The 72,089-nt window shown below is 38.0% G+C and overlaps 3 protein-coding genes and 1 long non-coding RNA gene across 8 annotated transcripts; 3 read left to right on the forward strand and 1 right to left on the reverse strand.

Annotated features, from left to right (window-relative positions):
• Positions 1-8,097: 8,097 nt before the first annotated feature.
• On the reverse strand, positions 8,098-16,048 carry LOC121381990 (28S ribosomal protein S21, mitochondrial-like). Its single transcript, XM_041511443.1, has 2 exons — positions 15,912-16,048; positions 8,098-8,981 (listed from the first exon to the last, which is right to left on the reverse strand). The coding sequence occupies exons 1-2, from the start codon at positions 15,995-15,997 to the stop codon at positions 8,804-8,806; spliced, it is 264 nt and encodes an 87-aa protein (XP_041367377.1). The 5' UTR covers positions 15,998-16,048; the 3' UTR covers positions 8,098-8,803.
• A 739-nt stretch (positions 16,049-16,787) lies between these two features.
• Positions 16,788-43,331, forward strand: LOC121380909 (nuclear pore glycoprotein p62-like). 2 transcript variants are annotated; one of them, XM_041509938.1, is made up of 11 exons: positions 16,788-16,918; positions 28,080-28,166; positions 29,260-29,457; positions 30,219-30,374; positions 31,062-31,133; positions 31,505-32,033; positions 35,847-36,003; positions 38,179-38,363; positions 40,581-40,692; positions 41,051-41,117; positions 41,794-43,331. In XM_041509938.1, exons 2-11 carry the CDS (start codon positions 28,145-28,147, stop codon positions 41,895-41,897), a joined length of 1,602 nt encoding a protein of 533 aa, XP_041365872.1. In that variant the 5' UTR covers positions 16,788-16,918; positions 28,080-28,144; the 3' UTR covers positions 41,898-43,331. The 2 variants fall into 2 exon arrangements, with proteins under 2 accessions (XP_041365872.1, XP_041365873.1); XM_041509939.1 differs by having other exon boundaries at positions 31,643-32,033.
• Positions 43,332-52,705: 9,374 nt separating this feature from the next.
• On the forward strand, positions 52,706-70,574 carry LOC121380941 (SH3 domain-containing YSC84-like protein 1). 4 transcript variants are annotated; one of them, XM_041509983.1, is made up of 10 exons: positions 52,706-52,780; positions 56,905-57,056; positions 57,571-57,702; positions 60,613-60,677; positions 61,127-61,304; positions 62,463-62,526; positions 62,980-63,184; positions 66,899-67,058; positions 68,046-68,165; positions 69,236-70,574. In XM_041509983.1, the coding sequence occupies exons 2-10, from the start codon at positions 56,942-56,944 to the stop codon at positions 69,343-69,345; spliced, it is 1,149 nt and encodes a 382-aa protein (XP_041365917.1). In that variant the 5' UTR covers positions 52,706-52,780; positions 56,905-56,941; the 3' UTR covers positions 69,346-70,574. The 4 variants fall into 4 exon arrangements, with proteins under 4 accessions (XP_041365917.1, XP_041365919.1, XP_041365918.1 ...); XM_041509985.1 differs by having other exon boundaries at positions 52,753-52,882; XM_041509984.1 differs by lacking the exon at positions 52,706-52,780 and adding an exon at positions 53,048-53,258.
• Positions 63,362-64,286, forward strand: LOC121380942. Its single transcript, XR_005959018.1, has 3 exons — positions 63,362-63,683; positions 63,794-63,957; positions 64,023-64,286. It is a non-coding gene; the product is annotated as an uncharacterized LOC121380942 (long non-coding RNA).
• Positions 70,575-72,089: the final 1,515 nt, after the last annotated feature.

Here is a 72,089-nt window from a genome sequence, read left to right on the forward strand (position 1 = left end):
GATATGAGGTCAGAGTGTTTTTTCTGTCGTGAAATCAGTGTTCATCGATTCTTAGATCTTTGTTGATGCTGTGGGGGCCAAACTTCTGTTCCGAGCGTTTAACAATTGCGTGAAGTCATTTGACTTTGTAACATAATGTGAATATTGAGCTTCGTGTGTAGAGTGCGATGTGGTGTACTATATGAAGTCGATGGTCTATTTCTCGTCCCATGCAGTGACCAGCATTCTTAGAAAATGTTTATGGTTTTCGAGACAAATTTCTGTTCCGAGCGTTTAACAATTTCGTGACGTCATTTGACTTTGTAACATAATGTGAATATTGAGCTTAGTATGTAGAGTGCGGTGACATGTAGTATATGAAGTCGATGGTCTATGCCTCGTCCCAAGGAGTGACCCGGCATTCTTAGAAGATGTTTATGATTTTAGAGTCATAGTTTACTTCCAAGTATCTACCAGTTGTGTGACGTCATTAGTCATTAAAACATAATGACAATATTCAGCTCAGTGGATAGGGCACGTTGTCGTCTACGGTATTAAATCGGGTCGTCCCAACTAGTGATCCGCGATTCTTAAATATTTATTCGTGCCGTGGGAACAAACTTCGCTTCAAAGCTTCTAACAGTTGAGTGACGTCAGTTCTCATTGTAACATACAGGTAATATTCAGCTTCGTGGGTAGAGCGCATTACTGTGTAGGATATGAGCACCATGGGGTTTATCCCGTCCCAACCAGTGTCACACGATTTTTGTATCGTTGTTTATGCTTTTGGGGCCAAACTTCGCTTTCAAGCGTGGAACAGTTGAGTGACGTCATTTCTCATTGTAACATGAGACAATATTCATCTTAGTGGCAAGTGGACTGTGTTTTGAGACCTCAGTGGGTACAGCGTGGTGTAGTGTAATATATCAAGTGGAGGATCTTTTCCCCATCGCAGCTAGTGCACATGATTCTTAAATCGTTGTTTATGTTTTTGGAATCAAACTTCTCTTCCAAATGTCGAACAATTGTGTGACGTCATTTGTTATTGTAACATAATGGTAATTTTCAGCTTAGTGGGTAGAGTATGTTGTGGTGTAGGATATGAGGTCAATTAGTTTTTTCTGTCGTGAAACCAGTGTCCAATGATTCCTAGACATTTGATGATGCTGTGGGTGCCAAACTTTTGTTCCGAGCGTTTAACAATTGCGTGATGTTATTTCTCTTTGTAACATAATGTCAATATTGAGCTTCGTGTGTAGAGTGCGATGTCGTGTAGTATATGAAGCCGATGGTCTATGTCTCGTCCCAAGCAGTGACCCGGCATTCTTAGAAGATGTTTATGGTTTTGGAGTCAGAGTTTGCTTCTAAGTGTCTAACAGTTGTGTGACGTAATTAGTCCTTGAAACATAATGACAATATTCAGCTCAGTGGATAGGGCACGTTGTCGTCTACGATATTAAATGGGGTCTTTTTTCCATCCCAACCAGTGACCCGCGATTGTTAAATATTTATTCATGTCTTGACTACAAACTTCGCTTCAAAGCGTCTAACAATTGTGTTACGTCAGTTCTCATTGTAACATACAGGTAATATTCAGCTTCGTGGGTAGGGCGCATTACTGTGTAGGATATGAGGTCCATGGTGTTTATCCCGTCCCAACCAGTGCCCCACGGTTGTTGTATCGTTGTTTATGCTTTTGGAGCCAAACTTTGCTTTCAAGCGTCGAACAGTTGAGTGAGGTCATTTCTCATTGTAACATAATGACATTATTCATCTTGGTGGGAAGTGAACTGTGTTTTGAGACCTGGGTGGATACAGCGTGATGTGGTGTAATATATCAGGTGAAGGACCTTTTTTCCGTCGCAACTAGTGCCCACGATTCTTAAATTGTTCTTTATGTTTTTGGAATAAAACTGGTCTTGGATATGTCGAACAATTGTGTGACGTCATTTGTCATTGTAACATAATGGTAATTTTAAGCTTAGTGGGTAGGGTGTGTTGTGGTGTAGGATATGAGGTCAGAGTGTTTTTTCTGTCGTGAAATCAGTGTTCATCGATTCTTAGATCTTTGTTGATGCTGTGGGGGCCAAAATTCTGTTCCGAGCGTTTAACAATTGCGTAACGTCATTTGACTTTGTAACATAATGTCAATATTGAGCTTCGTGTGTAGAGTGCGATGTGGTGTATTATATGAAGTCGATGGTCTATTTCTCGTCCCATGCAGTGACCAGCATTCTTAGGAAATGTTTATGGTTTTCGAGCCAAATTTCTGTTCCGAGCGTTTAAGAATTTCGTGACGTCATTTGACTTTGTAACATAATGTGAATATTGAGCTTAGTATGTAGAGTGCGGTGACATGTAGTATATATGGATGGTCTATGTCTCGTCCCAAGCAGTGACCTGACATTCTTAGAAGATGTTTATGATTTATAGTCATAGTTTGCTTCCAAGTGTCTACCAGTTGCGTGACGTCATTAGTCATTGAAACATAATGACACTATTCAGCTCAGTGGATAGGGCACGTTGTCGTCTACGGTATTAAATCGGGTCGTCCCAACTAGTGATCCGCGATTCTTAAATATTTATTCGTGCCGTGGGAACAAACTTCGCTTCAAAGCGTGTAACAGTTGAGTGACGACATTTCTCATTGTAACATACAGGTAATATTCAGCTTCGTGGGTAGAGTGCATTACTGTGTAGGATATAAGATCAATGGGGATTATCCCGTCCCAACCAGTGTTCCACGATTTTTGTATCGTTGTTTATGCTTTTGGAGCCAAACGTGGCTTCCAAACCTCTAACAGTTGAGTGACGTCATTTCTCATTGTAATATACAGGTAATATTCAGCTTCGTGGGTAGGGCGCATTACTGTGTAGGATATAAGGTCCATGGAGTTTATCCCGCCCCAACCAGTGTCACACGATTTTTGTATGGGTGTTTATTATGCTTTTGGAGCCAAACTTCGCTCCCAAACGTCTAACAGTTGAGTGACGTCATTTCTCATTGTAAGATACAGGTAATATTCAGCTTCGTGGGTAGGTCGCATTGCTGTGTAGGATATGAGATCCATGAGGATTGCCACGTCCCAACGAGTGTTCCACTATTTTTGTATCGTTGTTTATGCTTTTGTAGGCAAACTTTGCTTTCTAGCGTCGAATAGTTGAGTGACGTCATTTCTCACTGTAACATAATGACAATATTCATCTTAGTGGGAAGTGAACTGTGTTTTGAGACCTGATTGGATATAGCGTGATGTGGTGTACTATATCAAGTGGAGGACCTTTTTCCCGTCGCAACCAATGCCCACGATTCTTAAATTGTTCTTTATGTTTTTGGAATCAAACTTGTCTTCGAAATGTCGAACAATTGCGTGACGTCATTTGTTATTGTAGCATAATGGTAATTTTGTGCTTAGTGGGTAGAGTATGTTGTGGTGTAGGATATGAGGTCAATTAGCTTTTCTTTCGTTAAATCAGTGTCCAACGATTCCTAGACATTTGATGATGCTGTGGGTGCCAAACTTCTGTTCCGAGCGTTTAACAATTGCGCGATGTTATTTGTCTTTGTAACATAATGTCAATATTGAGCTTAGTGTGTAGAGTGCGATGTCGTGTAGTATATGAAGTCGATGGTCTATGTTTCGTCCCAAGCAGTGACCCGGCATTTTGAGAAGATGTTTATGGTTTTAGAGTCAGAGTTTGCTTCCAAGTGTCTAACAGTTGTGTGACGTCATTAGTCCTTGAAACATAATGACAATATTCAGCTCAGTGGATAGGGCACGTTGTCGTCTACGATATTAAATGGGGTCTTTTTTCCATCCCAACCAGTGACCCGCGATTGTTAAATATTTATTCATGTCTTGACTACAAACTTCGCTTCAAAGCGTTTAACAGTTGTGTTACGTCAGTTCTCATTGTAACATACAGGTAGTATTGAGCTTCGTGGGTAGGGCGCATAGGATAAGTCCATGGAGTTTATCGCGTCCCAATCAGTGCCCCACGATTGTTGTATCGTTGTTTATGCTTTTGGAACTAAACTTTGCTTTCAAGCGTCGAACAGTTGAGTGATGTCATTTCTCATTGTAACATAATGACAATATTCATCTTAGTGGGAAGTGAACCGTGTTTTGACACCCGAGTGGGTACATGGTGATGTAGTGTAATATATCAAGTGGAGGACCTTTTCCCCATCGCAGCCAGTGTCCACGATTTTTAAATCGTTGTTTATGTTTTTGGATTCAAAAATTGTTCTTCCAAATGTCGAACAATTGCGTGACGTCATTTGTTATTGTAACATAATGGTAATTTTCATGTTAGTGGGTAGGGAGGGTATTGTGGTGTAGGATATGAGGTGAATCAGTTTTTTCTGTCTTGAAATCAGTGTTCAACGATTCAGCGTCGAACATTTGAGTGACGTCATTTCTCATTGTAAGATAATAGTGGGAAGTGAACTGTGTTTTGAGACCTGAGTGGGTACAGCGTGATGTGGTGTAATGTATCCAGTGGAGTACCTTTTCCCCGCTATAACCAGTGCCCACGATTCTTAGATCGTTGGTTATGTTTTTGGGAACAACACTTGCGTGACGTGATTGTAACAAAATGGTAATTTTAGGCTTAGGTCTCATTACACAAATCACTTCCGGGTGAGAGTTCACTATTCACGGTCAACTACAGTTCCTAATTGTGACATATGTTGTGGTTCACATATTCAATTTAGGAATTGGGGAAGAAGTAAAACAATATGTTTAATGGTAATCCTTTTGGCTGTATTTTCCCCCCATGTTATTTTGTAATATTGTGCATTGGCCTTTTGGGACATGGGTGTATAGCGTAAGAGAGCCGGAGTGAATCGGTTAATGAACCACCTGTTCGGACCAGTACTAGTCAGATGCGGTCATATAGCAAAAAACTGAGAAGGAAATGTTCTCAATTTTGGAGTGAAAATAAATGCTTACATAATGAATGTTCGTAATGGTGTGTGTTGTTAGCAGCAACGAGAAACCGTTCTATTGGCAATCTGTATTTAAAGTTGGGCAATTTAACATAGATTTCAATGGCAGATGGCATCAGATTCGGTGTAGCGAGACCTTAGATCGTCGACTGTCTTTGGAACCAAACTTCGCTTCGAATTGTCTAACAATATTTGCGCGACGTCATAATGACAATATTCAACATAGTGGGTAGAGGGCGTTATCGTGTAGTACAAGTAGATGGATTGTTTGTTTTTCTAGTCTCCTACTATTGTCAGTTGTGGTAAATCCTGGTTGCCCATGACAGCGTACATATATCGTCCGATTTATAACGAAAATTAACCAATGGGGAAAATGGCGCGTTGTCGTGTAGGATATGAAGTCTATGGCCCTGGGATTTTCCTCGTGACAACCATGCCCATAGATGTTAGACCGTTGTTTACAGGGGCGTAACGTGATCTGAATCGGGGTGGGGGTGGGGGGTCGAATATGAACCAAGTGGCCCCTTTTTCTATTTTGTTTTTGCACCACCGGCAATTCCATATGTATAAACCTGTATGTTTTAGTTTGCTTCAGCGGGAGGTTCATCCACCCCAACCCCCCAGCCTACGCCCCTGGTTTATGGTGTGGTAGCCACACTTCGCTTCCAATCGTCTAACAAGTGCATAGCGTCATGAAAAAAAAAAAAAAAATCTTTTTAACATAATAGCAATATTGAGCTCCTTGGGTAAAGAGTGATGTCATGTAGGATATAAAATCGAGGTTTTTCTCCCGTCCAAACTAGGCCCCTACGATTCTTTGGTCGTGTTCACCATACTAACCAGTACATCAAATGCACTGGTATAATAATGCTATACTGTGTGTGGAAATGTCAGGCGCGTGTGCAGGGGGGGTTGGGGGTCGACCCCCCCCCCAGGCGAATTTTTTTTTCATATCCCCCAGACCCCCCCAAAGGGCTTCGCCCCCCCCCCCCCCCCCCTGAATGTGCATTTTAAAGATCCGTCACTACTGGTGGAAAATGCAGAGGGTGTCCTCTAAGACTATAATGTGTCGGAATTACATAGAGAATAATAGGTGAGTGGCCGTTATATACCATTTATCTCACGAGTTGTTTCAAAATGCAGAGGGTGTCCTCAAACCAATAATATGTTGGAATTACATAGAGAATAATAGGTGAGTGGCCGTTATATACCATTTATCTCACGAGTTGTTTCAAAATGCAGAGGGTGTCCTCTAAGACTATAATATGTCGGAATTACATAGAGAATAATAGGCGAGTGGCCGTTACATACCATTTATCTCACGAGTTGTTTCAAAATGCAGAGGGTGTCCTCTAAGACTAGAGAATAATAGGGGAGTGGCCGTTATATACCATTTATCTCACGAGTTGTTTCAAAATACAGAGGGTGTCCTCAAACCTATATGTCGGAATTACATAGAGAATAATAGGTGAGTGGCCGTTATATACCATTTATCTCACGAGTTGTTTCAAAATGCAGAGGGTGTCCTCTAAGACTAGAGAATAATAGGGGAGTGGCCGTTATATACCATTTATCTCACGAGTTGTTTCAAAATACAGAGGGTGTCCTCAAACCTATATGTCGGAATTACATAGAGAATAATAGGTGAGTGGCCGTTATATACCATTTATCTCACGAGTTGTTTCAAAATGCAGAGGGTGTCCTCTAAGACTATAATAGGTCGGAATTACATAGAGAATAATAGGCGAGTGGCCGTTATATACCATTTATCTCACGAGTTGTTTCAAAATGTATCTAACGAGCGAAAGCGAGTCTGATAAAAATTTTAAAGGAAAATTCCCGAGTTTGCTGCAATTTTTAAGATTTTATCGACTAACAGACTTTTTGACGACTGTAATTATATATAAAATATATTTTTCTGCATAAAATATTAGTGGTCGTATATTAAACTTTTTTTATCGTTCTAGTATTTGTACCAGGTTAAATTTCATTTTATTTCCTAAAAAGGATTTTTTCATACATACGAAATTATTTGAAGACAAAATCCCGTTTGGGCTTGTTACAAATATTAAGACGACCAGAAACACATTAAATATACAGACACTGATATTCTAAACAAGAAAATATATTTAATGTGCAAGTTCAATCGTAGAAATATTTTATTAGTCGGAAACATCTTACAATGCAGCAAACTCGGGAATGTCCCTTTAAACGAGTTGTGAGATAAATGGTATCTAACGGACACGAATGTATTATTCTATTTCTTACATATGCTAAAAACAAAAAAAAACTGGTTTTAAGCAAATTTTAACATCTTTTTCGACTACAAATTATTTACAGCCGTTGCACTTGTAGCTGACTTACGCGTCACAGACACATGATTGCCAGGTTAACTATACATCACAGTGTAATCGATTTCATGTTGTTTCTCATTGGATATATGGCATTGGTGACCTGGTCATCACCTAGGAGCAGCCAGCTGTATGTCTTGAAATTGTTAACGCACGTACATGTGTTAACAAGTATGTGTATTCATAAACCACACATGGTGTTCTCATCAACGGGTGTGTAAGAAAATTTGTTTCCTATATCACAGACACTAATGTATAATAAATCAATGTGATGTGGTGTCATTAAAAAAAAGGTGTTTTTTTTAATCATATACATGTAGCTACCAGTGGAATAGCTGGGGGGGGGGGGGGGGCACAGGCAATCCCCCCTCCCCCCCATCAGACCTTTTTTTTTTTTTTTTAACTGTATTAAATTTTTATAAAATCATACATACATACATACATACATAGTGTGGGTTACCCATTCCTCCCCAATATAAAATCCTGGCTACGTCAGTGGTAGAAACAGTGGGTTTATGAAAGAAAAAACTTTCTTTCTCCATTTAATCCTATTCTTAACAACAAAAAAGGATCTTACATGCACCCACCCTCACTTCCACCAAGGACTGCTTTGACTGAATATAACATGCCATGCCTATCTATGATCAGCCCAAGTGTACTTTAGTCAGTCATTTTGTATTATGTGGACACCCTTATCCAAATCATAAAATCGGCCAGTTTGCCCTGATAGCATAGCCTATTAGGGATAGTAGGTGTCTTCTTGAAGCATTTGTACTTGGTGAAACAACCATTAAGAACTGACAATGCAAACAGCAATTATGCACCATTTTTCTTGTATGACAACACACAATTCTTTTTATAACAAACATCTTTCTCAAACTGAATACATGTATTAAGAACATAAAAATAGAAGATTTTTGTTACTTCCAATTCAGTTTTCCCTTTCTTTTTAACATCAATCAATTTTTTTTTCTTTCTGGAACATGGTTTGTGGAACATTTTATGATGAAATTTTCTAGATTTTTTTTGTTTTTGTATGCAATTAACCGATGTTTGTCTTTTTTTTATAAAGCTATTCAAATATGCGACATAATTTGTACTGATTTAATGCTAAGTGGTTCTGTGCAGCCGAATAATATGTAAATAACCGATTTGTGCTATAAACTGATATGCAATAAAGTGGATTTGACTGTATATAGAGACCAATATTTGACATATTACATTTCTGTGTTTTCCAAACAAGTTAACTTCTAACATCTAACATCGTTCTGACAGATGTAACTTAGGAAATGTTCTGACAAAGTTCCCTTCTGAAATGTTCGGACAAATCTCCCTTCTGAAACATTCTGACAAATCTCACTTCTGAAACACTGACAAATCTCACTTCTAGCATGTTAGGTTCTTTAAAACCTAATAAAATTTCCTATAGATAAATCTGTTATTGTTTAAAACTTCTTTACAAAATCAAAACACCTTTCAAACAAGATAGTTTCACATAATTATAACATTTAGTCACTGTCTGTTATCTAGGCCATGGGTCGACTCGGTTCTTGCGCATAATAAATGCAATTTTGCGTTGCATGTCAGTGTTGTATATTCTGCTGCAGCGTTCGTAACTTAAACGCTGTCGCTTTTGTGTCGGCTTCTCATAATATATTCTTCTTCGGACATCTTCGTAAAACCGTTCATTCCGTAAGATTCTGTAAACAAACAAAAGAGACATGAAATAATCTACATTTAATGATGTATCAACACACAGGGCTAGCTGTGTGTGGAATTTCAAACAAATGGCAAATTTATTTTAATTTTGCAAAATAATTGCATGTAATACCCTAGTAATTGATATTTTGTTTTAAAAAATCAATCATTCTGAGAGTACCGCCAAAGCAATACATACACCCTTACCAGACCCAAACAATTGTTTTATGTCCTAAATTCAAGGGCCACAAGTCTGAAAAATCGGAAATCACCATGAAAGTGACTTACAGCCGATGATTTATATATCAATGTGCTCTTGTGGTGTCAATAAACAAAACAAACTTTAGCAAACAAACTTTTTGACGGGTTGTTTTGAAAGGACTTTTGTTCAGGAACTGCAAACTGTGACATGATTTTCTCGCACACCTGGCCTACATGTCCATTTGAAAATAACAGGGCAGCAATATAATGCTCTCTTGATAATAATTACAGTAAGAAATTTCAAATACCAGTACGGAGAGCAGTTCCACACATTCAAAAACAATTAGCATTGTAACAAAACAGACTGAACAAAAACATGTTTTCTCACTGATCAAATATTTGCATATAATGAGCTCATTTTATAAAATGTCAGCTCCCTACAGATTGTTTTGGGATATTACCAGTATGTTTATTTATTTTCATTCATTCAAATAAAGTAAAAAACGAGGTTGCAAGTAATATAGTATGCAAGATATTTTATTATATGGTATTGAGAGTCTTCTGCCACACATGGGTTCTGCAAACAATTTAATATTTTGTCCAAAATAAACACAACAAATATGAAAACTCAAGGCTCACCCTGTCCACTGCAAAATGAGCCTACTGCTAAGTTTTATATAAATACAAAGTGGCTACAGCATTTAGTCTTTGGTTAATAGAATATTCCTTAAATTAACCACATTTTAATAAATTTTTAGGGAAATACGAGTTCATCATATATAAAAATTGGCACCCTACCTGTAGGCATTGGGGGCGGAGCAATTGTAGTAATGTTTAAACACATGCTAATTAAATTAAACAAAAATATGATGTTACTTATGTACATGTTTTGTGTGTAACTGAGAGAATAAATTTGCATTGGCAACTGAATTCAGAAGTAGATATTAGTGGGTACCAGACGTTTCGCCCCCAAAAAAGTTTGTCCCTAGTGAGACCAGTTTGCCCCCAGTGACAGTTCACCTCCAAATGGTTGTCAGTTCGTCCCTGACTTTTTGTTAGTTTGCCACGGCAAAAAAAAATGCCATAGAAAAATAATGTCCACGGCATTTTCCACGGCAGTCTGGATTGTAAGTAAATCTGAATGATGAGTTTGTTATTTGTTTCATTTGCCAATATGCTGTAAGATTCATTTATACCAGTGGTGGTATTCATCGACTGAAAGTGACATAACAGTTAATACTCGAATGACACGTGCATGATGAAGAACAATGGGGTTGTAAGGGGATGACACTTTATATATACAGCATAGTCCTTCTGCAGTGATGTGGTAGTTCAATCTTGATCTTTTCATTATATTACATCAAAGTGTCAGAATATATTTAATGCGATATACAATTGAATAAATTTATTTAATAAAGGCATAATTTGTATTAGGAAATCTGTCATCAAGACTGAATGCCCTCGGTATATCGGTATATTTCTTTTTCTTTTTGGTTAGGCCACTCTGCACCAGAAAATGGTAGTATATTTTGTCAATATAAATTACAGAGAAAGTTTTATTAAACTATCGGAACAATCTCTCTTTATATATGTTACTGTATCTACAAATATCAGGCCGACCATAACACTTCAAGTGACTAGTAAGCGTGTATAAATAAGACATCCATACTGTGCCATAGCCATGGTTCAACAATACATAAGATGTCACCCCCCCCCCCCCCCCATGCAATCCAGTGGTTCCTGCAATGCACGTTATGAACAGTCAACAGAGATTAATGACCCAAGTTGGAACTTGTTGCTGGTAATTTACATGTATTTTCAATCATGCCCGATGGCGCAGAGATTTAGCTACTTAATAATACTGGTGCAGTTACTGTTTTAATATTTACTTTTAATCTGTTTTCAGTGCACAAAGTATATTTTATTTGAAACAGTAAGGAAAAAATATATTTTGAGAAAAAAAATCCAATACAAAAACATATGCCACAGAAAACGAAAAATTCCACTGCAATCTCCACAGCATTGCAGATTGTGATGGACAATTGCAGGGTTTGATAATATCGGCTAACACCAAACAGGGATAACTAAAAATTGATTAGCAACTATACTGTTTAAAGGAGACTGGACACCAAAAGACATGTAGTGTGTAATGGATTAAGTTAGCATCAAAGACCGCATTACTCTAACGCCTGGCTCGCTGCGAGGCACCGTTCAGCTGCGCGTCTTAGGTTTGGGGTAAAAACAGAAGTGGACGGGATTATGCATAGATCTGAACGAAAGCGAGGCAATACATCATCGGTGAGAGTTACCAAGCAATACCGGTACACATGTTGATTCTTTGGTTGTGCCTTTTAGTCGTCTTCTTTTTTTTCTTCTTCTTAGTCTCCAGGTTTATCGGAAATTTAACTTACAAGATAATTAGTGTTATTATATACTGTCGACATAATTATATGATGGTTAACTGCACAGTGTTTAACTGCAACAGTAACAGCAATGCATCCCAAGAAACGGCCAACATCATGGTTTCGATTTCCAAAAAAACCGAGTTGTTTTAAAACATGGACACATTATTGTCGTCGAACGGGCTTTACACCAACTAAATACAGAATGTTATGGTACATTTACAATGTGAAAATTAAAACAAGTATGTACTTAAGATATACATTAAATAAAGGTATTGCAATTTGTTTACATACGAATATTTAAACTTCACATTTATTTACCTATAATTACCAAATTAATTTTCACCGACAGCCCATAACGACTCCATACTAACGTCTCTTGATCTAGTTGGTTTGTTAACCTTATAAAAAAATACCTTCAAAACATGAATTATTACGTTAGTTAACAATGTTTACAGTCATGCAGTTCAGTATATTGTTATTAAAATTAAAATGCTAACACTTTTGGCAGGAACAACATATGTACTGTGGCCAGAAGGAATGATGGTTAACTAGTTTTAAAGCTAATGTCGATTATTAAAGCATAATAAAATTGTACTTTTCAATGCTTTCTGTATGTCATATTAAAAATACTCTACACCAAATAATTGTTTTAATACCTACCCTGGGTTTCTGCCAGAGGGTGCGGAGGGTAAAGTTACATGTATGTACTAAACAATCTCAGAAATTAATGTATATATATATAATGTTTTATTTTTTCGATAGATTATAGTAACATAATTGCCATTTAAAATTTATAAAAGTGCATAAAATAAAATGTTCAATAAAAAACCCATTTCAAACCTATAACCACCCAATATACTCCTTTGAATATATTTGGTTTTTACAGGCCCATAGGAACGACTTAGGGGGTGGGGGGGGGGCACTGACCGACCGGGTATAAACTCTACATCAGTATTTTGGTTACAATGGCAAAAATTAATGTTATAAAGAAACGCTCACAAGTGGGAGGGGGGGGCCTGTTTTATTACGTACCCTCAAATTATTTTCTGGCAGAAAACCTGGTACCTTTGGCAGAGGTTGAAACAATTGGTCGTCTAATTTTCTACTGTTACCATAAAATAATATAATTAATCACTTTTGGCATCTAGCAATTTAAAGCAAAATTAACAATAGTTACCACATGGAATAAGCATCATATATTATTTTGTTTTACCTGTAATATATTTTCATCAGGACTTCCTTCTTCCTCCATGAATGATTAAAGACAATAACACTGGATATATTGTAATTATTTTTATTTTATTCCCATATATAACAAATGTGTTTTATGTCAGTATGTGCAGCAAACTACCTGAAACAGTTGGTTTGAAATCATGATTACAAAAAATCCTAAAGATAAAAGGAACTGGTTCCTAACCTCACCTACATATTATCTACATTTGTATAGGCCTGTAGGAACGGTATTTGAAGTGTGTGTGTGTGTGGGGGGGGGGGGGGGGGAGGAATACAGTCTTTAGTGAGGGATACAAACTAGATTTTTATCTTTATATCATCTTTATTTATGCAAAGTAGTGAAAACTTAAAACATACATTTTCATCCTAGAGTGTGTGATGGAGAACAAGCCCCTAGGCCCGCCCCTCCCCAGTTCCTACGGGTCTGTTGTATTTTATATTAACAAATGCAAAGACTACATAATAATATTATCGATAAGACATATTAGTTGTAAAGTGATTGTCAGTATGTAGCAAAAGTATAATATTTTCCAACATTTCTGTGATTTCTGTACCCGGCTGTGGACAGTTTCGGCAGACTGGCAACACATTTTCTTAATAATTAAAAATACACGGTTTAACCAAACACATTAAAACTTGGGAGGGTAACTAGTTAAGAGAACAAAGGTTTTTGTTAAATTAATATATCTTGCTTTGGTGAGGAGGGGACGCTTTTTGCAAATTTGCGAAATCGGCCTATGGAATATCCACTGACGTGTCATATTTACATCTATGCTGAACAAGATTTATGATGAAATATTATTAAATTGTGTGTGCTTTTCTTCTAATTAGGTCCATTTGCTTCAGTTTACATTAAAAATGTCATAAAAAATTATGTTTTAAAAAATGCTTGTATGCTAGTCTATGACCGTGTGGCTTCCTCGTCTTCATCGGCAGTTGATTCATCCGAATTTTCGTCTAAGACAACATTTCAGGATTAGGGACAAAGTCTCTGATAAGTGGTTCAAACTGATACGGTTTGATGCCATTAGCACAAGCTGGACACAATTCTTCGTCACTCGAATCGTTAAGTTCGTCCATGCTGCTTGGTAGTTTCTTCAGTTTTCCTCTCATCGATGACGTCATGCGTCTAGCTCATCAATTGTCGACAGTTTCCGGCAAACATCGGCGAAAAAAACAAACAACCAAGACTGGCACGCTTAACTTAGTCAATAAGGGGAGCGCGGTAGTTGCGTGTTGTGGTTTATGACGGCAAACAATTCATTACGCCATATATATGGTTTGGTGTCCGGTCTCCTTTAATGTTCCCTGCCAATGTGGCCTTGTCATATTTTTGTATGAGACAGCCCCTGCAAGATGGAATCACCAAGTGGGCGATCAGGTGACGCTATGTCACGATATAGGTCAGCGACCTTAATAAACTGCTATTGGATTTTCCCGAAGCTTAGCTGGATGTGGGTGCTGTCAGGTTCCTTTCTCTAGTGTGTGTATTAGTGATTAATATGTGGATTTTTTTAAATCAAGGATCTCAAAAATAATCTATGTAAAGGTATTTGACATGAAACATAGGATTGTTGTGGTATTAGTGTGGGAATCTTTGACTACCGTTTGGTGGGCAGCGATTGCGAAAAAATTACATATCTTGGTCTCTGACTGTAATGAGAGCGTCATAACGGAGCCTGGCGATCTCGCCCCATGTCGATCTCGCCCCGGGCAAGTTCGCCAGGACTTATTTTCATCGTTAGGCGAAGTTATATATCTACTGTCATTATCAGCAGGTTTTTGTGCCAAAACTACAGGGTTATACCACTTGTACTACTATTTTTGTGTTGGGACACACTGTGGCAAGATCGCCATATTTACTTCCGTGTTGCATGTCTGTTTAGCGAAGTTGCCAGTACATTATAACTCAACAATATTCAAGTTACAAGCAGTTTAATGTTTACTTCATTAAGTAAATACATGTGCAGTAGTCATGTTTTGATTTTCTTGTTGTAAAATGTAATACATTGGTAGTTTACATTTCTGACGATTTCACTTGCAAGCCAGGGCGAGACCGCCAGGATTTTTCTTGTTTAAGTATACATTTTAACGATTATTTAATATATACTAAATACTAAAGTATGTACTGAACCGACGAGGTTGCTATACATCATTATTCGATGAAAGTGTTGTTTATTTATAATAAATACATGGACAGAATTCGCATGTTATTTATTGCCATTGTGTAATGTTAATGTGTTTAGATATATTTCACTTTTTCAGACTGGGGCGAGATCGCCAGGATTTTCTTAGGTTTGATTTCTGTTGGGAGAAGTCGCCTACATCAGGCTGTGGCGAGATCGCCAGGATTTTCTCAAATATATCTAAACACAATAAAATTTTCTCAAATATATCCCTGGGTATAACCCTGTAGTTTTGGCACAAAAACATGCTGATAATGACAGTAGATATATACTATAATATATGTTGTAATATATGTCTTCTAGCAAGTCTAATATGTATGATAACTTCGCCTAACGATGAAAATAAGTCCTGGCGAACTCGCCCGGGGCAACTTCACCAGGGCAAGATCGACACGGGACGAGATCGACATACTTCATCATAACCATCCAAATCTCGGTCTAGTTCTCTTTCAGTCAGAGTACTAAACCTCTTGGTATCTCTTCTGATGCTTTTATTAGCAAAAACAATGGTTAAGTGCAACCGTGCACATAACTTTCATGAAAATCGCTCAATCACGAACTGGAAGGACTTTCTTTTGGCACTGTCACTAACCCTAACCCTCTTATTTAAGATAAGTATTTATAATGTTCTTTATATGTGACAGTACCAAAGGAAAGTCCTACACTTTGTTTTTTAAGAACATATTCACAAAATCTCAGTTGGGGGCAAACTGGATTTTATTTGTGGGGCGAACTGGTAATGTGTTTGGGGCAAAGTGACATATTTATGGGGGATGAACAAGGTTGGGGCGAAACGTCACGGTTAGGCTTTCATGATAGTGCACCTTTAATTTACGTACTGAAAACAAACAAAAAATCAAATTGGCATTACACATATAAACAATTTTTTTGATTAAGCATAAACTACCTGTCTAAAATTCGACATGCTGGTTCAACGTTATTATTTTTCACCAGTACAGTTTTAGCTAAAAAGCGAACGTGATTTTGAGACATGGTGAAGCTCAAAACTGCACTGGATACCAAATTAATTTACGCCGTTTTGAGGTGCCAGTCAAGTGAGAAATTGTCGTAAAATTTTACAAATATAGTATTTTTGTTCCTCTTTTTTTTTAGTATTTGTGAACAACACATAATTATAACATTACATTTATTTAGTTAATAAATAATATCACCACCTAAAAAATTTAATCTAATATTTACGACAAACACCCCAAAACACCGAAATGTAGCGAAATACACTGAAATGTATTAAACCAAAATGAAATTGAAGACCTGAATGTTCCAGCATTACTTTTTCTTTAAGTGTGGAAGAGAAGGATACTGTCCAGTGATAACTCAGGGTATACAATGACCTCTCCAGTTTAAAAGCGAATATATAAATGGACCCCCCCCCCCCCCCCCCCCCCCCCCCACACACACACACACACACGTTCATGTAATTAATGTATATTTATGTTACTGTTACTGCAGATAAATGTATATCATATTGTTATTTTTGCTCTGCCCATATTCGGGTGTTATGCAAATAAATTATTCTTATTCTTATTCTTATTCGTTGCAGACATCTTCTGATGCCTTTGTATTTTGTAATAATTTAATTTTTAATTTCAATTAAAATTAACATCTTAATATTTGTTTCAGTGTGTGACCTAAAATATAGATCGAATACTCCCATCGCTGCATATATATGTTGTTTTTTGGGTTTCGTTTTACCGAGATCAATTATTTCATGTCGGTACAATTGGCTTTATTTCATCACTTTTCAGTATTTTCTAGACCCGACAGTAACTGTAGTTGCCGTTATTTGGTCTTCATGATAAAATCGTAGCGGGCATTTTTGGATGAGAAGAGTTTATTTCATTTTAAAGACTAAAGCACGGCACAAAGCTAAGAGATCAGCTGGAAGATTGCAAGGTTATTTTGATCTTTCGTTTTTATCTCTTTGGCTATACTTCTAACCATAGTGAGACATTGATGCCCATGCCATGATCATGACACGATTCATGAAGTTGACTACCTACCTGTGTACTTTCACTTTCTAGACCTCTTTAAAAAATAAAATTAAAAATAATAAGGCAACAACAAATATCATTAAGTTAATGCAACTAATATCGTCAACGTCCCCAACTGGGGACCAGACAACTCGGACCGGGGGACAACTCGGCCCAGACATCTTGGGTACGGGGTGAGTTGTCCGAGACAACTCGGCCCCGTGGCCGAGTTATTAGACTGATAGACGGGGCATGCTGTGACACATTATATGCGTGTTAAGTATGATAGTTGGCCATGTCGTAGTGTCGAAGTATTGTACTATAGTAATGAATCCGGGTCGTTTCGCCCTTATTCTTATTCGCCCCCGAGTCGTTTCGCCCTTATTCCCGTTTGCCCCGAGTCATTTCACCCTTAGAATGAGTCGTTTCGTCCTCCATTATGAATCGTTTCGCCCCTATGTATTGGGGTGGTCCGAAACAAAATGTGGACAACTACAATAAATTGCTCCTACCTTAATTACTCATTATACTACAAAGATATATTTGTTTAATACCGATTCTATTCGGGATCAAGAAAAGGCCCAAAGAGGCCCAAATTCAAGTAATCACATAGGCTACTCATGCTAAGGATGACCTGCTAATTAAGCAGACAATCCCCTGCAAGGCTATATTGTACCAGGAGTAAATATCCCTTCAGATTCTTTTAACTGCTAATTAAGCAGATAATACCCTGCAAGATTCCTTGTACTTTCAGTTTCTCCGAGCTGCTAAATAAACAAACAATAGACTCGCTCAATGATTACATCTGTATGTGATTTTCTAAGGGGAACTCTTAGTTTGTACCCAAAACGAGTATATTGTCACAAAATCTTTTTAAAACCCCACAAAATACGCTTTATTTTAAAACATTTTAATAACAAAATAGCATTATTTTAACAAAAATGCCATATATAGCATACAACAAACATTTTTTTAAACATATCTTTTTAATGACTTTTTTAATGTAAACTGAAGCAAATGGACCTAAGGCGTAGTAAAAAAAATTGTTTGGTTCCGGTTACCCGACCGTCCCTAAAGTTTTGGTGCCGACCCTAAACTTTTTTTAACCTTTTCCCCACCCTTTTTTTTTTCCACCTGTTTTATTTAATAATCCATTAATATCAATCCTAATTTTCGTCGACTCTAAAAACAACAACTGCAGAGAGATGCCACGAGATCTGTCAGTCCAAGATCTCGTTATCAGAAGACCCGGAACACTTCGCGCAATTTTACTTCCGAAGAGTTCCAAATGAAAAGCTTCCGAGAGCCATTCGGAACTCCTCGTACATTTCCACGAAATATAAGCGTAGCGGAATGTGATGAGGTGTTCCGATTCCTTGAATGTCGTTTCATTTGAAATTGATTTAAATACATGTTTAATATTATTTGATTTGAATGAGCACATTTTTGACATTCTACTCTGTAAATGGAAGACGCCATTAACACCACATGCTCTCGGACGTGTTCTCGTACTCATTCGGAACTACTCGGAACTTGTGAATCCAATCTTCAAAATGTTACGCTAGTTTACTGTTAAAAAGCAGAATGATACAAATTTCCAGTCTATTTTGGTAGGGGAATTCCCTAAAATGTAATCAAACTTCTAGAAATACCGCGTTACGATTCAATGTTAAACATATTAAGAGTAAACATGAAAATAGCCGATTATGCTGAAAAGATTACTTAAATTAAATATTTAGACATCAACTCTATCAGTATTTTGCATTTCTTTGACAAATAACCCCTGTATTTATTATTAAATATATGATATCTATGGCATTTGAAATGAACTGGTAGTACCCAAAACCTTAAGAAATGACGACTCTTTTCACATTTAATAGCGTCTGCAGTGCTGTAGTTGTAAGGGGGTGTAACCATGTTGTGGATCAGACCTTTAAAAGCAAAAATACAAACCTGTTTTACCTCTTTGTCAACAGTGCAAAGATACTGTGCAGTGTCCTTATGGACGACCAAAAGGGAAACTGTTTTCCTGAAAATAGTTGTTTTCTTTTGATATCTCTGCTATGAGGATAGTTAGTATGGAGATCTTTTTGTTAACTTATTTTGTTAATTTTTATTGACATCTTCGTTGTGTTCATGATGTACATTTTGTTACTGCAATACTGGCAATGAAATAGGCCGGGAAGATCAGTGTTGTTGCTGTAGTTGTGAGGGGGTGTAACCATGTTGTGGATCAGACCTTTGATATTAAAACTTTTTTCCAATGAACAAATTATAGTGTTATTTTAGTGTTATCGTAGTTTATAACCTTACCGTGTAGTATTAGACTTGGGTGGTGTTTACATTAATACTGATTGTGGTTTGACTAGGTTACGACATGTTTTTTTTTTATAGAAAATAATTAATGATTCTCATTAGAGTATGTATTGTCAGTTGCACTGTAACACAAAGAAAGAGCTTTTAATATATTAATCTGCTATACTATTCAGGAAATATTAGCTCGAAAATGGGGGGGGGGGGGGGAATAAAAGTTTTCCCTACCTACCTACCCTATTTGTTTTTGGCATGTAACAGGAACCAAACAATTTTTTTTACTTGGCCTAATTAGAAGAAAAACACACAAAATGTAATAATATATAAATGGTGTTTATGGTTCATAAAGGTTACAAATTGATAACCTATATCTGATTTGCAACTAGAGTCACGTAAACAAATTTATTCATCATTCACAAACATAAACATGAGGGCGAAACGACCCGGTATGTGGGCGAAACGACACGGGGCGATCGGGAATAACGGCGAAACGACCTGATACCATAGTAATAATAATGCATTATACTGATAGAAGCTGGTAGGTACTGGGTTCGGATCCCAGTCGAGGCATGGAATTTTTAATCCAGAACCGACTCCAAACCCAGAGTGAGTGCTCCGCAAGGCTCAATGGGTAGGTGTAAACCATTTGCATACATACATACTGGAAATTTAATAACTCTCTACTGGGTGATAAAGATAAGCGTAAAGGTGGTCAGAGAAGTAATTTCTAACGTAGTGCAGCAATATGCAGCCAAACAAAATGAACAAACATCACTAGAAGATATATCTCAATCTGAAATTAATTTTAACATTAACAATCAGTTGTTTATGGAAGTGTTAAATGGAGATCCGGGGTAAAACAATTTCTTATGCCTCTTTTAAAAAGAAACAAACAAATAAACTTGAAGAGATTTTAAACGTGGAAATAGACAAATTGGAAAATAACATAGGCAATATCGATTTTGACCTGCTAGAAGCAAAACAACAAGAGTTAGAAAATATAACAAGGAAAAAGATGGAAGGCATTCTAATACGTTCCAGGGCCAAATGGATTGACGAGGGAGAGAAAATTAATAAATATTTTTGCAATTTAGAAAACAGAAACTTTGTAAGCAAATCTATGACTAAAATTGTATCAGACAATGGTACTATTGTAACAGACACACGAGATATATGTATGGAAGCTAAGAAATTTTATGAAACGTTTTCATCAAAAGAACATTTAATTCTAAAGTACGATCTTGATTCCATTTTTTTCAAAAAATTTCACAGTAAATAAATTAAATGACGAAGAAGCAAATTCCCTTGAAGGAGAAATTATGATGAATTGTTAAATGCTTTAAAAAACACAAAAAATAATAAGAGCCCTGGCGCAGATGGATTTACCTACGAATTTTATAAATTTTTCTGGAAAGATATTGGCACCTACTTACTAAGATCAATAAATGAAGGTTTTAAAAAAGGTGAACTTTCTGTCACTCAAAAGCAAGGAATTATTACGTGTGAAGGTGATAAACCAAATTTTTTAAAACAAAATTAGCGTCCAATCTCTCTCTTGAACTGCTCTTTTAAACTACTGTCTTCAGTCATTGCTGAGTACCGGCCTCGGTGGCGTCGTGGCAGGCCGTCGGTCTACAGGCTGGTAGGTACTGGGTTCGGATCCCAGTCGAGGCATGGGATTTTTAATCCAGATACCGACTCCAAACCCTGAGTGAGTGCTCCGCAAGGCTCAATGGGTAGGCGTAAACCACTTGCACCGACCAGTGATCCATAACTGGTTCAACAAAGGCCATGGTTTGTGCTATCCTGCCTGTGGGAAGCGCAAATAAAAGATCCCTTGCTGCCTGTCGTAAAAAGAGTAGCCTATGTGGCGACAGCGGGTTTCCTCTGAAAATAGTGTCAGAATGACCATATGTTTGACGTCCAATAGCCGATGATAAGATAAAAAATCAATGTGCTCTAGTGACGTCGTTAAATAAAACAAACTTTACTTTACTTTTCAGTCATTGCTGAATGTCTAAAAAAGGTTCTTCCAAAATTAATTAGTCGAGACCAAACTGGTTTCATGGTAAATAGATATATTGGTGATAACATTCGTTTAATATATAATTCGTTGGTTAATACTGAATTATTTAATATTCCAGGGATGCTATTTTTAGTAGATTTTGAAAAAGCCTTTGATTCAGTATCCTGGTCCTTCATTGAAAATACTTTATCTTTTTTCGGCTTTGGAAATGACATAAGAAGATGGATCCAAACATTACATAAAAATATTAAATCTTGCTTAATAATTAATGGTACCCTATCTCCATGGTTCGAAATTCATAGAGGCTGTAGACAAGGTGACCCAATATCTCCATATATTTTTTTATTATGTGCAGAGATTCTGACTCTTATAATTAGGAATAATCCAGATATTAAAGGTCTAACTTTTAATAATCAGAATCTCCTCATGACACAATATGCAGATGACACTGAATTCATCCTGGATGGGAGTAAAAAATTGTTCGAAACAACAGTTATGGTACTCAATGACTTTGCAAATATGTCTGGACTGAATATTAACTATAGATGATAAATCCCAAGTTATATGGATAGGTTCCAAAACAAATTGTAAAGATGTCTATTTACCAAACCTAAAACTTGAATGGAATCCAAAAATATTTAAGATTCTTGGAATAAAGTTCACAACAAATATTAAAGAAATTACCAACATTAATTTTGAAAATAAATTATTTGAAATTAAACAAATTATTAATAGATGGATGAAACGTTTTATTACCCCACTAGGTAGAATTGCTATAATTAAATCATTGCTTATTTCTAAACTTAATTATCTTTTTTTGACTCTTCCAAACCCCCCAGGCCATTTTCTTAAAGAACTGAACCATATGCTATTTAAATTTGTCTGGAATAATAAACCTGATAGAATCAAAAGAACAGTAGCTTGCCGTCCTGTTAGTGACGGAGGACTTGGTATGGTTGATATATATTCATATGTAAAAGCACTGAATCTCATATGGACTAGAAAGATTCTCGATGTTACTCAAAGTTTCAAATGGAAGGATGTTCTCTTATCGGTATATCCCGATTTTATCAATATTGATTATTTTGGAAAGACTGTTTGAATGCCTTCAAATGTTTTGCTGATAACATTTCATGTTCATCCTTTGAAGAATTTTTAACAGAACCAGTATTTTACAATCCTAATATTTGTATTGACAAAAAGCCTTTTTATAACTCGAAATGGTATTAAAAAGGTATCTCACAAATTACAGACTTTTATAACAGAAAGGGTAAAATTTGTACTTTAAATAATGGAATTTCAAGACAATTGCGACACTGAAATATCGTTTGTGACTTATTATGGTGTTGTTCAAGCAATTAGAAAATATTTCTCAAGTTTAAAAATTGTACAACCAGACACCTCTATACTGGATGACACTAATGTTATGAGGAAACTCTTCTCAATTAAAAAGGGTTCTAAACAATACTATTATATATTAACAAATAAAAATAACATTATAAAGGCTGAATCAAAATGGGAAGAATTATTTCATTCCGATATCAACTGGACAAAAATATATTCAAAGCCGTTTAAGACAACCCCAGATACAAAGTTAAGATGGTTTCAGTGCAGGTTACTACATAGAATTATCACAACTAATCTGTTTCTGTTAAAAATCTACAAAACTGATAATAATCTTTGTACATTTTGTAAAGGCACTCCAGAAACTATAGTTCATCTCTTTTGGGAGTGTATTCCAGTCAAAACATTTTGGAATGCTTTTGTCCAGCTGATACACGATAACTGTCCACACATTTATAACTTGTTTTTTGATGCCGAATTGATTCTTCTTGGTGAAAATAATAAAACAATAACAGATGATATTTTTGATCTCTTTTTATTACTTTCAAAGTTCTTTATTTACAAATGTAAAGTAATGGATACATTACCAAATATTAAACATTTCAAATATGTTTTAAAATCAAAATATATAATTGAACGAAACATTCATCACAGTAAAGGTTTACACCATAAATTCCAAACAAAATGGGCTACGTATCATAATTTATGTAATATGTAGCCAGGCAATAATTGGACAGAATTATATAGTAATATTTTGTTTTTTGTGTGTGTTTGTATTTCGATTGTCATATACATGCTAAATATACAACCCAATTATAATGGTGTATGTTTTTGTGGGGGTTTTATAATGCAATGTTGTATGTGTATATATTAATGCATGTATGCAGGTGTGGATGGATGTATGAGTCTGAATATGTATGTGTATGTCGATGTACATCAATATGTAAATATACCTTTTTCATCTTAATATCTATATATGTGTGCGTGTGTGTAATGGAAGGAATATTTTAATTAAAAAAAAAAAAAAATGTAAATCTCACATAAAAAAAAGTTTAAAAAAAAAATAATAATAAAAAAAAAATCTACAATTAACTAGAGTTTAAGTTAAAGTTTGTTTGTTATCCTGATAGACGCGTAGTGTTTAGAAATGAAGGGCACGTAACTCTTTTAGCATTATTCTTGTGGATTTCACACCTTCCTCATGAGCACAAACACAAGTTTATTTCATTAAGAACAAATAGACATGTATTCAAGAACAATTGTATTTATTGAAATTACTTAAAATGTTAACTTCCAATAATAAAGTTTTACCTTTCCCAGGTTGGTGTATTAAAATCAAGTTTGTGACCTTCTTTTGCCATACATAGAACTTCATTGTCCATTTCGGTTTTATGTATTTCAGTTATTTGTCTATTTGTATTTAAAATTGGCTGTTTTTTTGTTTTGTTTTTTGGGGGTGTTTTATTTTAGAACATCAGCAAATGTTCAATTTTATGCACTGTATCAGGAGACCATAAACTGGTTTTATTCAACAAATGGAATTATAAATTATGAAAGACTACAGCTATGAAACAGATTGTAGCTATGAAACAGACTATAGTTAAAAATAAGTCATGTGACCTACTTATACCGGGAAGACATGATTGCCACATGTGTTCATGAAACAGATTATAGTTAGAAATAAGTCATGTGACCTACTTATACCAGGAAGACATGATTGCCACATGTGTTCATGAAACAGACTATAGTTAGAAATAAGTCATGTGACCTACTTATACCCGGAAGACATGATTGCCACATGTGTTCATGATCACTCAGAGGGAAATTCAAAGTAAGCTTGAGTGCTCACATTCATTTATAATATGAAATAATTATTCCACATTTATACATTCATACATCAATGTGAGGTACGTTGTACAGATTTCGTATAAATTTGGGTAACTTGATTTACGTCATTGTTCATTGTTAATTACAGTGGAGACAAATGTTTTTTGATGGGAAAGAAAGAAAAGCAAAGCAGTTTGATGTACACAGACACAAATTTACTTCAGTGAATTAATTTAGTGTTCTATCAACATTTAACAGCTTAGACAAATCTTCAAAATAATTGTATCATGAATGTCTTCACATTTCTTTTATTAATGCAGTGAACGTTCGATGCTAAAAAACCCACATGATGAACACTACCACTTCTGTTGTATTTATAAGCGGTGATATCTCCTCCCCCCCCCCCCCCCCTTTTTTTTTTTTTTTTTAAAGTTTCTAATATTTTATCAGGGCTACTAGATTATGGTAGCCCCACTCCCATGGCTAGTGATATTCAGTGTTGGGCTAGTAAATAACTACTATTGCCTTGCCCAATGGCTAGTGAAAAAAAGAAAGAAGTCAAACGTTAGTTATATTTTAGTTAAGTCGATTTTGTAAATATGAATATCCTGCTCCCACCCCAACCCCCCAATCTTAGTCTTTTTAAGGTCTATACCACCCTTTAAGTGACATATCTGATTATTACTATTATTTAGTAAAATTATATTAAAGTAAAGTAGGGCTGTTAAATTTTTAATTGTGGCTAGTAAATTTTTAAAATCACTGATTCCATGGCTAGTGTATTTTATAAAAATTCTGTAAGCCCTGTTTATAAAGAATTGCTGAATAAACAAAACAAATGACAGTAAGTGAAAATCATCAGTTACAGCCAATTAAATCTGCAGTTGAAGACAAAATATCAGGCTATAGTTAGTGGACTCAAGACAGAATGACTGTTCTGATCACCTGACAAATTTGGTTCCAAATAAGTGGTTTTTCAGTCAGAGATTGCTGAAAGGATAAAATAAAATGTTTTCATTGCTCAACTAAAATATAACTGGAATGGGACACAATAGAGGTGTAGCTCGGTGGTAAAGCAATCGCTTGATGCACAGACTATCTAGGATCGATCTCAATCAGTGGGCCCATTGGGCTATTTCTTGTTCTAGCCAGTGTGCCATCACTGGTATATCAAAGGCCATGGTATATGCTATCCTGTCTGTGGGATGGTGCATATAAAAGTTCCCTTGCTACTAATCGAAAAATGTAGCAGGTTTTCTCCCAAAGACTCAGAAGAATGAAATGTTTCACATGTTCAAATAGCCGATGATTAGTAAATCAACGTGCTCTAGTGGTGTTGGTAAATAAAACAAACAAGTAATAGAGGCTGTTAAAAATACTGTTACATTACGTTACGATAACTTGTAAGCTACTGAATTTTTTTGTCAGTTGCATTTTCGTACACACTGCGGCTCATTTCCTGTGATGTCCATTGTGCAGACTGATAAATTTTTATTAGTGTGTGAAAAAAAATGTGCATTTGGAAATAGCGCAGCTGGGTGCTGTAAAATATAGTAGGATGTGGGAAAATAGGGGGGTGCAGAAAAATAAAGTGGGGCGGCAGAATATGAATGGAGGGTGGCAAAATATGAAAGCAGGGCGGCAAAATGCAATAGCGGGGTAGGCTGCCCCATTTAAATGGAGCAGCGAGAACACTGGCTTTATTAATTAAATATAATAATGTAACATTAATTTCAACAATCTCTTAAAAACGTAAATCAGGACTACCCCATAAACCGGTCTATTTAGATAGAATCAGCATGGATGTCACCGTGACATCAGAATACTTTTGTTGCATTAACAAAAATCTCCCCAAAACAAAGTGCACAAATGAGGAGAAATATTTTGTTTAATCTATAAATGGCAGACATTTTCCACTGTACATAGCACTATGTTAAATCAGGGGTGTGAAAGTAAATTATGTTAAAAAATACAATTACCAGTCCAAAGGACAATCTGGTTTTTTGGCATTGAATCTTCGATTCCGCCATGCTAAAATCCCAAACCATTCAAACAAACGGATTAGAATAATGATGAAATACACAATACATGTTTGTTCAACATTGACGCTAGTTCAATTTGGAGTTCCAAACTGCGCAAGTGCAACATTCCAGAAATGGAGCTGGTCAAAGGCCATTACAGCCTAAAAATGGCATGTTTATGTTGGAAGTATATTGCTGGTGTGCTTGAATAGATTGTTCTGATAAATACAGGATTTCGTAAATCTATAGGAAAGAAATGGAAAAAACTTAATCTTTACAATCTTGAATATTTCAAAATTTATTGATTTGTCAATCAAGATTTGGGGCTTCATTTTGTTTGCCACATGATGATGACATGTTGATCACTTACGAAGTGTCCTTAAAGGGACACACCCTAGTTACGGCTAGTTGTTAACCATTACGGCGTTGTTTTTCACTATTAAACCCATTTTTTCACAAATAAAATTGCACTTTACTTACTGTTTATTATTTAGAATATACATTTCCATTCACCTGAAGTGTTTTTTGGTAATCCTGGTAATCCTGGTGTTTGTAATACCACAAAATGCATTTTTCGTATTTCTGAAAAACGGACGCACGTTTGAGAAAAAAACGTTGAGCAGACAAGGTCTAATCTATTTTTAGACGGGATATTTCCATTTCAATGTCGCAGACGTTGGTATACCACGTGACCGTTATCATTTTGGTTCGGTTAGTTTTCTCGTGCACGGTTCGCGCAATCAACATCCGATTTGTTGTTGTTCATTTGTGAGATTTTTCTTCACTTTTCGTGAACATTTTCAGTAACAATAAAGTTCAGACAAGTAAGTATCTCAATACAAAACGTTACAAACCCTTAAAACCAATAATTTTGCTAAGTCCTACGATATCTGGAGAGGGGATACAACCAGGACAGAACAGTTGGAACATGTCCAGGAGAGGTGAAAAGAATGCACCCCAAGTCTGTGAAATTTGTCGTGACGTAGGCATTGTTGTGCTTCGAGCGACATCTACCGGTGAGATCAGAATACAAACTTTCAAAATTATTTCAAGCAATTGGGACATGGGGATTCCCATGGTATTTATCGATATAAAACCTGCTTTTTCACTCCATTTGATAAAAACGTGATCTAAGTGTGTTACAGGTTTGTAGATTAACCAAATTATAATTTATTTTCGCTGGATGGAACTAGGGTGTGTGGCTTTAACAATGTGTTTGTCATTAAATATATACATATGTCATTTGAAGTGAAGAAAGTGTATATTATAATATTGCTATACAATAATATTTCATTTGTTCAATAGTCTGACGGTCTAGTAGAAATTCTGGCGGGCTAGTACATTATTTGGTTCTATTTCTGGCAGGCTAGAGAAATAGTTTCCATTTCTGCACCCCTGTAAATGATGTGTAACACAAAACAAGCCTAAATAAGCAACAATTTTATAAGACTGTCATTGTGTAAGAGTTTTGGTGATACCACCTGACACATGTCTACACACAATTTTAGTATTTAAATTATAATCTTCCTTATTAATGTTTTTGCTAATTTCAGGTTATTTTACATGAAATTCAAAACTGCTTAACAAGTGGACAGTGTGATACCTGTAACTCAGCATTATGTTTACAAACCAACAAGGAGGTATGCTTTTATTTACATATTAGGCACAAAACAAAGTGCTAGTGAATCGAAATTTATTATGGTCATTTGATGTTACACACATGGCTCGAACTTAACGATGACACCGACAGCATTTATCGTCCTTTGAATTATGTATCACATGCATATTTATTTGCTGCAAAAGTCACCTTGTAAAAAATTGCTGTGGGCAGGCTCACAATTGCCATCAGTGCTGTGGGTGACAAATTTTTACGTTCGAGCCCTAAACACATAATAGTATTAATACGATAATTTGATTATGAATGTCATTTATTTCATACTTAATGTAATTCATACTCTTAACTACAGATCATTTCATACTGAATACAAATTAAAGACTTGTTTTTATACATTTAATACAACCTACAGATCAATCTATTTTATTAATTAAAGTATATTTTGTCCTATGAATTTTTTTTACTTGGTTTTTACTTTGGTGTGCTGAAGAAAAAATGGGGATGACAAAATGAAAAGTTCTTAAAGTGCAATAAACGGCTCAAAGTGAATTGATCTGTATTAATCATTATGATATCACTCAAACAGAATAATCATTTGGTTGGTACTGGTTACCGGGTAAGCCATTAGACTTAACTAAGGCTGGTTGGTACTGAGTTTGCAGCCCGGTACCGGCTCCGACCCAGAGCAGGTTTCAACCACTCCGTGGGTAAGTGTAAGACCAGTACACCCTCTTCTCTTTAACCACTAAGTGACTAACAACTAACCCATTGTCCTGTTCCGACAGCCCAGATAACTGAGGTGTGTGGCCAGGACAGCATGCTTGAACCTTAATTGGATGAAAATAAGTTGAAATAAATAAATACTTTTTTTCCCCACCTAAAACTTATTTACAGCCATTGCACTTGCCGTAATGTATGCATCACAGTGCTAATAGTTTCAGGTTAGCTACTACATCAAGAGTCAGGGCTTGTGTCAGAGGGTACGAAGGGTAAAATGACATACCCTAAAATCTTGTAAATTAATGGATACATTTTTTATAATTTAAAAAAAATCATTTGAATAGAAATGCTGTTGAAATGAATGCAATTATATGCTATTGGTGTTTCATCTGTCGCAGGTTTTAGCTTCGGCGGTACTTCTAACACTCCAACGACCACAACAGCTTCTGTGCCAGGCTTCAGTTTTGGAGCCCCATCCACTGCTGCTTCTACGGGGTTTTCCTTTGGAGGAACTGGTGCTGCCACGACAACATCGGCTGCCAGTGCACCTGCAGGTGGCTTTAACTTCGGTAATAAAGCATCAGCAACAACAACAGGTGAGTTTTCTTGGTTTACCTTTACGTAAAAAGTGAAATTAATTTAATTTTATAAATACAACCGTAATGAATACACTTGGGTGAGAAATATGTTATTATGAAACATCATGAATATGGGTTTCCAAATGTGAATAATCGGACCCTAATCTAGCCAGTGAAATTGCACTTTTTTTCTTCTTTTTCGTTGTGGAAAATAGTCTGCTCAAGTTGCCAGATTTTTAACAGTGGTGACAAGTCGAAGTCACTATAATGTTTTGAACCAAATCTGATTTCAAAAACAAAATCACACTGTCCATTGTTTCACTTTGATGTGAGACTAATAAATATTGCTCCTTTTACAATTGACCATTCAAGCGTTAATTCTCAGATTTATTTCAGTAATGCCAGAAAATAAAACGCTTGATGCGCGGTTGGTCTAAGATCGATCCCCATTGGTGACCCATTGGGCTATTTCTTGTTTCAGCCAGTTCACCATCACTGGTATATCAAAGGTCGTGGTATGTGTTATCCTGTCTGTGGAATGGTGCATATAAAAGATCCCTTGCTACTAATGGAAAAATTACCAAATGTTTAAGATCCAGTATCTGATGATTAATAAATCAGTGTGCTCTAGTGGTGTCAGTAAGCAAAACAAACTTGTTTTTCTATTTTTTCTTCCTTCCATTAGTGTTTGACAAAGTTATTAGTAATATATATATAGTTATATGTAATTAGGCTTGGTGTCTATAGATAACATCCGTGATGTATGTTTCTCTCAACAGGTCCGACTCCAAGTTCTACTCCTGGTGGGTTTTCTTTTGGTGGAAATCGACCGGCTGCCCCAGCAGCCCCCGCCGGATTTCCATTTGGTGCTGGAAGTGGCAGTACAGGATCATTTGGCTTTGGGGCTGCTGGTGCAGCACCAGCAACAGTGTCAGGTTAGAACCAAGTGGGTTTTGTGGGGGGGGTTTAAGAAGTAATTTGATGTATACAAATGAAACATTGACAAGAACTTATAGACTGTATAATAGATATTTCCTTTTACTATAGTCTGTCCCACAGAGAACGTTTTTGTTTTCATGGTATGGAATTTACTATTAAGTTATTTATTTCTGAGCAGATTGTTTTGTAAATTGGACACAAAAATAGTGCTTGGGGGGTGGGGGGGGTTCCACTTTTCTTCTTACATCGGACAAAACTGAAATTATTTTTAAAAAAACATTTTTTGTAGGTGGATGGGACAGACTAGATATCATTCATATTTTATGCAGTTTTCGTTTAACTTTATTTTATATTTTTTAAATTCACATTAAATTTAGAACATCACATAAATGGTTATACCATAAATAGTATATACAAATTTGCTATATCTTGCAGTGGAATTTAGTCTTCTGAAATGTTTTTGTAACCTATTTGATGTTTGCACGTTAAAATGTAGGACACCATAAAAGCTAACACAACAAACAATTGGCTTACTCAATTGGTTTATGAAACCATTAAATTATTTATGCATATTTTCATTTCTCAGAGACTTGGCTTGATCTATCCTGTCAAAATTATTGCATCTACAATTGATGGTAGTGAATTTAAATTAAAATTAAGTTGTCATTTTAAAAATATTTTAGCATCATCCGCGGCAACGGCTAACACCCTGAGTCTTGCACTGGGACAAGCAGCACCAACAACCACAGCAACAGGTAAAATGTCCCCTTGTAATGCAGTCTTCTTAGCCTCTTGTAAAGATGAATCACTTGCATTTGAATAAAGCTGCAATCTATAGAATAGTTTTCACACAGTGAGGAAACTCAGGTTACAGTTCCCAATACCTATATGCAGAAAGTGGAAATATGTGTTCCATTATTCCAGGTATTTCCTGATTTTTCTCAAATCACAGAAATTAGCATCAGCTTTCGTTGCATAAAATAATTTTCACAAAGTAGAACAACTATGATCTAAAAAAAGTTTAATAAAAGATTATTAGATTATTCTTGTTCTCAGAAACAATTTGTTTTAAACATTGTGCCAGTGTTCGTCAGATTACCTTGTTTTATTTTTATTTGTTACACAGTGTCAGGTACTGTCCCAACTGTTGGTTTTGGAATGGGGATTCAAAATGCAGCTACATCGGCACCTTCAGCAGGATTTGGTATGGGTACTGCAACCACAACAACCACAACAACAACAGCATCATCTTTCTCATCGTTAGGTTTCACAGTGACATCAACACCTGCTGCAGCACCCACAACATCGACCCCAGGGTTTGGTCTCGGGATAGCAGCTATGTCAACACCCGCCACTACTGGGCTTGCCCAACCTACAGGGTTACCGTTTGGAGCAGCAGCATCAGTGGGTGGTCTGACACAACCTACTGCTATTACATCAACAATGGCACCAACTGCAGCAACATCAGGGTTCTCTCTAGATGGCGGTCTCAAATCCGGGTTCGCAGCAGCAGCTACCACCACCTCGTCAGTGCCGGTGTCTGCTGGTTTCAGTCTAGGTACTCCAGTAGCCAAGACGACAGCATCGGGGTTTGGACTCCCGCAGATTGTAACGTCTTCAGCTGTTTCAGGGTCTGCCACTGGAGCTGTGTCGAGGTATGGATGAGTTCGTAATATACTGACGTCCAAAAGAAACTTTATAAGGCTTGAAATTGTATTGTAAAAAAACCAACAAATGGTACAGTGAGATCTAAATGTGACAATGCACTTCATGATACATGCAAAATGTTTGTACGGTGGTTTCTAAATTTGTTCTTTTCGATTGGTTGGAATATTTATCAAATTGTTAAAATTTTATGTATGTAAAGTTTCTTTTGGATATTGGTATAGAAAGAATATTAATTTTAATCCAGAGTCAGCAACTTGTTGATAATCATTTATTTGTAATAAATGGTAACGATGGGTACTCTGCATCAAGATATCTATCATAATACAGTTTTTTTGCCGATGTTTCTAGACTCCAATAATCGGCACCATTCCCCACCATTCCTATGTCATTTTTTATTCCCCATTTTTGGAGTAAAAAAATTCCCAATCAATGTAAATAATTCTCATTTTTTATTATTATGTAAAGGCATATTTTGAAAACAATACATAACACTAGATATTAATTTGAATAAAGACAAGTATATGTATGGTATTAGTCTTTTCGATTCTAACAAGGCTTACTAAGATGGTTTTTAAATGAAACTGAAAATTCCCAAAATGTTGTAAAACAACGCTAAAATTCCCAAAGTGAAAGCCATGGGTGTCAAGTCAAATTTTAGAAATAAAACTCTGTAATATCTAATTTATCACATAGCAAACCATAGTTACATGATGCAACGTTAGCACAAATCCTAAATTTCAGGTCAGAAGCATAAGATTAATTAATTAATATTACTACCTTACAATTATGGCAGATTCTTAAAAACCGGTCTCAAGTTCAGTGCCTAATGCACAAGGACGGCTTGTAAATGAAAAAAAAAAAGAAGATTTTTGCATTCATTACCAAGTGAATTGGTTCAAGTGGGTTGTAGCATAATTTGTGTTGTGTATAGCTTTATCATATAGAGTTACAGATAAAGTTTGACTCTCATGAGGAATGGCTCATTTTTTATAGAGTTATGACCCTTGAATTGTCTGTAGCTGAACTGCGCTGTCGGTAGCCAAATTAGCCATTGGCTAATTTTTGCAAAAAATGGCTAATATAATTTGTTAGTGGCTAAAATTTTGGCTGCGCCATTTTTTTATCTTCCGATGTGAAAAAACGGTTACATAATCTATCTGACACCTGACATAATAATAATACCAAATATTCAGTTAGCGTAATAGCGATCTCGCGATCAGTATCGAGAGACAGTGTCATCCAGAATACAGCATAATAATGTTTGCTTATTTTAATAATCACGGTTATTAATTTTAACGGCAACATGTTTCAAAGCAAAGTCTGGAAGATTTTTAGCTTGTTATTTTAACTTTGTAAAGTCTTTGAACCAAAGTAATAAAAACGGACCGCCAATGCGTGTTAGTTTCAATACACATGCTAGTTCAGGGCCAAAGACAAGTAGGCTAGAGGTGTGTTCAGCCAAACCAAGCAAAACAAAAATGTCTGCTAGACTGGTTTATGTGCTTCGTGTTTTAACCCCAATGTTCATGTCGGGAACCAGTCAGGCTGTTCGCGAACTTTAGGAAAACATTCGTTGGCTGCTTTCAGTGTGGATATAGGTCACTGTCGAGACTGTCGCACGTGTCAAGGGACATCGTTGCGGACATTAAACAATACAATTACATGAAAGTAAATGTTGATGTAAATTTGTAAAACAAACCCAAATAGTTGTTTGAATCAATGAAAACTTAATTGCTGTTTTGTTAGTTTATTTTCGTTGTCTTTGTTAATTTCAAACTAATGCATATCGCGATCACAGGAAATGAACATGCAGTATTTATACAAATAGTAGTTAAATGTACACGGAATACAATTAGTTTACAGTAATTTGTTAGATAAAATATTATAAAAATGTGTAGACTGTGAGGTGACATCTCAAAAGTTAGCTAGATTTTAAAAAGACCGTAAATTCTAATTAATTATCTTTTTAATCAAAATCTTTTGACGTAAATGGAATAGTTGTAATAACGTGAAGTCAACATTCTTAGGCCACATATTTTACAAGCTGAAATCAACAAGCATTTAACACGACACAGAAATCAACAACATGGTGCAAATTACGAAATTGTTGGGGTGGGGAATTGATGGGTTACTTTAAAAAAAAAAATTAAAAGCAGTTGAAACCAACATAAAGAAATAATGAGCTCTTTTAAAAAAAAAGAAGAGTAGGCCTATATTGGCTCTTAAATTTTTTATTAATATCATAGGCCTTAGCAGTTGGGGTGGGTGTTTGCAGAGGACACTAGCTTCCAACTCTGCATATCCCCCCCCCCGTGCCCCCCCCACTAAAAAATCAAAGTAATATATCAACTGCCCCTACCCCCATTGCTGTCTTTGATTTTGATCAGGTAATACGGTTTTGTTATTGAGATTTATTCCAGTTTGTATACAATTAACTGAAAAAGATGCATTTTCATATTCATATATAAATACTCTATACAGTACTGCATAAAACAATTTTGGCTAAAGCATTTTCAATATGGCTAATAAAAATCTCATTTGGCTAATTTTTTGGTTACAGGTATTTTTGATCCAGGGTGAAACCTGTTTGCACATTTGTTGGGCCTGATAAGGGGACATGTACTGCTTCAGCAGAATGCTTGTTCTATCTTTTGAATAAATGTATATCAGTATGCCGATAATATCATGCAGTTCCAATGTATAGTAGTGAGATGTACAGTGGTAAAGCCTTTATGATACTATCTAGTTTTCGGTTCTACCACAGCTCCTGGGAAACAGATAGTAGTGAGATGTACAGTGGTAAAAGCCTTTATGATACTATCTAGTTTTCGGTTCTACCACAGCTCCTGGGAAACAGATAGTAGTGAGATGTACAGTGGTAAAGCCTTTATGATACTATCTAGTTTTCGGTTCTACCACAACTCCTGGGAAACAGATAGTAGTGAGATGTACAGTGGTAAAGCCTTTATGATACTATCTAGTTTTCAGGTCTATCACAGCTCCTGGGAAACAGATAGTAGTGAGATGTACAGTGGTAAAGCCTTTATGATACTATCTAGTTTTCGGTTCTACCACAACTCCTGGGAAACAGATAGTAGTGAGATGTACAGTGGTAAAGCCTTTATGATACTATCTAGTTTTCAGGTCTATCACAGCTCCTGGGAAACAGATAGTAGTGAGATGTACAGTGGTAAAGCCTTTATGATACTATCTAGTTTTCAGTTCTACCACAGCTCCTGGGAAACAGATAGTAGTGAGATGTACAGTGGTAAAGCCTTTATGATACTATCTAGTTTTCAGTTCTACCACAGCTCCTGGGAAACAGATAGTAGTGAGATGTACAGTGGTAAAGCCGTTATGATACTATCTAGTTTTCGGTTCTACCACAACTCCTGGAAAACAGATAGTAGTGAGATATGTATGTAGAATACTAAACGAGCTTGCCTGTCATACCATTTTTATGAAATGAGTGAACAGTTTTTGTATCTGATGAGTGAAAGTGAGTCAGATACCAACACTGTTCACAAGTTTCATAAAAATGGTTTGACAGCCAAGCTTGTTTAGTATTTTATTTATTACAAACCAACTGCAAACACGCCGCAACACGGAAGTAAGCAGATGTCGAGACCTACTACATGTTATTTTTCTATGAATTGGGCCAGCAAGTGATCTACGCTACGCTCACGTCATGCCAATATTACACCAGTTAGATATTAAGTGATTGTTATGACATGAACAATATCTTACACTGGAGTGTAATAAACAGTGGTAAAGCCTTTATGTTACTATCTACTTTTCAGTTCTACCACAGCTCTTGGTAAACAGATGACGTACCGCCAGCTGGAAGAGTCCATCAACAAGTGGATGGCCGAGCTAGAGGAACAGGAGCAGACGTTTCTACAACAGGCAACACAGGTGAACGCCTGGGACAGACTGGTCATGGAGAACGGGGAAAAGGTGAGACAAATTTTCCCCATGGGGCTTCAGTCTGGAACAAATTTCGCCTTGGCCAATTGTCAGATATGTAGAGTATTTTCTAATCAGGGTTCAGTTTGGAACAACTTTTGGTTTAGACAATCTTTAGATATTTAGAGTATTTCCTGAATTTTCCTATCAGGTTTCAGTTTGGAACAAATTTTGGTTTAGATAATCTTTAGATATGTAAAGAATTATCTTGAAAATGATGAAAAACCTGGTTAATTTAAAGAATATGTTGTTAGGCTATGTCTAAATGTTGTAGCCTCTTTGTATAAAAAATTAGCAACTGGCTAATTTGGCTATGGACAGGGTGAGGCCCTGATTAATTGTCGTCACCCTGTATGACTGTCACCTTGGTGTAGTGTAATAGCTTGCCTACTGACTGATTAATCAGAGCTGGAACTATTGTCGTCACCCTGTATGACTGTCACCTTGGTGTAGTGTAATAGCTTGCCTACTGACTGATTAATCAGAGCTGGGACTATGTCGTCACCCTTTATGACTGTCACCTTGGTGTAGTGTAATAGCTTGCCTACTGACTGATTAATCAGAGCTGGAACTATTGTCGTCACCCTGTATGACTGTCACCTTGGTGTAGTGTAATAGCTTGCCTACTGACTGATTAATCAGAGCTGGAACTATTGTCGTCACCCTGTATGACTGTCACCTGGTGTAGTGTAATAGCTTGCCTACTGACTGGTTAAATTAGTATGATTAGTAGATGAATGCAGAATTAAAAAAAAACCTATAAGCACTAATCTAGATGGCGAAATGGCAGTGTTTTTTGTTTTGCCGAAGTTTGGCTCAAGTTGCCAAGTTATTAATAGTAGTGACAAGTTGAAAGTTGCTGTAATATTGTGGACCTAATCTGATTTTAAAAACGAAATCTCGCTTGTTTATTGCCACCTTGTAACACCAGGGTCCAAACTTCAGAAGTTGTTACCTACAGCAGTTAGAAATGCTCACCTGTGGTAATTTTGAGTCTGCCTATAGCTATTTCAAACAAGTAACTTTTACAACAAATAAACACAAAATTAAAAACAAAAAAATTATCCCTACAACTGACAGCAATAATGTTTGTCCAGTGACAAAAGTCTGACATTGGTAAATCTTTGACCTTTTATAATTCATATCACAACCACGACAATTGCCATTGGTATCACTGTTAATTTCGAACCCTGTAACACGCTCACTCCTCAGTCATGTCTGGATCTGTATACATGGTCGGGCGAGGATTTAGCTCAGTCGGTTGAGTGCTTGCTGGAGTCGCAGGATCGAACCACCTTGGTGGATCCATTCAACTCCTTGGGTGTTTTTCTTGTTCCAACCAGGGCACCACAACTGGACAAAGTGAATATAAAAGATCCTTTACTGCATTAGGAAAAATGTAGCAGGTTTCCTCTGAACATGTCAGAATTACCAAATATTTGACATCACATAGCCAGTGATTAATTAATCAATGTGCTCCAGTGGTGTCATTAAAACAAATTTTAACTTCCAACTTTTCAACAATTAATTATACAGCATAATGACATTAGTTTCAGTTTTTCTCTGCAACGCTAGTTATTTTAGACTGGGAACCATAGCAGTTGGCAGAGCCATGGAGATTTCCATTGGTGTCATTAAACAAAACAAAAACAAACAAACTGTATACATGGTCAGTCTTGCTGGTGGCCCTTACCCCCCACCACCCCACCCCACCCCACCCCACCCCACCCCATATACTTACCTTTTATGACACCCAATAGCCGATGTATATTTTTGTGCTGAGGTGTCGTTAAACATTCATTCGTTCATTGATTCTCTCTGGTACCAACACGTTGCACCATTTGTAGTTGTTCAGTCAAGCCTTGTTTAGTATTTAGAAATGTAACATTCACTGTTCCACCTACCTCTTCTTATTCTTGCTCTCTCTTGTATCACTAGCCTTATAACTCTCGGCTCACTTTCCAACCCCTCTCTCCTTGTTCAACCCATTTTCACATGTCCGCCCTCACCAGAATCTCGTGCATCCTCACATCCGTACCACGTGCGATAATTCATACCGTACATATAACAATATATGCGCCTGTTACATTGGTATGATAATTCATACCGTACACATAATAATATATACGCATATTACAGAACATACATATTTGTCTGTGGTTGCAGATAATCCAGCTGAACAAGGAGGTTGAGCGTGTGAAGATGGACCAGCAGAAGCTGGACCACGAGTTGGACTTCATCCACTCGCAGCAGCGTGAGCTCAAGGACCTGCTGTCTCCGCTGGAGAAGGAGCTCGACCAACTGCCGTCCATCAGCTACCAGCAGCACGCAGACCTCGAGAGAGAACACACGTAAGGCTTTCAGGCAAATCCTTTTACCATATTTTCCTATGTACTATGTGCCCGGTGTATAATGCACACCCCCCATTTTGAACATTTATTTCAAGGAAAATAACATGAATCACAATATAATGTGCACCAGAAAATCGACAGTGAATGCAGTTTTCCACCTGTCACCAAAATTTACTAAAAGCGAAAGCAGCAGTATATTTAAGAAACAAAACTTAAGTTTGGTACTTGCGTACTTAAATGTCACACATGCATAAATCAAGACAAAAGTATATACCCATACACTGTAAATGACTAATAAATAAATGAAAACAAAAATATAGCACATTACATTTGGTTCTTGTGCCCAACGTGAATGTGCGAGATTTCAAATTTTATAGTAGTGTCATATATTTCCGGTTTGACGGAAAGGGCCAAATTAAATCTCATAGAAATTAAAAATATTTATGGTCTATTTTTTTGCACTTTTTGGCGAGGTATGGATGCTTTTGTACACTTATTTTACATTTATTACAACCATCACAAGTGAAAAGTGATTTTTAAGAGTGTTTTGGCGTTTTGTTGTAATGAACACTGTCAATAACCTGTAAAGTACCGTAAACTACCAATCAACAATGTTTTATGGGCGATCACTGGACATTTTTAAAATATTTTTTTTCTATTGTTATGTATAATCCACACACCCATTTTTAACCTGTATTTTGGGGGGGAAAGTGCGCATAATACATGGGAAAATACGGTAGTTAGCATTAAAAAAAATATTGTCTTCAATCCATAAAAAAAAATATTGCCTTCAATCTGCAGTGTTTTTAGTCCCCTACCACTCTAACTGGAGGTGACTGTAGGCTTCATCTCTGTCTCTCTGACTTTCTATCTGTCTGTCTGTGAAAATGTGTTGTTGTATATAGCTTTATCATGTTCTGTTACAGAAGTTAGCCATTTTTACAGGATTTCGAATTTAGAAGATATGAAAATTTGTTGGGCCCGGTAGGGGACACGTATTGTTTAAGCAGTACTCTCAGAATGCTTGTTAGTCCCTTGCCAGTCCAACCGGAGGGGATTATAGGTTTATCTCCCTCCTCCTGTCTGTCTGTCCATCTTTCCTACACATAGTTTTCCAGTTGTTTTTTCACAATGTCTCAAGATATTAAGCTGAAATTTTATAGTGTATAACTTTATTATATACTGTTACAGATCAAGTTTGGCTTCCATGATGATTTACCCATTTTTGACAGAGTTATAACTTACATACAGATCCATACGGGATCATTAAACCTCACATGTAGGAACAACATGGGATGGTGATGTGTCTTGTACTATTACTAGGTCACTGTGATCTACTTTTCACGGTCTACTGCACATAACAGTAAATCCTTGTCCGGACCATATCTTGCATACAGGACCATCAAACCTCACATTCAGGTACAACTTGGGATGGTTGTGTGTCACATACAATTACTAGGTCTTTGTGATACAACTAAATCAAATAGTTTGTCCATATTCTGAACATCATACCTCACCGGTACTGTTGACAATATTTTTGGCATTGCCTCAAGATATTAAGCTCAAATTTTGTGTATAGCTTTATCATGACTTCCATGGCAATTTACCCAAGGGGATTCGAAAGAAGAAAAAAAAGCCGGACTTGTCATTCTGTTACAGATGAGGTTTAACTTTCAGGTTTAAATTTCCATTTTTCCTGAGTTGAAGTTAGGAGATAAGGAAATGTTTTGGGTCTAGTAGGTAACATGTACTTTGCTTTAGCAGTACTCTTAAAGTCTTTGTCTTTTATTGTTTTCAGTTTTAACTCCTAGAGTTGAAGTTAGGAGATAAGGAAATGTTTTGGGTCTAGTAGGTAACATGTACTTTGCTTCAGCAGTACTCTTAAAGTCTTTGTCTTTTATTGTTTTCAGTTTTAACTCCTAGAGTTGAAGTTAGGAGATAAGGAAATGTTTTGGGTCTAGTAGGTAACATGTACTTTGCTTCAGCAGTACTCTTAAAGTCTTTGTCTTTTATTGTTTTCAGTTTTAACTCCTAGAGTTGAAGTTAGGAGATAAGGAAATGTTTTGGGTCTAGTAGGTAACATGTACTTTGCTTCAGCAGTACTCTTAAAGTCTTTGTCTTTTATTCTTTTCATTTTTAACTCCACAATGTTGTTGTTTTTTTCTTAAAGTTGTTGGTTATAAATTGTTTGTACATATTTTGTTTTTTCCTTTTCAGGTATCAGTTGGCAGAAAATCTTGATGCTCAGCTGAAACGTATGGGACAGGATTTGAAGGAAATCATTGAACGGCTTAATGCAACAAGTGCTACAACAGACCCACAAGATCCAGTATGTGCTTTTAGTTTTTTATTTGTTGATTGTGTTCTGAGAAAGAAAAAAAACAAGCTCAACAGTTCCACTTTTTTGTGTGTGTTTATTAAGTTCTAAAATCAAAAAGCAAAAGTAATAATTATTATGAAGTCTGCAAAAAATAATTTTTAATTAATATTTTTTATAAGTTTTTAAATAATAATGATTACAGAATAATAAATACAGATAATTGTTTCCTTGATAAGTATTTTATACCCTGTTTATGAACGTCGCAAGCTGAAACAACAATATTTCATAATAATGATTAGTATTAGTTTTCAGTTAACATGGTTGATGAAAGGAAGTGGTTGACTAACAAAACTATTTTATCTTTCAGATTCAACAGATTACCAAAATATTGAATGCCCACATGGATTCTTTATTGTGGATTGACAGAAACACTGGTAAGCTACATCAGTCCCATACAATGGATATATTCTTAATGTGTTATATGTTAGATTATTAGTGATTCCATTTCTTCAGTACTTTGGATTAAACTCAACTGGGCAACAAACTTACGTTTGTTGTTATAGTTGTCATTTGTATTCTGTCATTATTCAGCTAATTGTCAGGTACAGAATACTTTGTTTTACTACCCTTTCCTAATCCCAAAAATCACATAAAAAGTTGGTTTTGCAGGAAATATTATTACTGATTTTTGTGATTTTTTTTAAGCCTTTGCTGGCATTACCCTCGCCCCCATTGTAATGTCCATGAAATATATAAACGGCCTCTAATACAAAATGGTCAAGAAAAACTTTAAATAGGTTCCAGCCAGTTTTCCTTGAAATGTTATTCTGTTTGTTTACTTTTGCCTGTGAAATATAAATATATGGCTTCACAACTGTCATTATACTTTACATAATGCATTCCACCGATAAATGTTGAGTGATTAAGTAAAGTTTGGCTATTGGATGTCAAACATTTGGTCATTGTCGCTTGTAATTGGAGGAAACATTCTACGTGTTTCCATTAGCAGCAAAGGAGCTTTTGTATGCACTTTCCAGACAGAATAGTGATTAACAATTTACATTTATATTTGAGGTTATCATGTTCATCTTTTCTTCTTGTATTTTTCAGTTGCATTAAATAGAAAAATGGAAGAGATCGGAAAGCAAATGGATTCACAGCGTTCAGAACAGGAAAGAAACTTTAGAATGGCTTACAACTATATGAATAAATAGCATCTTGACAGAAGCCTCCAAATGGTTTATGACTGTAAAAAGAATGTTTGTAAAGAAACATTCAAATGGTTTATGACTGAGTAAATAACGTTTTCAAAGAAAGCTTTGAATGACCTGCTACTGTGTTGATAAACAACGTTTTCAAAGAAACTTTTTGAATGGTTTATAACGGTCAGTAAGCTAATTCAGCAAAGACATCTGAATAATTAATGTTTTCAAAGAAATCTTTGATTGACTTACATCTGTATCAATAAACAGAGATTCCAAAGACAATCTGTTGGTTTTAAACAACAACTATGTGATTAAATAGTGTATTGATTGTGTGATGCTTAAACTAGATGCAGCTACTGTAAATGACAAATTTCTGTTTGTGGTGATTTAACAGTCTGCTTGCTCATTAAACCAATAATTCCACTGATTTCCAATGTTACTGAATGGTTTCAAGACATAAGCATCGGAAGTGTGGAGCACTATCTACTTCACCCCCAACTCTGAATAACTGCCACCCCCTCCAAGTTGCTAAGTGTTGGCATCTTCCAAAACCTATTTAAGTATAAGGGTTGAATTAATCACTGACTTAAGTACAATAGAACATTTATTTTCCTCATGTTTTACTGTAAGAAATGTATAAAAATATTTGTGAACTTATTATTTTGATGGGTTACTTGTCAAAGCCACTGATTCTACTTTTTCAGGTACAGACCTTGTTTTCATTTCATATAAAATTAATTTTGAGCTACTTTAAATACATTGAATTTGCCAGAATTTATAAAAATAAAAAGTTTAATTAATATGCAAGTCAACGGCACAAAGGCTGTAATAACTGAACATTTCACACAGCCTAAAAACTAAGAGTGAACAGTGTTAACGCCAAATATTTGTACTTTCACTTTTGCCTTGTGATCAGTTTGAGAACATCATCAGTGTTTGTGCAGTAAACCTATTATGGTGTCGGTTTTATTCACTGATGTTTTGGTCCCTTGAATAATGACAGCAGAACAATAATTGTACTAGGAGATAGTCCAACAGATGTAAAACTACAACAGAATTGGTCCTATGATCAATCTCACTTCAAGGGAGCATTCTACTACTTAGCTACAAGTTGCTTGCACAAACATCATCATTCTAAAATGACCATAGCTTGTCTTTAACACCCTTCCCCTTCTCGTCTTTGGAACAACCTCTGGCTAGCCTACATCAGTTTGTACCCACAACAAGCGTGTTCGAACCTTAATTGGATGTAATCACATTAAATTACTATCCTGATGTTTCTTTGGTCTCTAGTCTGCTCCTGGGGAAAAAGAATGCTGGTCAACTTGGCCCCCTACTAACTCAGCTTAGTGTTTGGACAACTCGGCTCAGTGTTTGGACAACTCGCCCCAAATTTTACTTTCTGTAAATAATTATGAAAAAATAAAAAATGAATGTCTACAACTTTGGTGTCATTTTATTTATTAATATTACAAACTTTGTTATTACGACCACTTACTAAATGGTTTTATGTTGGGGAGATGTTAATATGTGATAACTAATAATCTATTACAATGAAGTGTCAAGCCTTAAAGGAATCATCAAGGCTTTTGGACTCCCGACTGGTGTGCTTATTCAACAGTATTTAATGCACATCATTGATTCAAATAGTCTTATTCAACTTACTGTGCTAGCACAACAAATATGCTATTCAACCTGGGTCATACCTACACACTGCAGAATTCTCTCCCTTGCCGGATATGCGCAATGCTATCCTTGCACGGGCTACCTGTAACTTCATTCTCAATTCTGCAGTCCACCTGTTAACACCTGTTAAGCTTTGGCAAAAAGTTTTCTTTACTTGTAATTTTGTGTTTGTTTTTTTGGTTGAACTTGACATACGGTTGGTAGTTGGGAATTCTGTGTTGAATTTACCATGTCCGACGCGAGTTCGTTGACAGCTAGCGCACGGAAAGTTTGTGCACGAGATGGTTGTCCATTTCCTTTACGACGTAAAGACACACACGTGTTGTGTCCGGACTGTCGGTCTTGTTATCAAGACCGTCAGTGTGAGATCTGCGCCACGTGGTCTCCTGACCAGTGGGTTCGGTTCGGTTCGCAGACTCAGGGTTCGGGTACCAGCAAAATCTTGTCGTCTGCTTCGGCAGTAGTCGGCAAGTCGGACTTAGTGGGTAGGTCCCATAAGTCTGTAGACACTTCGAAAAGTGTCCGGAAAGGGGGGAAACACAAGGGTGTTTCTTCTTCGGTCCGTGTTACGAGTACAGTTACAGATACTTCGGGAGCGCCCCCCCCCCCCCCCCCCCCCCGGGCTCCTATTGTGACCGTGGTACGTGAGCCGTCTTCGTTAGTGACGGCGCCTTCTTCTGTTTGTGTGGCTTCGTCGAGGGCGTCGCCATTGTCGTTACGGTTACCTTTACAAACAGAAGGGGGGCAGGGTGGAGTCGTCGCGACACCGGTTTTGACGACTTCATCGGTTACCGAGCACATGCACTCCGTTGTGCATAGGTCCACTGCTTCGTCCGCAGAGCAGGTGGCCCCGATTTTGCCTTCGATTGCTGACAGTCGCTTCGGCAACTCAGCATTCTCAAGGCCCGAGGAGAGTTCTGCCAGTTTGCTTCGAACTGAGCCAGTTGTTCCGATGCCGGGATCCGTCTCTGATGGCATCCCGACCGATGTTTACCGTTGGGTGGAGGACTCATCCCGTTTGGGTCCTCCGTTTGCATATGTTTACCCCAAGGGTCCGGTGACTTCGGTAGCAACGGACATCTCCTCACAGTTTGCACCGTCTTTGGTCCCTACCTCTTCGACTTTACTCGATAGAGGACGAGGTTCGCGCAGATACCCCTCGGCTGGGGGTACTCTGTGGCCGCAAACTCCGACCGTTCCGCACTTGGCGCAGGAACGACCGTTAGGCTTTCAGGAAACGTTGTTTCGGAGTTTTGTGGAATTTTTGAACGCTTCGCCTCAGTTGGGAATATTGCTTTCGCAGACGGGACCGTCGGGTGCGGCTCCCATTCCTCTCCCCCCCCCCCCCCCCCCCCCCGGTTTTCCGCCAAAACCAGCAGAAACTGCGTCTCGACAGCAGTTTGACGATGCAGTTAGGGATTGTCGTTCGGTTCCTATTGTTTCCGTCTCGGGAGACGCTGCCCCAGGGGCGTCTCGATTAGGGGGAGGAGTCCATATCGATCTTCGGGATCCAGTGGACAGTGACCTGGCTTCAGAGGAAGCGTCGGTTGGACCGGATTCTGTCGCTGACCCAGCTCTCTCTCACTTCGGTTCGGAGGTAGAGGAGGAGTGCGATTATCCGGCGGTTCTGGCTTTTGTCAGGGACCAGGTCCGACAGGTATGCGGGGACGCTATACCTCAGGTTGAGGCCCAGCCTACATTCAAGGGTGTCTCCTTCGGGAACCGTTCTTTGAATTTGGTCACTCCTCGTGAGGAGTCGGGTTTACCACTTGCACAGGAGGCGCACAGTTCACTTTGTGACATTGATGTGTTGATCACTGGCAGTGATCGTATCCTGGGAGTGGGTGTTGATGAGTACCCAACGGCACTGCCTACGGGGAAAATCTTAACGGGAGCGCGCATTTTTCGTGCCGACTCCTATGAGACGTTGGGGGGCGGATTTTCTCGAACATCCGGCGGTCGTTCCCGCTAGTGTCCGAGCCGCTTGTTCCCCATCGCCGCATGTGTCATTGCCAATCGCGGATCTGGAATCGTTCGAACGGCTGGCTAAGTCGATGTTCCAGGTTAATAACCATTTAGGTACGTTCCTATTTGGCTTGGATAAGGCTGTCGAGAGCCTTCCCGCGATGGCGAAAGGCTGTTTGGAGGCTGCGTCAAAAGCCTCTAAGCATATCGCTCAGTTATCTGGCCGATTGTTTGCGAACAGTCTTTTGTTACGGCGTGACCATTACCTGGCGGGTTTGAGTGCGTCAAACGTTGTGAAGACGTTTTTTTTCGTACACGTTCGGTACGGGAAAATTTACTTTTCGGTCCCGATTTTAATATTGTCCTAGACAAGGATTTGTCGCGACCAGTCCCGAACACTCGACCCTCAACCTCTGGTAAACGTCGGTCCACGTTTTCGGGGTTCAAGCCTCCTCCTGTGAAAAAGGCTGCTTTTTTACAGTCGGCTCAGATCCCTAGGGTTCCTGACACTAGGAGGCAACCAGGTAACAACCCGTCTTCCGCTAAGCGAGGACGCAAACGTCGTACTGCGTTTCCGTTCTCAGTCCACCAAAGGCGTTGCGCCTACGGGTGGTAAGCGGTTGGGGTGAGGGTACGTGAACGATCGGCAGTTGCTTTCGGAGGTACCGTTAGCAACCATACCCGTGGGGGGCAGGCTCCGCCATTTCCTTCGAAATTGGTGCAAGCTGCCTGGTCTCGACCCCTGGGTTCTGTCGGTCGTTCGACACGGTTACAAAATACCCTTTTCTTCGAGCCCCCCTCTTACTTCCACTCCGAGAATGCCGCCGTTACCGTCCGCGGATCGGCGCGTTTTAGTGGAGAGTATGATTGCCGAGTTTCTCGACAAAGGGGCCATCCAGAGAGTCAGTCTGGACACTCCGGGATTTTATTCTCATCTTTTCTTCGCCCGGAAGAAAAATGGGGAATGGAGACCAATCCTAAATTTGAAGCCACTGAACGTCTACGTCGATGTTCCTTCCATGAAACTGGAAACGGTTCATTCGGTCCGGAACCTGCTTCAAATTGGGGAGTGGGCTGCGTCGATCGATCTGAAAGACGCATACCTCCATGTCCCGGTGCACAAGGCGTTTTGGAAGTTTCTGCGCTTCCTGTTCGACGGGAAAGCGTACGAGTTTCGTGTGCTCCCGTTCGGTTTGGCGACGAGTCCCCATGCTTTTACACGTGTGGTAAAAGCGGTGGTAGGTCATGTTCATTTGTTAGGGGTTCGAATGCATACCTATCTGGACGATTGGTTGATCCCAGCTTCGTCGCAACAGGAGTGTCAGACCAATGTCGGGTTGGTTTTGGACACGATCCTCCAATTGGGTTTTATTCCCAATTGGGTGAAATCGGAGTTAACGCCGGCTCAGATTTTCACATATCTCGGAGTGGTCTTCGATCTTGTGGTAGCGTCGGTTCGTCCCACCGATGCGCGTATCCACAATTTCCAAACGTCGGCGCGACGTTTGATGGGGGAGCAAAGTACTACGGTACGATCTCTCCACGTGGTGTTGGGCCACCTCGAATCTCTGGCCTCATTGATCGTGCGGTTCAGACGATTCAAACGACCACTCCAGTGGCATTTGTCCCCACGGTGGGACGGTCACAATTGGGACACGATAGTGCCTCTGGGCCCATGGTTCACTCATCCGATACAGGAGTGCCTGTCGGACAAGTGCATGTCCCTATCGGTTCCGTTGCACCCCCCTGCTCCGGATCTGATCCTGTTCACGGATGCGTCGCTACACGGGTACGGGGCGCATCTGTTGGATCAACACATTTCAGGGGTATGGAATCTCTCCGAGAGGAAGCTTCATATCAACTGTTTGGAGATGGAGGCAGTGCATCGTGCCTGTCTTCATTTCCGGTGTGTTCTTCGACACCGTCGAATTCTGTTGAGATGCGACAATACGTCGGTAGTGGCATATCTCAATCGTTGGGGTGGAACCAAATCGGAGACTTTGGGTCGCAAAGCTCTTGCGATTTTGGAATTCTGTGACCAACTAGGGACCACTCTGTGGGCGAAACACATTCCTTCTTCGGTGAATGTGTTAGCAGATGCCCTCAGTCGACATACCCCTGTTCAGACGGAGTGGATGTTGAACAAAGGGGTGGTCGCAGCGGTTCTTCGGGTGTGGGGCAGTCCACAGGTGGACATGTTTGCCACACGGTTGAACAACCAATTGCCGGTGTTCGTGTCCCCGGTACCGGACACATTGGCGTTGGAGTACGACGCGTTAAGTATGGATTGGACGGGACTGGATTTTTATGCCTTCCCTCCTCCTGTCTTACTCGGCAAGGTGTTGACCAAAGTGGTCCAGGAACCTTGTCACGTGACGTTGATAGCTCCTCTGTGGGTGGCGCAGCCCTGGTTTCCACAGCTCCTGTCACTGTTAGTGGCAGTCCCGTTCCGGTTACCAGTGTTGTCCGATCTACTCAGCCAGCGACTGAGTCAGACGGTGTGGCATCCGAAGCCGGAGGTCTTCCGGTTTCACGCGTGGAGGTTATCAGGGCTTCCTTGCGACGCAGAGGTTTTTCGACAAGAATTGCGCATCTCGTCTCTTCAGCAAAGCGCAAATCTACCGAGTCGTTTTATCAGTGTCACTGGCGTATGTGGGTTCGTTGGGCGAACGCACGGGATTTCGATCCCTTATCGCCTACTGTCAACGATTTAGCGGAGTACTTTCTGGCGTTGGTCCAAGAAAGGAAACTTAAAGTCACGACAGTGAAAAGTCACAGAGCTGCGATTTTCACTACTCTTAAACAGTGTGGATGTCGTGACTTTTCTACCAACTTGGTGTTGCATGATTTACTTAAATCATTACAATCCACGGTTGAACGACCTTCCATTATTCCGAAATGGAATGTCTTTCTGGTGTTACATGCTCTTAAGGGTGCGCCTTATGAGCCGTTGAGGTTTGCTAGTCTTCGTGCCTTGACGTGGAAGACTCTGTTTCTGGTTTCACTGGCAGCTTATCGTCGGATCAGTGAGATACATGCTTTTTTGCATGACTTGGTTGATTACAATTCGGACGGGTCTGTCACTTTACGTACCGACCCTATCTTTGTTGCTAAAAATCAGTCTCCAGGGGAAGAGTTTCCACCTACTGTCATTCACAGTTTATCTCGTACACTGTCATCTGATAACTCGGATAGACTTCTTTGCCCCGTGAGAGCACTGAAGTATTATTTGCAGCGTACGAAAAACCGGCGGCAGGGTAAAAAGAGATTGTTTATTTCTTATACCATTAGGCCGGGTGATGTCACAAAAAATGCTTTGTCTCGATGGATAGCAGCTACCATCAAGTTAGCATATGAGATGGCGGGTGATCATGTGTTACGGAATTTCTCTGTTAAACCACATGAGATCCGAGCCATTTCTGCTTCCCTGAATTTTCATGACTCTTTAGATATTATAAAGGTCATGAATGCAGGGGTTTGGAAAGGACGGCACACTTTTGACCGTTTCTATTTCCGGGATATGGCGGTTGGTCCTGACGGTACGCGTAGGATCCAGACAGTCATTGCGGCTCAACACGTCGTGTCTGTGCGCAGGGCAACGGAAAGGGGTCGACCTCTTTTCCGTCCGACTGCCATCGATTCACGCTTCGGACATGTTTAACACTCCACTCTTTTCTGAGGGATGGGGTTTTTTGTAGTGTTGTCTACCGTTTCCTCTCCCCGGGGAGATGTTTTTCCTCCCTTTCATGGGGATGAGTTTTTCTTTTGGGAAGCTCCTTTTTATTCCCAAAAGTTTTTTGACTCCTTGTTACCGTATGTCGTGGTTCGTCCTATCTCCATGTCATTACTTCAAAGGAGCTTTTTGGGTACGGGTAAGTCCTCTATTTTCTTACCTCCTCCCATTAATCTTGAATTCACGTGCTCTAACGGTGTCTTTGCACGTCCGTTATAGCATATTTGTTGTGCTAGCACAGTAAGTTGAATAAGACTATTAGAATTTTTTTTCTTCTAATTTTCATTATTATTCACTTACCTAGTGCTAGCACAACAAACTATACCTCCCACCCACCCCTATGAGGCTTTCCCTCGGTGGGTGGACTTTGAACCGAGAATGAAGTTACAGGTAGCCCGTGCAAGGATAGCATTGCGCATATCCGGCAAGGGAGAGAATTCTGCAGTGTGTAGGTATGACTCAGGTTGAATAGCATATTTGTTGTGCTAGCACTAGGTAAGTATGAATAATAATGAAAATTAGAAACAAATTTTCTAATATTGGTATATTAATTAACAAAATGGTATTGATATGAGTTGACTAAACTGTGTGGGGTGAGTTGATCAACTGCGTTGGGGGCAAATTGACCTGCTCCCAGAAAAACATGTCTTTATCTCTTTTCCAAAGATCTGTAACCCAAAATACATTGAATGTATAAAGGTTTTATGAACATGAATGTTTGTACATATACTCTTCAAAAGAAGAAACGCAAAATCACATTGTAACATTTGGAGAATTGATTTAATTATTGAATGGTGAGTCCAATAATTACCAAATGTTGCAGGATTGTTCACAATTCACTCTAGTCCATTGTGAGTAAGTGATAGGACACACCACCAAGGTCAAGGTCATCTGGAGTCAATACCGGGTGTGGCCTCCGCGTGTGTTGACAACTGCCTGGCACCGCCTGCCCATTGAAGCAACCAGAGTACGGATGACGTCCCGGGGGATGGTGGCCCACTCGGCCTGCAAGGCTGCTGCCAGCTCGGGCAGGGTCTGGGGCTGTGGTTGTCGCTGTTGGAGGCGTCGGTCCAACTCGTCCCATAGATGCTCAATTGGGTTCAAATCCGGTGATATCGATGGCCAAGGAAGGACATTAATGTTGTTGTTCTGTAGGAAAGCCGTTGTGAGACGTGCTGTGTGAGCCCTGGCGTTGTCATGTTGGAACACTGCGTTGGCGTTGGCCATAACTGGAACGATGTGTGGCCGGAGGATCTGGTCAATGTAGCCCTGTGCATTCAGGTTGCCCTGCACGTGGACCAGGTCAGTTCTGCCAGTGTGTGAGATGGCTGCCCACACCATGACACTACCCCCGCCGAATCTGTCCACTTCCTGCACGCAGTTTGCCGCATAACGTTCACCACGACGCCTATACACGCGACATCTTCCATCATGACGTCGGAGCAGAAATCGGGACTCGTCACTGAACCACACCTGTCTCCATCGCAGTTGAGGCCATTGTCGATGAATCTGGCACCACTGCAGTCGGAGTCGACGGTGTTGTGGTGTTAAGATGACACCTCGAACTGGACGTCTGGCACGAATTCCTACCTCACGTAGGCGGTTCCGTACGGTCTGGTCGGATATCCTGCGCAAACCTGGTATTGCTGCGGCTGTGGAGGTGGCAGTAGTCAATCGTTCCCGAAGGTGGCGTACCCGGATGTAGCGGTCCTGCCCGGGGGTAGTGACCCGTGGTCGACCGGATCTAGGGAGGTCACGTGTTGATCCATGTTGCTGGTAACGGTCCCACAGTCTGGAGATGGTGCTTGGGGACACATGGAATGCCCTGGCAACGGCCGTTCTGGATTCGCCTGCGTCTAGTCGGCCGATGGCATTGTTTCTCTGCGGTTCACTGAGACGTGGCATGTCCTGGATTGTCAACTGTCGGCCAGATACAGAGGCCAGGCAAGCGAACACCCTGCACTTTTATACCGTCGGTGTTCATGTTGCACGTGCAGACAACGCACGTGCAGTGGTGACATGGTTTGCACGTGGCTGCGTTTTTGCGAATATTCACATTTTGGAACTTTATTGTACAGTAGCTGCGTTTTATCGAATGTAACCGTGGGAATGTGTTTGGGACATGCAATGACCTTATATTCACAAAGCATGAACCGGTAGGAAACATAAAATCGGAGTTATAACCCATTTGTAGCCTTTTGCGTTTCTTTTTTTGAAGAGTATATTTTTGTATATATAAAAAAGTACATTTAAGAAATAAAACATTTAATTTTTGTATTCTTATGAGTTTGTTCTAAACTGCAATATTCACAGTTTGCCCATCATGGAAACTTAAGTGTAGGGGTGGAAAGTTAAAGTTAATGTTTGTTTAACAACACCACTAGAGCACATTGATTAATTAATCATCGGCTACTGGATGTCAAACATTTCGTATTTCTGACTCGTAGTTATCGGAGCAAACCTGCTACATTTTTCTTAATGCAGAAAGGGATCTTTTATATGCACTTTCCCACAAACAGGAAAGCACATACCATGGACTTTGACCAGTTGCAGGCGGGGCATAGCCTAGTGGTAAAGCACTTGGTCCAGGATCGATCTCCGTTGGTGGCCCATTGGGCTATTTATTGTTCCAGCCAGTGCACATGACTGGTATATCAAAGGCTGTGGTATGTGTTATCCTGTCTATGGGATGGTGCATATAAAAGATCCCTTGCTGCTAATGGAAAAAGGTAGCGGGTTTCCTCCAATGACTACAAATCAGAATTACCAAATGTTTGACATCCAAGAGCCAATGATTAATAAATCATTTTAGTGGCGTCGTTAAACAAAACAAACTTATGGTTGGAATGAGAAAAAAACAATCGGTTGAATGAATTCATCAAGGTGGTTCGATCCTGTGACACAGCACCTCAAGCGAGCACTCAATCAACTGAGCTAAATCCTGCCCCATAGAGGTTGAACGTCATGAACTTAAGAACAGATTTCGTTTTGTCATCTGAAATCAAAAGATGTACAATTAAACTTTATTCATTATCAATTATTACTAGTATAATCACGTTTTTATAGAACAGCACATACCACAGCCTTCGATGTATCAGTTGTAGCGTACTGGTTGGGATGCCCTGTCTTTTTTAAAACAAAAATAATAAATTGAGGCACACCTCTGAATGCTGTTAGTGCTAACCTGCTGTGGGTTTACTTTTTAGGTGGGGCAGTTTCTAGGTGATAATATATAACTAACTGCCTCATGCCTCCTTTTAGTTAGGGGGCATAAATTAAGAGTATATAGGTGTAAATATAAATAATTAATAATGAAAATGGAACATATTTTCAGTGTTCATTAATAATTATAGACATTCCAAAGGCAAAACTACGTGTGAATTTTTGCGACTCATGCAATGTAGGATTGTTCAACCTAATGACCAATAACTCTAAATCTTTCACAATACGGAAGTGTAGCTCTGTCAAAATAAGTTTCTGTCACAATCTTTTATTTATTAGAAAACAGGTAATTTTATAATCAGTATTTGTTATAAATGCCTAACTGTTATTAGGTAGTGGGGTAGGAGCGGACCTGTCAACTCTCACGTTTTAGCCGTGAGATTCACGTGTGGGTTTTTTTTTTCAAAATCTATTGTTATGACTAGTGACGTAGTGTAACTGTTAAAGGGACATACCCTAGTTTTTAAACACTAAGGCATATTTTTTACTATTAGAGCCGTTTTTGACAATTGAAATCATAATTTACTTATATTTTATTGTTTAGATTATCAATTTCCGAACGTTCGAAGTGTTTTTGGTCATCCTAGTGTTTTCAATATCACAAAATCATGAAAATGCATTTCTCACATTTTTAAAAACGCACGTGCCTCTGACAAGTAACGGCTATGGAGTCCAGTTTTAGTCTGTTTTAGGGGGTATTTCACCATTTCAAAGTCACAGACTCATGTTTCACTCAGTTGTAACTTTATCCAAATGTGTTACAGGTTTGTAGATTAACTGAACTTAGTGTTAATTTTCACGGGTTGAAACTAGGGTATGTCCCTTTACGGTCGACGATAGTTCATCAAGATTGCACTTACATTCAAGTTTATCTCGATGAACTAGGTCAACGACAGTTACTTTTCGCACGCTTGTTTTTTGGCTTCATACATAATAAATATAACATACCATCGACGTCCCAAACTGCGTTCACCTAACGACAAAAACACGAATACCATATTTACGGAAATACTATTCTACATGTTTCAGCTACAGTACATGAAACAAAATAAATTGCAATCAAGTAACGTAAAAATCAATAATGTGGACGTAAAACAAATCCATTCTAATAAATAAAAGTGAAACACCCTCCGTTAAACAGGAAAGGGTGAGACGTTTCTAACTGCGTTCAGGCGCATGTGTTTGCAAAAAGTATCGTACTGCGCATGCGTGGTTCGTCATTTTCCATTTTTAAGTCAACTACATGAAAAAATGTATGTTTCTTAATTATGCACAGTTGCCGAACACTTAATTTATTAATTTTTTTAAAGGAAAAATTAAATTTATCAAACGTTCTGGTCCGGTCCGAGTTTTATCAACACACATCGCTCGCACTTGATGTCAATACTGATAGGCATTACGTTCATACCTGCGAATAGTTTGTAAAATATAATTTTTTTAATGAATTGATTCTAAATTAGCACAATTTATATACTCAAAATTATTTACAACTGTTATGAATGGATTATGAATACTATTCACTACAATAGAGGCACAAAAATGTAGCATACCTTTTGCAGATCGAATATAATAATTGAAAACAAATTCTAACAACAGGGGTCTTAAAAATCGTAAAAATTAAATTCTTTGGCCTTGTTGATCTGGCACGTGTGAGGTCATGTGACACACACAAAATGTTAATTCATCTTTCTCCATTTTAAGTCAATTTCTACGAGTCATGTGGACCCGATAACGATAATTTTAAGGAATAAACAAAAACGACTTAGTAAAATTAATGGTTTTAGGGGTTTGTAAAGTTTTGTATTTAGATACTTTTCTCAACTTTATTGTTTATTAAAATGTTCCTGAACCATGCCGATGACAACAAATCGGATATTGATTGCGCAAACCGTGCACGAGAAAACAAAGTGAACGGAATTTGAAGCATAACGCAGTTAGGGACGTTGACGATATATTACGGTAAAAAATGTTAATCACTAGATTTTCAAACACATTCAGGTACATTAGTAATGTTCAAACAAAAAAATTTCATTTGGAATTTTTTTTTTTTTTTAAATGGAAACGTCATGTAGGCCTACCCAGTTTATGGTCATTGTAAGGAGATGCAAAGTGACAACATTGGAATACTGACATCATTCAAATTCAAAATTAACTATATTATTACAATCTTTCGCCACATTAAAATAAAAACTGGTTTACTAACCTTGACCCCTGTACAATTTCTATATCAAGAAGACAACGTTGTTTACAGGTCATGTGTGGGTTTTTTGCCATAATTCTGGACAATTTTAAGTTTTAAAAGATGAAAGAAATAAAAAGTACCTTTTGTCAAATATATCACATCAAAAAATTACTGTTGGAGATGGGTTAGGGTGAGGTTCCTTCTTTATACCTTCTTTATACATTGATCAATATAATGGGGGGGGGGGGGGGAAATCTTTCTTACATGACCATTTGATATGCTATTTTTATTGTGTATGAAGTTAAACAAAGGTGAGAAAAATGACTGTCGTCAGCCTTAGTGTGGAAACAATCTAGGAAATGTTGATCATATATGACATTTGTGAAACCTATTGCTACTAGATGCCTTACAATTTGGAGGAGTGTGTCGGGGGGGGGGGGGGGGGGTGTGTGCTTTGTCCCAGTGAGACATCGTTCCGAACATGACCAGGTGCCTGCAGGCCCTGGACCCCAGCTTTAGGGCTAATTGGACCCTTGAAACATTTATTGATGGGTATGTATTATGGTGCAGTATGAGTTTTGAAGCTTTATCTTTAAATAACAAAATTTGTGCATCATCAAAGAAAAGCGGAAACGTCTTATGTACAACTTTTGTTGACGGATGTGGATTTTTTTTTATTGACAAAACTATGCTCAGTTGTTACAATTTGCCTTTGTGCAGTAAGTAAAACAATTAACAGTACCATGTAACTAAAAGTACTGTTTTCTGTAAGGCACTTTTTTACCATACTGTACCTAAACATCCCTCTATCTCCAAATTTTCAGAACAAATTTTATATTGGCTATAGTATTAGATGTCAAACATTTAGTAATTTTGTCATATAGTCAAAGTGGAAACCTGCAACATTGTTCCTTTAGCAGCAAGGGATCTTTTACATGCACCATCCCATAGACAGGATAGCACATACCATGGCCTTTGATGTACCGGTTGTGGTGCACTGGCTGGAAAGAGAAATAGCTCAATGGGACCACCGACGGGGATCGATCCTTGACCGACCACGCATTAGGCGAGCACTTGGCGGTTACCATTGGGCTATGTTCTGCATGCAGAACAAGTGACATTACGTGTATGGGGCCATTTAACAATTTATTACCTAACATAATTAAAGGGAGTGGGATCATGACCTTTTACAAAATGTTAAGTGGGGAGGTAAAACTTTAAAAGCATTCATCATGCTTAAACAAATTAAATACAGGCAGTCATACTTATTAATTATAATTTATCAAACAAACAAATCAAAAATACAAATAAAATCAGTGAATAGGAATCATTCAAATATTACTATACTTGCTCGAGGAGGTGGGTGGATGTATATCCAAACGTTATGTAGCTTTACAGGAGGTGTGTGGGTGTACTGAACAGTGTTATGTAACACTTTTTTGATCTTACTAAATGTTTTTATTTAAAAAAAAAAAAAAATTCATAAACGATCTGTCATGGTGACAGTGTAGTTATTGCTAAATGTAAACACTCAATACTGATAATAAATCAAGTTGAAATTCATATCTGTGATTTCCAAAATCGCAAACAGTACTTACATTAAAATTATATCACATGACTTGTTTGTGAATGGGAGGGGGTCTCTAAGAATTACGTAATATTTTGTGGGTATATGGTCTAGTCCTACAGAGCATTACTTTGGGAAGACAGAGTGTCTTAATTGTGACCAAAATAGCATTACGTAACATTTTATTTGGCATTACATACTTGTACAAAGAAAGAAATGTTTTATTTAACGACGCACTCAACACATTTTATTTACAGTTATATGGCATCAGACATATGGTTAAGGACCACACAGATATTGAGAGAGGAAACCTGCTGTCACCACTTCATGAGCTACTCTTTTCGATTAGCAGCAAGGGATCTTTTATATGCACCATCCCACAGACAGAGTAATACATACCACTGGGTGCACTGGCTGGAACGAGAAATAGCCCAATGGGCCCACCAGTGGGGATCGATCCCACACTGACGCGAATCGAGCAAGTGCTGTACCACTGGGCTACGTCCCACCCCTTGTACAGTTCCTTTAATTGTTTATAGATTAAAAAAAATTTGTTACCTGAAATTATTTGGTTGAGGTCAAAATCAAGTTTAATAAATACTTCTTTTGCAGAAAGCTGCAATTATGAAAGCTATTTTAATTTATGAATTGTTTCTTGCAGAATGACATAAAAGTGTAAAAAGTGAAAGAAAATAAACATGGTGAACACACCAATTCCACACAGCCTCAAGTCTGAGGCGAAGAAAGCGGCTAAAATTTTGAGGGAATTTACAATGCCAAGTGCCAGAGCTGGGCCAGATAAATTGATTCCAGGTGGGTGTTTTGTGTGTATACATTACTATTTATAAAAACAACAAAAATTATAAAGAAACTCAACAAATTATTTGTTTAGATATTTATGTGAAATCATAATTTGGTATTTATTTATAAACTGTGATTCATCAGACACAGATTTTGGGATCTTGTCCCTACAGTGAACTTCTGTTATTCAGGCAACATTTTCTTCAGTATTCAACTGTGCAAGTTTCAGAAATTGCTACACAATTTTAAAACATTAAACAGTAATTATTAATCAAGATTTTGAAAACAAAATGTTTCCTGTTATGAAAACATAATTAAGCATGAAAGTGGCAGAAAGCCTGCTTTGTTTTATCATTAGGACTAGCCTTTGTCGTGACAGCATATTTTCAGTCTTTCTCTCACTGGACCAAATGTTGATTTAACCATGTTAGACATGAAATAACTTGAATTTAAAATGTGCTGTCCCAGAGGTGACATTAAATATTACTTTCTTTTCACTTGTATATATCGTCTTATTTTTTTCTAGCTAGTATTTTAGCAAAGGCCAAAGGTCTTGCCATCATAACTGTTTTCAAGGCTGGTTTTCTCGTGACGGCGCGAGGTGGTAGTGGCGTTGTAATAGCCAAGCTTGAGGAGGAGGATGATCACTATGAAAAAGGTAACTGTATGTTATATAGGCCCATGTTCTGGCAGCTAATTTTTTCTTCTTTTTTCAAGCTAAAATGTTGATCATGCTGCAGATTTGGAATTTGGTTGTGTTTGAAAATACAGCTGTCTGGATCAAGTTATCTTGGAGGACCCAAGGCTTATCAGACATTATTTCTTTGTCCAGGAGTGAAGACGGCTGGATCCGTTGTGGTCTAGAGACTCTGGTCCTGATTGACATGGACAGTTTCATGTAGTACACATAGGACCAGAGATGGGGTGTCTGGAGACTCTGGTACTGATTGACATGGACAGTTTCATGCAGTACACATAGGACCAGAGATGGGGTGTCTGGAGACAGGTCCTGATTGACATGGACAGTTTCATGCAGTACACATAGGACCAGAGATGGGGTGTCTGGAGACTCTGGTACTGATTGACATGGACAGTTTCATGCAGTACACATTGGACCAGAGATGGGGTGTCTGGAGACTCTGGTACTGATTGACATGGACAGTTTCATGCAGTACACATAGGACCAGAGATGGGGTGTCTGGAGACTCTGGTACTGATTGACATGGACAGTTTCATGCAGTACACATAGGACCAGAGATGGGGTGTCTGGAGACTCTGGTCCTAATTGACATGGACAGTTTCATGCAGTACACATAGGACCAGAGATGGGGTGTCTGGAGACTGGTCCTGATTGACATGGACAGTTTCATGCAGTACACATAGGACCAGAGATGGGGTGTCTGGAGACTCTGGTACTGATTGACATGGACAGTTTCATGCAGTACACATAGGACCAGAGATGGGGTGTCTGGAGACTCTGGTACTGATTGACATGGACAGTTTCATGCAGTACACATAGGACCAGAGATGGGGTGTCTGGAGACTCTGGTACTGATTGACATGGACAGTTTCATGCAGTACACATAGGACCAGAGATGGGGTGTCTGGAGACTCTGGTCCTGATTGACATGGACAGTTTCATACAGTACACATAGGACCAGAGATGGGGTGTCTGGAGACTGGTCCTGATTGACATGGACAGTTTCATGCAGTACACATAGGACCAGAGATGGGGTGTCTGGAGACAGGTCCTGATTGACATGGACAGTTTCATGCAGTACACATAGGACCAGAGATGGGGTGTCTGGAGACTGGTCCTGATTGACATGGACAGTTTCATGCAGTACACATAGGACCAGAGATGGGGTGTCTGGAGACTCTGGTACTGATTGACATGGACAGTTTCATGCAGTACACATTGGACCAGAGATGGGGTGTCTGGAGACTCTGGTACTGATTGACATGGACAGTTTCATGCAGTACACATTGGACCAGAGATGGGGTGTCTGGAGACTCTGGTACTGATTGACATGGACAGTTTCATGCAGTACACATAGGACCAGAGATGGGGTGTCTGGAGACTCTGGTACTGATTGACATGGACAGTTTCATGCAGTACACATAGGACCAGAGATGGGGTGTCTGGAGACTCTGGTACTGATTGACATGGACAGTTTCATGCAGTACACATAGGACCAGAGATGGGGTGTCTGGAGACTCTGGTACTGATTGACATGGACAGTTTCATGCAGTACACATAGGACCAGAGATGGGGTGTCTGGAGACTCTGGTACTGATTGACATGGACAGTTTCATGCAGTACACATAGGACCAGAGATGGGGTGTCTGGAGACTCTGGTCCTGATTGACATGGACAGTTTCATGCAGTACACATAGGACCAGAGATGGGGTGTCTGGAGACTCTGGTACTGATTGACATGGACAGTTTCATGCAGTACACATAGGACCAGAGATGGGGTGTCTGGAGACTGGTCCTGATTGACATGGACAGTTTCATGCAGTACACATAGGACCAGAGATGGGGTGTCTGGAGACTCTGGTACTGATTGACATGGACAGTTTCATGCAGTACACATTGGACCAGAGATGGGGTGTCTGGAGACTCTGGTACTGATTGACATGGACAGTTTCATGCAGTACACATAGGACCAGAGATGGGGTGTCTGGAGACTCTGGTACTGATTGACATGGACAGTTTCATGCAGTACACATAGGACCAGAGATGGGGTGTCTGGAGACTCTGGTACTGATTGACATGGACAGTTTCATGCAGTACACATAGGACCAGAGATGGGGTGTCTGGAGACTGGTCCTGATTGACATGGACAGTTTCATGCAGTACACATAGGACCAGAGATGGGGTGTCTGGAGACTGGTACTGATTGACATGGACAGTTTCATGCAGTACACATAGGACCAGAGATGGCAGTGACCAGTCCATAGTCTGAATAACAGCTAAATTTTCATTTTGATACTAGTCTATGCATCACAATTGCCATACATGTAAAATACAAGACCTCAAATAAACACATATTAAAATTTGTGTTAAAGGTAGTACTAAACCAAATAACTTTTGGCTGGGTCAAAGTTCGAGGTGCACCCAACTTTTGATAGAGAAGTGAACACCATAAGTCCTGTGATTGGTGATAAATGTGAGTGTGTTAGTTGTAAAAAAAAAAATAGTTTCATCTAGGCAAAAAATATATGCAATTTTATTTCATCTAGTACCACTGTGTCAAGTAACCTTGTGCTTGAAACATGTATGGGATACCTGTAAAAAAAAAGTACTCGAATTTTGTGGGGAACTAGGGTAGTCATAAACACTACCTGTTATCTCAGAAATGAGCAGCTTGACCCCCATTTTTTCTGATTCACTTTAAGGGTGAAGGGTGGTAGTATTTATATCCGTGGCATTTATGTCGATTGATACGCTGCAGGTAGGAGTTTTAGCCACATATGCTACTATTGTCATCTATGGGATTTGATTTAGTAGTATACACGCTGAAGGAGTCGTTATAGAAACACACATTCCCTTCCTTTATTTCAGGATGGTCAGCCCCCTCTGCTATTGGTCTGGCTGGACTTGGTGGAGGTTTTGAAATTGGAGCCGAGGTTTGTCTTTATTTTTACTGTACATGTGAGAAGAATTACATCTTTGTTTTAACCTTACCAAATACAACCATCTAAGTGAATCAAGCCATAGCAATAAATTTTCTAATACATGCAGTGCACAAAACTGTCAACATATAACGGAAATGGGAGAAAAATAATATTAAGGCTGGTCCAAAATTGTCACAGGGGAGGACGGAGGGCGAGGAGGTACTGTAGTTACTGGTTTTTTGTTGCCGGGTGTGTGCTGCAATTTTTCTCCATGCCTACTTTGTTCAGTTAAACGTTTATTTTATGGGTACTTTGTATGGCCTCTTGCTCTCCCCAAATTATTAAATCTATAATAGCCTTGAGATAATCAACAGTACAGGTAACCATGTCATTGTTAAAACAAAATTGCAACATATTTAGTGTCACTGTGTGATAATTGTTGTCATTTCTGTTTTGTGCAGGTCACAGATTTTGTCATTATACTAAACAGCCAAACAGCAGTAGATGCCTTTTCCAAGGGAGGTAACTTGACGCTGGGAGGAAACTTCACGATTGCTGCTGGACCTTTGGGAAGGAATTTGGAAGGAGATGTCTCAGTCAGGAGTCCGTCAGCCATCTATACGTACTCTAAAACTAAAGGTAACAGTCCTCCTTCTCAGTCCCCATCATTTAAACATTCCTGGCTTAAAAACAAATAAAAAGCAGAAAGTGGCACTTAATACTACAGTGCTTGCATGAGGCATGATGGGTTTTATTTCAGCCAGGGCTATATAACTGGGATATGAAATCAAGTAGGTGCTGTCCTGTAAGTGGGGAAATACATATTAAAATAAGATTTATAATGGCTAAACAGCTGTAGTCTAAGAGGTCAGTGTTGTTATTTACTTTACTTATCAAAAACCTGTTGATTATTTATGTTTCTTCTCAAATCAGCTCAACAGAATTTACTTTCTTATCAACCAAGATGGCAGTGCAGATGAGTATAGGCCACTCTCCATTTATTTTTTGTTAAAAAAATATTTTGTTTATTTTTCATGTTTATAAAATCTTTAGAAAAAGTTATCATCAAACATGGAAAATACCATTTCAAAGACCAATCTGTAGTTAAGCCTCCCTTTAAGGAGATTTATTAAAGTTACAAGTGCCATATTTCATTTATTTGTGATGAATAACTTCAAATACCAAACATAATCTTTGCTCATTTCAAAATAAAAATATTAAAATTGTTGTGTGCTGCTATTTGACATATTCATGATTTTCCCAAGGATCCTTTCGTTACAAAATAAAAAGGAAATAGAAAAATGTAATCAAAATTGCAACCAGTTGTTACTCACCATCAAAAATGCTTGGGTATCAGTAATTGTGTTTAGCAAAACACATATATGATAACAGGTACTTTATTAACATGTCTATATCCAAAAGCGGTTCAGGCATGTTATGATAACTGTAATGTGTCAGTTTTAATTTGATCGTCATCTTCTAGAGATTTTAAAAATAAAATTTCAATCTCTCTCCTAGAATTTTTTTTTTTTTTTTTTTTTTTTTTAATTAAGTGTATTATAATGTTACAAAGCTGTATTTTCAAATGGGTATCACATCCCAACATGTAAACTATAACTATTGGGTCAGACATTTAACCTGTCCGTTATGCATTGTAGACTTTTTATGGGTATCACTGTGTATAATCAATACATTTTCAAAGCAAAAATTATTGATTATCTGTGGTGGTAAACAATTTTGATAATACATGTACTGAATACTGACACGAACGAAGAGTGACAGATTGTTTACCTTTAGGTATTTTTGCTGGAATCTCCATAGAAGGCAGTTGCCTGATTGAAAGAAAAGATGCCAACAGAAAGTGAGTCTTACTAGTTATTTTTATTTGTTCTGTATTTATCTGTTCTACAGGTATTTTATATTCAGCTTTAAGAAGGTTTATCAAAATCTATTGAACCACCAGCATTGATAGCATAGTGGTTAAGCTATGTGCCTTAAGACTGGTAGGTACTGGGTTCGTACCTCGGTACCAGCTCCCACCCAGAGCAAGGTTTAATGGTCCACCAGGTAAGTGTATGGTCACTACACTGGCTTCTCTCTCACTAACAATTACATGTAACCATTAACTTCTGTCCTGGACAGACATTCCAGATAGCTGAAACATGTGCCCAGACAGTGTGCTTGAACCTTAATTGAATATAAGCATGAAAATAAATTGAAATAAAATGACATTTAGTGAACCAGCCGTCTCAGTTCTATCCCTCATTACAAAGCATCTCTCAGTGTTCTTTTTTTCCTTCTTTTATTCACACAGATTTTACGGAGAAGACATCCGTGCATACCAGATTCTTTCAGGGGAGGTTGAACCTCCCGAGGAGTGCATCGCCCTCTATGAGGTGTTGAGTAACCACCGGAACGAGGCGATCAGGGCAGGGCTGGCGATGGTGAAGGACGAGGTGTATAAACACAGACACACCATTAAAGACAGAGTCAGTGAGGGACTCTCTTCCAGGTTCCAGGTAACAGTCTTAACAAAACTCTTAATGTGTATAAACACAGACACACCATTAAAGACAGAGTCAGTGAGGGTATCTCATCCAGGTAACAGTCTTAACAAAACTCTTAATGTGTATAAACACAGACACACCATTAAAGACAGAGTCAGTGAGGGACTCTCTTCCAGGTTCCAGGTAACAGTCTTAACAAAACTCTTAATGTGTATAAACACAGACACACCATTAAAGACAGAGTCAGTGAGGGACTCTCATCCAGGTAACAGTCTTAACATAACTCTTAATGTGTATAAACACAGACACACCATTAAAGACAGAGTCAGTGAGGGTATCTCATCCAGGTAACAGTCTTAACATAACTCTTAATGTGTATAAACACAGACACACCATTAAAGACAGAGTCAGTGAGGGTATCTCATCCAGGTAACAGTCTTAACAAAACTCTTAATGTGTATAAACACAGACACACCATTAAAGACAGAGTCAGTGAGGGTATCTCATCCAGGTAACAGTCTTAACAAAATGTGTATAAACTTAAAGACAGAGTCAGTGAGGGTATGTGTATAAACACAGACACACCATTAAAGACAGAGTCAGTGAGGGTATCTCATCCAGGTAACAGTCTTAACAAAACTCTTAATGTGTATAAACACAGACACACCATTAAAGACAGAGTCAGTGAGGGTATCTCATCCAGGTAACAGTCTTAACAAAACTCTTAATGTGTATAAACACAGACACACCATTAAAGACAGAGTCAGTGAGGGTATCTCATCCAGGTAACAGTCTTATCTTAATGTGTATAAACACAGGTTAAAGACAGTCTTGAGGGTATCTCATCCAGGTAACAGTCTTAACAAAACTCTTAATGTGTATAAACACAGACACACCATTAAAGACAGAGTCAGTGAGGGACTCTCATCCAGGTTCCAGGTAACAGTCTTAACATAACTCTTAATGTGTATAAACACAGACACACCATTAAAGACAGAGTCAGTGAGGGTATCTCATCCAGGTTCCAGGTAACAGTCTTAACATAACTCTTAATGTGTATATATAGAATACTATACGAGTTTTCGCTAGATATCATTTTTACGAAACGAGTGAACTTCCCAAACCTATCTGACCTCACTTTCGTTCGGTCAGATACGTTTGGGAAGTTCACTCGTTTCGTAAAAATGATATCTAGCGAAAACGAGTGTGGTATTTTATTTATTACCCTCTTTTAAATCACGCAAATTATGAAAAATAAATAAATCAGTCAATCAATTTTGTAGCCTATTTCAAGACCGGATGTTGATTTGCATAACTAGCCGGTTCACGACTATGTACCGCCGCATTGAGAAATAGTTCGTTGTACTTCCGCTACTTCTCAGTGACGTTTTCAGGGGAGTGGTGTATACGTAGGCCTACTTTCCCATAAATTTCCATCGGGTTTCATTTTTTAATTTAAAGAAAGCTGTAAGGTACATGCATCAATATATGTTTATTTTCATATTGGGTGAAAAATGGGTAAAACTAATACATAATTCCATATTTTAACAAAACGCCCCCAAGAAACAAATGTTCCCGTTACCCCACTGGCACTGGTTATGCTAATAATGATGAATTCACAAATCACAACTGACAATAACAATTTGTTGACCAAAAATCCAACCAATAAGAGAATAACAAGTGTTTTTGCAGTTAAAAACGTGTAGCTTGCAAAAGCAGCTGAGTTCACGGGAAAACTAAAGTGATAACTTTAAGGTCGACGACAGTCACTTTTCGCTCCCTTCTTTTGGCTTTCTTTGTACACAATAAATATAGCATATCTTACCGTAATTTCACTTGAAATCCATATTTCGTAAAATGTACAATCTTTCAATCACAGAATTTTCTTCAAACACATTCAGGTGCTTCAGTAATGTTCGAAAAAAAAAAAATCAGTAGGAATTTTGCATTGGATTTTTTCCAGCATTCTTAAAACGGAAACGTCATGTATCCAGTTTGTGGTTATTGTAAGGAGGTGCAAAATTATGACATTGGAATTCTGACATTTCAAATTCAAAATTAGCTATATTATTACAATGCATCGCCACATTAAAATAAAAACTGGTCTACTAACCTTGACCCCTGTTAAATTTCTACAACAAGCAAACAACGCTGTTTACAGGTCGGTATATTTTACTTTTTCATAATTCTACAAAAAATATTAAATTAAGTTTAAAAAAATAAAAAACTACCTTTTGTCAAATATATCATATGAAAAAAATTAACGTTGGATACGTTTCATTTAGTGTGTACGAAGCCAAAACAAGGGTCCAAAAAATGACTGTCGTAGACCTTAATAATGATGAATTCACAAATCACAACTGACAATAACAATTTGTAGACCAAAAATCCACATAATAAATAAAATGAATATGTTTAATTATTGTTCTATTCATTCTTTTATTTTTATTTTTTATTTAAAAATATTTCTCGCGCGGTCCAGTTTACATCAACTTTTAATGAATGACATTTGTAGTAAAAGTTGTGGATGTTACTGACCTTGACATTAATTATGAATGAAAAAAATAGTCCTGTTATGCTAATAAGGTCACTGTCCAACCAATCGAAATTAACTCTGTTCCCTGTTGACAAATCAAAACACAGTTTGTAATACGCACCTGGTGGTGCGTACAAAATTTGTACGACACCGCTATATCTTCACCAGGAGGGTAATAAAAACACAGACACACCATTAAAGACAGAGTCAGTGAGGGTATCTCATCCAGGTAACAGTCTTAACATAACTTTTAATGCTCTCTCGCTTCCTCTCTTGCTCTCTCTCTCTCTCTCTCTCTCTCTCTCTCTCTCTCTCTCTCTCTCTCTCTCTCTCTCTCTCTCTCTCTCTCTCTCTCTCTCTCTCTCTCGTGCTCTCTCTCTCTCTCTCTGTCTCTCTCGTGCTCTCTCTCTCTCTCTCTCGCACGCGCGCTCTCTCTCTCGCTCTCTCTCATTCACTCACTCGCTATAGCTCCCCCTCTCCCTCTTTCTATCTTTCAAGTACTAACTGAGCTCTGCATTGCTTACCTCATGGTATTAAAAAGTAGATTCTGGGTTCGAATTCCAGTACTGGCACCTGCCCAAATTTTAACAGCTTTTTAAAAATACTACATTCACCTCTATAGGTCCAGATAAAATGATATATATGTTATCTTCACCTACATATTAATTTTTAAAATTAATAATAATAAAATATTAGAGGAAAAAAGTGCTGGCCCTTTTTCTTTGATGGGTCATATATGGTATGGTTTCTAGGTGGGGTCGCGTTCCCAGAAACACAGTTGTTTTAACAAGCCCAATTACTCCTTAATTCCTGACATGGACAGATGGAGGTATGTGGCAGGTTAATATACTTGAACCTTAATTGGATATAAACACAAAAATAAATTTCATTGAAATTAATTTATACATGTAAGAATAAATTTGTTAAATGTGTTTTAGTATTTTGTATTAACACACTTCTGTTTAATATTTATTTTTTGTGGCACAATATTGTTTGGTGTTCATTGTGTACTATACAGTTTTCAGTTTATAAATAAAAAAGGACTATTTGGTTATGTTTTTTAGTGAATGCCTAAAATATTATATTTGGGTTGTTGATCTGGGTCCCATTCCACGAAGCAATCTTAGTGCTAATATTAACTTAAGTGTATACGGCCCCTGATAGGATATGTAGATGAATACACTTTGTAGAGTTTCCGATCTGGGGGAGAAAAAGGGAGCCAGAAGGAGGTTGTGAGGTCATCAAGTACAGTTTCATCAGTGAAGATGGGCAGAAACTTCAAAGGAACACAGCAGAAAGAAGTGGTGACTCGTACCACTCGCACCACAGTTCGCACCGCTACAAAATCAGGTGACTGTTATATTGTGCACTCTTTGTATTGGGGGGCGGGACCTAGCTAGTGGTACAGTGCTTGCCTGATGCGCGATCGATCTAGGATCGATTCCCGCCGGTGGGACCATTGGGCTATTTCTTGTTCCAGACAGTGGAGCACTGGCTCCACAACTGGTGTAACAAAGGCCGTGGTATGTACTATCCTGTCTGTGGGATGGTGCATATAAAAGATCCCTTACTGCTAATCGAAGAGTAGCCCATGACTGTGGGTTTCCTCTCTCAATATCTGTGGTCCTTGACCACGTGTTCAACGCCATATAACCGTAAAATGTGTTGAGTGCGTTGTTAAATAAAATATTTCCTTCCTTCTTTGTATTGGTGTGTTGGTGCACTAAAAATTAATCAAGTATTATTTCATATGTACTAGTGTATGTCACTGCAATGCATTAAGAACAAACTTGACTGGTTGGTTTATGCTTTTTGTTTTGTAAATTCTAAAAACCATAAACATGTTGAAAAAATCTGACTCACTCTCTTCATATAGTTTGTAGTGACTTGTCTGTGTTTCATTTCAGGTTCTTTTGTTGTGGGGTTTGTTTGTTTTATAGGGGTTAATATTAGATTTTTTATTTAATTTTTTTATTATTATTAAAAAAAAATTATTGATTGTTTTAATTTAATTTTTTATGAATTTATTTTAATCTCTATTTCCTTTTTCCGTTTTATTAACATAATTTTTACTGTTTTTTAAAATACAGTAGAATCTGATTGTGTCGAACTCGGAAGGGTTGTATACACCGCAACGCTTGAACCAAATACGAAGTCCTGAGTTACATTTACACAATGTTAACCAAATAGATAGCTCGAACTAACCGATGGGTTGAACACTTTCTTGAGCACCGACAGGGTTCGAGCCAATGGGATTCAACTGTATATGCATTAAAATGATAATTAAATAAAAGTCAGACTGAAGGTGAATTTTCACATAGTTTAATTGTACTGCAGGTCATAATCTCTCACCAGAAAAGTTGTCGATTGCTGCTGGTGGTGGACTAGGGTCAGTAGAAGTCATTGCAGAACACGAGTTCAAAGGTCAACTATCAAGTGACCTCTCTTTTAAACCAGGTGGGCCATCAATACAGTTTCAAATTTATTATTTTTACTAAATACACTGAAGACAAAGACTATTTCTTGATGTCTTTTTGAACTTAACCTGTCAATTTAGCTATTGATAAAAATACATTCTTTTATTCCACTTGATATTCCATGAGATACAGATTTGGAATGTGGTTTATTTAGCTATTGATAAAAATACATTCTTTTATTCCACTTGATATTCCATGAGATACAGATTTGGAATGTGGTTTATTTAGCTATTGATAAAAATACATTCTTTTATTCCACTTGATATTCCATGAGATACAGATTTGGAATGTGGTTTATTTAGCTATTGATAAAAATACATTCTTTTATTCCACTTGATATTCCATGAGATACAGATTTGGAATGTGCTTTATTTTCCTAGTTCAGATTCATGTTTTATTTGGTGATCCTAATGTTGTTTCACCTAAGTTCAAGTCCCCTACCGGTCTTAACCAGAGGAGACTATAAGTTTTGTCCCCATTCATCTGTCTGCCTGTCTGTCTGTCACACACATAGTTTTCCATGCCTTTTTTTTTTTGCAATGCCTCCAGATATTGAGGTGAAATTATGTATATAGTTTTAGCATGTACTGTTACCTATCAAGTTTGACTTTCATAGCTTACCAATTTTTGACAGTTATGGCCCTTGAACTTGAAATATGAAAAAAAAAATCTGAAATTTTGTTTATAGCTTTATCATGTATGGTTACAGATCAAGTTTAATATTCCTGTAGATTTACTCATTTTTCACACAGTTATGGCCCTTGAACTTAGGAGATACAAACCTTTTTTGGGCCCGATAGAGACAGGTATTGCTTTAGCAGTTTGCTGGGGTGTCTTTAAATCTCTATTCTATTCTATTTTTTGCTTTAGCAGTTTGACATCCAATAGCTGATGTTTAATTAAACAATGCTCTAGTGGAGTTGTTAAACAAAACAAAGTTTAAACATTTTGCTTTAGCAGTACTCACAGAATGCTTGTTTAGCTGAGTCTTATAAGAATTGGTCCTATAGTATACTGAATAAACTATAAATATTTGTTTTGTTTTCACAGGTGACAAGATCACAGTGCTTACAAGGACACAATCTCACTTTGACTGGTGGGAAGGAGCGCTACATGGGAAAATTGGAATATTTCCTGCTAATTTTGTTAGAGTCATTTAAATGGATACAGGAGCAGATGTACAATTTTTCAAGGGAGGAGGTGCAACTTTAAAAAAGACACATTCAGTTTTCCAAATTTCGCCAAAATGAATTGCATTTAGGCTTTTTTCATCAGAAGCACTCACTTGATGAACATACATCATTACATTTAAATATATTTAAATTATTTATATTTATTCATTGAAAACTGAATTGATTTGGAACTTCAAAATGAAGTGCACCCCAGCACCACCCTTGAAGCCATGTCTGTGATACCTTTCTTGGTGATGATCAAAAATGGGTTAGCTTCAAATCCAGCTAATTGATACTTGCTGTTATTAAATATTATAAAAAGCACCTGGTTATATTCCTTTAACCAAAAACAGTTATGGGTCAGATTTAAAAAAAAAATGTTTAGTACCATAAAGTAAAAGGGTTGGGGTAAAAGTTTAGTTCAGTGGTAAAGCATCCATTTTGAATATAAGAGGCTGTAACAACAAGAAGACTCCAATTTGTCTTTCGCATTCCAACCAGTACTTAATGACTGGTGTATTCTATGATGGTGTACATGAAAATGTTTCATTGCCAATTTTAAAAGAGTAGTTTGTGTGACAGCATTGGATTTTTTATTTTCTCAGAATTTTTATATATGCCACAGTTACTAAGGGGCCATTCAACAATTCCATGACACAAAACCAGATATCTCCACCCCACCCCCCCCCCCCCCCCACCCCCACTCCTCTCCAATAATGCTTTCTAACATAATGTATATATAAATTCCATAATCCCCCCTTTTCCCCTCGAATGTGTTTTTGTTACCGTCCTTTACCATGTGTTAAGACATCACTAAAACACAGTAAAAGACAAAATCATCTTTCCTAGGATGGAGAAGCTTTTGTTTTCTAGTCCGGATAAAAGTATGGTGGATTATCACACACGGCTTAGTTGCCAATAAACACATTCAAAAGGAGCAAAAATCAAACCAGGCTGAGTTGCAAGTAGAAAGCAGCTCTATTTAATGTTGTTGGACTCTCTTCTTTTTTTCCCACAACGAAGCATATGAAGGCTTGTCAAACATTGTCTCCCTTGATTTTCATTAGCATTTGTCTTTTTAGTTGATATATTTATACATATTCCATATTTTGTGGACTTGACATGGTTTATAATTATAATACATTCTTTTTGTATAATTCCTACTGAATATAAAATTTGTATATTTCTATTTTTTGCAATAAAGTAACTTGAATGTTGTCCTGTTTGTGTTTAACAGAATGACTTGGTATTCAAACCTTATTATATTTTGTTGATCAACATTGCTACTCTTCAGGGTTTTCTACTGTTTAAATTCACACACATTTCCACTAGGTTTTTTTTATAAAATATCAGTGCAATGTGAAAGAGGGAAGGAAATAAATGTTTTATTTAACGACGCACTGAACACATTTTATTCACAGTTATATGGCATCGGACAGTGTGAAAGATGTCATCTTGCTAGTTTATTTATACATTGTAAGAAATAACAAAAATTGATAGGAAGGAAACAATTAAGGCCAGAAATTTTCTGTTATTGAAAAATGCTTAAAGAAACTAATTTCAACTGCGATTATGAAGCTTTAATCCTGTCACTTCTGTTAACATCTATGGACCAAATAGTCTCAATAGAATGAATAAGTCACAGCAAAAACCTGGAGTGTGATAGGTTTAAAATAAGCACCAGGCCAGGTAGTCTTAATAGAATAAATAAGAGTTTGTTTTGTTTAACGACACCACTGGAGCACATTGATTGATTAATCATCGACTGTTGGATGTCAATCATTTGGTAATTCTGACTCGTAGTCATCAGAGGAAACCCGCTACATTTTTCCTAATATAGCAAGGGATCTTTTAAATGCACTTTCCAACAGACAGGAAAGCACATACCATGGCCTTTGTCCCGTCTTAATAGAATGAATAAGTCACTGCAAAAACCTGGAGAGTGAAAGGTTTAAAATAATAAAAATAATTTCTATTACAATGTTGTATCTGGCCATTGCACAGCATTTTCAAGAGGTTGAAAAACCATATGACATGGAAATAGAAAGTTCAGCAACCAGTAGTGACCGAACACTGAATGCAGCCTCTCCCGTTTGGATCGGGAGTCGGTCAGTATGATGTTGTTGTCCTGCTCAAAACTCGTTGCTCCTTTCAGCAAGAGAACCACAGTGTCCGAGAAATGAATCCCTGTGAACACTAAAAACATGGTTAACATCCAGCCCAGGAAGGTGAGAAAACAAATGAGAAACTCCTGGTAACCCAGCAGACACCGGACAAAGGAGTACGGTGTCAGGACATCCAAATATGACATGTTTGGCAGAAGTTCGATCAGGAAGTACGGCAGCATGTTGAGCCAGGACCACAGACATCCGACGAAAGCCCAGAAGAGGAACACGACAAAATGACGAAGGTTGTTGACGCCGATGCACGCCTGAGCGAAGAAGCAATGGTGGTCGCGTTTTAGGACACATCTGTTGCAGAGCACACAGTGATGACACCGAGGAGGCCGAAGTCGCTTGCACACAACACACGCCACCCACGACCAGTACGGGACAGCACTGCGTTCAACATTTCCATGAGCGTCTGGTAAAGATGTAGCCACAAACATTTTGTAAAGCTTTTGACCTTTTTTCAGTTTAATATTTTTAGTGTTTTCATTTTCCAAAAGTTCTGGTGGTTTGATTCCATGAATGGCGGGTACATATGATGAATCGACGTAGCGAATGCAGATC

This window comes from Gigantopelta aegis, chromosome 9 (genome assembly GCF_016097555.1).
Source record: "Gigantopelta aegis isolate Gae_Host chromosome 9, Gae_host_genome, whole genome shotgun sequence".
Classification (NCBI taxonomy): Eukaryota; Metazoa; Mollusca; class Gastropoda; order Neomphalida; family Peltospiridae; genus Gigantopelta; species Gigantopelta aegis.

Coding starts and splice junctions, on each gene's coding strand:
- LOC121381990 (XM_041511443.1), bottom strand. CDS start 15,997: ATGTCTCAAAATCACGTTCGCTTTTTAGCTAAAACTGTACTGGTGAAA. Junction 8,982..15,911: donor GCATGTCGAATTTTAGACAG/GTAGTTTATGCT, acceptor GTTTGTTTACAG/AATCTTACGGAATGAACGGT.
- LOC121380941 (XM_041509983.1), top strand. CDS start 56,942: ATGGTGAACACACCAATTCCACACAGCCTCAAGTCTGAGGCGAAGAAA. Junction 61,305..62,462: donor TACGTACTCTAAAACTAAAG/GTAACAGTCCTC, acceptor GTTTACCTTTAG/GTATTTTTGCTGGAATCTCC. Junction 67,059..68,045: donor TCGCACCGCTACAAAATCAG/GTGACTGTTATA, acceptor ATTGTACTGCAG/GTCATAATCTCTCACCAGAA.
- LOC121380909 (XM_041509938.1), top strand. CDS start 28,145: ATGTTTACAAACCAACAAGGAG. Junction 40,693..41,050: donor CAACAGACCCACAAGATCCA/GTATGTGCTTTT, acceptor TTTATCTTTCAG/ATTCAACAGATTACCAAAAT. Junction 41,118..41,793: donor GTGGATTGACAGAAACACTG/GTAAGCTACATC, acceptor TGTATTTTTCAG/TTGCATTAAATAGAAAAATG.